At 28.9% G+C, this 60,948-nt stretch overlaps 6 protein-coding genes across 6 annotated transcripts in view; 3 read left to right on the forward strand and 3 right to left on the reverse strand.

Annotated features, from left to right (window-relative positions):
* Nucleotides 1-5,725, reverse strand: part of LOC107613245 (DEK domain-containing chromatin-associated protein 1) — a 6,112-nt gene extending 387 nt beyond the window's left edge. The window contains exons 1-11 of the mRNA XM_016315147.3: nucleotides 4,709-5,725; nucleotides 4,409-4,442; nucleotides 3,750-3,829; nucleotides 3,579-3,638; nucleotides 2,953-3,063; nucleotides 2,767-2,847; nucleotides 2,229-2,303; nucleotides 831-1,278; nucleotides 350-447; nucleotides 241-271; nucleotides 1-146 (exon numbers count right to left, since the gene is read on the reverse strand). The exon at nucleotides 1-146 is cut by the window's left edge and continues 387 nt beyond it. Coding sequence (XP_016170633.1) covers nucleotides 1-146; nucleotides 241-271; nucleotides 350-447; nucleotides 831-1,278; nucleotides 2,229-2,303; nucleotides 2,767-2,847; nucleotides 2,953-3,063; nucleotides 3,579-3,638; nucleotides 3,750-3,829; nucleotides 4,409-4,442; nucleotides 4,709-5,335 — 1,791 coding nt within the window. The 5' untranslated portion in view covers nucleotides 5,336-5,725. The remainder of the gene's footprint in view (nucleotides 147-240; nucleotides 272-349; nucleotides 448-830; nucleotides 1,279-2,228; nucleotides 2,304-2,766; nucleotides 2,848-2,952; nucleotides 3,064-3,578; nucleotides 3,639-3,749; nucleotides 3,830-4,408; nucleotides 4,443-4,708) is intronic.
* A 5,278-nt stretch (nucleotides 5,726-11,003) lies between these two features.
* SWI3A (SWITCH/sucrose nonfermenting 3A) lies at nucleotides 11,004-14,457 on the forward strand. Its single transcript, XM_016315633.3, has 7 exons — nucleotides 11,004-11,207; nucleotides 11,301-11,872; nucleotides 12,409-12,906; nucleotides 13,229-13,386; nucleotides 13,507-13,553; nucleotides 13,892-14,052; nucleotides 14,157-14,457. Exons 1-7 carry the CDS (start codon nucleotides 11,117-11,119, stop codon nucleotides 14,334-14,336), a joined length of 1,707 nt encoding a protein of 568 aa, XP_016171119.1. The 5' UTR covers nucleotides 11,004-11,116; the 3' UTR covers nucleotides 14,337-14,457.
* Nucleotides 14,458-29,245: 14,788 nt separating this feature from the next.
* LOC107611813 (HVA22-like protein e) lies at nucleotides 29,246-31,611 on the reverse strand. Its single transcript, XM_088497666.1, has 5 exons — nucleotides 31,364-31,611; nucleotides 31,222-31,248; nucleotides 31,008-31,130; nucleotides 30,054-30,306; nucleotides 29,246-29,483 (listed from the first exon to the last, which is right to left on the reverse strand). Exons 1-5 carry the CDS (start codon nucleotides 31,414-31,416, stop codon nucleotides 29,460-29,462), a joined length of 480 nt encoding a protein of 159 aa, XP_088353792.1. The 5' UTR covers nucleotides 31,417-31,611; the 3' UTR covers nucleotides 29,246-29,459.
* A 2,883-nt stretch (nucleotides 31,612-34,494) lies between these two features.
* Nucleotides 34,495-37,404, forward strand: LOC107611782 (ferredoxin-dependent glutamate synthase, chloroplastic-like). Its single transcript, XM_088496126.1, has 5 exons — nucleotides 34,495-34,713; nucleotides 36,286-36,443; nucleotides 36,803-36,932; nucleotides 37,237-37,284; nucleotides 37,381-37,404. The coding sequence occupies exons 1-5, from the start codon at nucleotides 34,495-34,497 to the stop codon at nucleotides 37,402-37,404; spliced, it is 579 nt and encodes a 192-aa protein (XP_088352252.1).
* Nucleotides 37,405-46,582: 9,178 nt separating this feature from the next.
* Nucleotides 46,583-51,712, forward strand: LOC107611783 (palmitoyl-acyl carrier protein thioesterase, chloroplastic-like). Its single transcript, XM_088497236.1, has 6 exons — nucleotides 46,583-46,999; nucleotides 48,055-48,188; nucleotides 48,557-48,670; nucleotides 49,188-49,365; nucleotides 50,301-50,369; nucleotides 51,449-51,712. The coding sequence occupies exons 1-6, from the start codon at nucleotides 46,583-46,585 to the stop codon at nucleotides 51,710-51,712; spliced, it is 1,176 nt and encodes a 391-aa protein (XP_088353362.1).
* A 6,824-nt stretch (nucleotides 51,713-58,536) lies between these two features.
* Nucleotides 58,537-60,300, reverse strand: LOC107614374 (heavy metal-associated isoprenylated plant protein 4). The gene is made up of 5 exons (XM_088497527.1): nucleotides 60,152-60,300; nucleotides 59,854-60,070; nucleotides 59,484-59,689; nucleotides 59,320-59,401; nucleotides 58,537-59,147 (listed from the first exon to the last, which is right to left on the reverse strand). The coding sequence occupies exons 1-5, from the start codon at nucleotides 60,158-60,160 to the stop codon at nucleotides 58,597-58,599; spliced, it is 1,065 nt and encodes a 354-aa protein (XP_088353653.1). The 5' UTR covers nucleotides 60,161-60,300; the 3' UTR covers nucleotides 58,537-58,596.
* Nucleotides 60,301-60,948: the final 648 nt, after the last annotated feature.

Consider the following 60,948-nt stretch of genomic DNA (forward strand, 5'->3'; position numbering starts at 1 on the left):
TCCATCACCATCACCATCACCATCACCATCATTATCATCATCGTCTTCTCCTTCAACTTCCTCATCAGACATGTTATTAATTACATCTGTAATTATATCCTTCACCTCTGCTTTTCTATGCATTAAATCCAGGCCAAAGTGGGTACCTGCCAACATTACATTAAAGAATATCATTTCAATAATTCATTTCCCTTCTTTCAGGAATGACATGTAATGTATGTCGATGAAAAGAGATCATACCAAGTTGCCTGAGGATATCAGATAGAGTTGCCTGAATCAAAGAAAGTCAAATTAAATCAGAACTTAACATTTGGAAGAAAGATTGATTGCCACAGAAGTCACTACTTACAGTATTAAAATCAACTTCCTTCAGAATATCGACTACAACTGCATGCATGTCCTCCCTGCTAGGTTCCTTCTTGGACTTCTTACTACCTTTTCCTTTCCCTAACAATGGCATTGGAACAGAATAATTTGAGATAGAAAATTTACAAACAGCCACATACTTAAAAAGTACAGAACCATGCTGTGTAACTTGATACGAATTCATATCAACGGTGTGTTTATCAGGATGGTAAAAATGGGGAGGCAAATTTCATGTGAGATCTGTAATTGTCAGCATTTAGCTCATCCATGAAAACTTATGTCCTATTTTTTCCCCCAACCAAACACCTGAGAAGGAAAGTTTCCCGAAACAGTTTGACAGGACTACTTGATCAAGGTTAACAACTTCTAAAACTATTTTGCACAAACAACAGAATGCTAACTGAAATAGAGTAAGCACTACAGATAACATCATGTGTAAATTGGGAAAAATGCAATCAATTCACCTTGATCCTTCACTGAAGCTTTTGACGGCTTCTCTGTTTGTTTTTTGCTTGCAGCCTTTCCCTTAGTATCCGACTTTTCACTAGAGGTTTTCTGCTTCTTGGATGCAGAAGCATTATCCTGGTCAGTCTTTTTTGAAGAGGACTTCTTCGGAGTTTTCTCAACACTCTTAGCAGCCTTCACAGATGTCTTCTTGCCTGAAGTAGATTTCTCTCCTACTTTGCCAGTTGAACCCTCTTTTGCAATCTTTTTAGGAGTGCGCTTTTGGGTGCTTGGTTTTTCTTCCTCTTCCTCTGATTTATTTTCCTCTTCACTTTCATCATTTGGAACTCCAACATCTTCATCATCATGAGATGCCTCTTCAGCATCCGACACTTCCTCTTTATCATCCTCCTCAACATCAGAAGACTGTTTTCTCTTTTTACCAACATCCGAACGTTGCTTTTGCTTCTGGAAATATCAAATATATCAAAGTGATTAAAACCATTGAAGCCTATGTGTAATACTCCTGATGAATAAGCAAGTCACAACCCAAATCCTCCAGATATGCACGGAAGAGAAAAACAAACAAAATTGGTCAATTATGATAAAAAAAAAAAAAATCCAGATGGAAAGTTAAGATGATCATTTGCTTTCATAATTGACAGAATGCAGAAACTTAACAAGAAAGCTAAGTATCTCCAATTATCTAAAGGCAAAATAAGTGCTAAAACCAGACAAAACAACTCAGCAGAAACTGCCAATAGTTAGAAAGCAACTTGGTTGAGCTACTGCATTCACAATTATACCAGATTGCAACACAAAGCACCTGGAACTAAACAAACTCCACAGAGAGGTAATCTTAGATAGAATACAAGCTAAGATAGTTAAGTTTCTGACAGAAAACCCAACACAAAGAAGTTATTGGAACATGTTAAACAAGAGAGTGCAATCACACTAAACAGGCTGATGTGGACTAGCAGCAAAGCAGATGCAATATTTCAACAGGGAATATCAACAATTTTAAGAAGCAAAAAACAATGAACACAGAACAGAACCAGAAAACAAAACAGGTATAAACTATTGCTGTAGGGTTAAAGTGAATATAATCATATTTAAGTCCTATTAGAAGTTCACCTCTACTCTCTCTTGCTCTCTCACACACACAATCAAATGCAGCTAGGATTAAAGTGAATATAATCATATTTAAGTCATATTTAAGTCAAACTCTAGAACTGACCAAATAAGATACATTTAGGAGGAATGGAGGATACTAAATCATCACCAAAGCAATGTCAGTGAGCAAAACTTGAAGAATTTGTAACATAAGTATCAGAATTAGAAGCGATAGATTGCACATCAAAGCTTAGTGATCGACTTATAAGCAGCAGAACAAATATAATTTAGTAATGAAAACACACCTTGGCATGTGTTTCTGTAGATCCTTCCCCAGGGGATTTGTTAGGAGTTGCCTTTCTGGTTCGTTTTTTACCCTTCTGCAAAAAATAGAAGCATATTTCTAAGTTCAAACATCTAAAATACATGAAATCTAAACAAATAAAGATACATATTAGAGTTTAAAGAATGTGCATGGATTCATTGACACAAATAATTAGATGTAGAGGAATTTATTTCCATCAATCCAGCTGTTGAATTATAGTTGCCAACTTGCCATATTGATCATGCATGTCAAATACAACAAATAAGAAAAGTATCGGAGACACATGGTTGATTTTCTTTTAGTTTGAAATGATATAATGTTAATTCCAAGACATCTAGTTGAACTACAAAACAATTTAGAAAGAATCAAAATGAAAAATCAAGAGATACATGAGGAATGTTTTTAACCAAACCGCTCAAACTATAATATGTTGTTATTTCACAAAGTATATTATTTATTTTATAAACAAAAAACTTAATTGATCAAGAACCTTATATAATAATCCAGAGATAACAAACCTGCTCTTTATCAGCAAGAAGAACATCAGTCGTAGCATGTGGGGACTCCAAAAATTCCAACAACTTTATAGACAGTTCTTCCTGAAATCATGTATAATGTGATAACTTAGTTTCAAATCAAAAGATAGCAAAATCCTTTCTAGAAATAAGGGGCTGTGGATCAAGGAGAATTAAATCAGTACTTACCTTCTTCACATTGGCCTTGTTTATTGGAATATTAAGAACATCACAAAAGTCCAACAACTTTTCTTTTACACACTTGTCAATCCTCTCCTTCACCTTTGCCCGTTGTTTTTCCTACAAACAATATTTTAATTGCGGGTCAATCTCAACCTCAGATGCTCAATGTTTGAGAAATGACATAGGACATGAAAAGTGAAAACAGAAAATTCAGCAATATAGTTAATAGAAGACGAACATGGTGAGCTATCCAACAACAAAGTGTTAGGAACAAATTTTATGGGCAGGTCAGGGTAGGAGACACAGGACAAAGGCATGTGACAGGCCTAATTCAGTGAATTGATTACTATGTAATTAGGAGTGGCTAGGGTGAGTATGGCCATTTCAGAGTTGTTAGAACATAAGAAGTTGGAGGGAGAAATACATAGGGAAAGGGAAGCCACAGATACCTTGTCTGACATTTTGTAATTGTTGTGGGACTAACAGTCTAGGAACACCTCAGAGAGAAAGAAATATTAAAAACATCAGAACCATTTAGGGTTCTTGACACTTTGGCAAGGGTTCCAAAGTAATTTACAATTTTCCCTTCAATCCTTACTACTACTAATTATACTTGTGCTAACATAACATACCTCATTTTCAGTCCACACAAAACCAGAAAACTGCCCTATATTTCTCTTTAAATTGTGTGCCTGCAAAACAATCAGGGACAGCCATGTTGTTGATACAAGCAAAAATGTGAACAATAAAATTAATTTTTTAGGAAATGAGAAACAACAAGAACAATTCACCAAAATCACCACCTTAGATTTCTTCCCAAAAAGTATATTATGAAGCAATTGGAGGTTGTCATCAGGTTTTCTCTTGGATAACTTGAAAGCCACTGAAACAGTTTATACATTAACTTCAACACTAACCAGCGAAAAGATAATTAGAAGTTAAAACAAGCTAAAAACTTGGAAATCTGCAAAGATAATATCCTATAGATATCAATACTACAGAAAACAAGAAGATTCAGACCTCCCTAAGAATACCATACTGAATGAAAAACACAAATAAAAGCTCTGCGACTAAGCATCTGAAAATAAATGAATCAGAATTCAGAAACCAATCTAATCACAATAGTACGGAATAGCATCCCAAAATAAAAGAAATGAAGAAGTGCAAAACAACAAATACAGAAGTAATAAAGAAAAATTACCAAACCCTACATAAAATCAATGAAAGCACTTTAACACACTAATGCAAGAACGCCAGTGCTAGTCAAATGGTACCTCAAATAATACCCATAGTCACTTGATCAATAAGCTACCAGCAAGCAACACTTATTATTTCAACCAAAAACAATTCTAGAATAAGGTGCAAATAACAAAATCCAGAAAAGCACAGTGCAGCTATAGATTTTTGTTGTGGCAAAAATAACAGGGTCTAAATGTAAAGCCATTGAACCACTTGAACCTACCATTAGGGATATCCTTAAGCTGCTCACCACGACCCTGAAACCCGAAGAAATTTACACAATCAAATCCAAATTACCAATACTTAATTCCTCAAAAGGACAAAAATAAATTGTTTCTCGAAGAAAATATATATAAAACATGTCTACAGACAAGTTATTCAAATCTATATCTTTCTTAATGGTTTCATCTATAGTTCTGTTTGATCTCGCGCTACCTGAACCTATGGAGCTACATTCCATCTAAAACTATATAGCATAAATCTGAAAAATTGAGTAAGATAGCGTGGAAAGACAGGAGCGTACCTTTGCAATTGCGAGCGCTTTACCAGCTGAGGACCTCGAAGACCTCGCCGGCGATGGCACAGAGTAGCGCTCTACCGTCTTTCTCTCCCTCGTCGGCCGGTCACTTACCGGAGTAATCGGTTCCTTCTTCTCGGGGACTTCTTTCTTACTCGCTTTCTCCTTCTTCGACTTTGCTTCGGTTCCCTTACCCTTCTTCGCCTTCTCAGTACCTTCAGCTTCGTCTTCGTCTTCAGCTTCTTCATCCTCCTCCGCGTCCTCTCCGTCTCCTTCCTCCTCCTCTTCGTCTTTCACTGCATCGTCACCGTCCTTCTCTTCTTCTTGCTCTTCTTTCTCTTCTTCGTCACCACCTTCCTCTTCTCCTTCTTCTACCTTGTTACCCTCTTTCTTCTCCTCCTCCTCTTCTTCTACCTTGGATTCTTGAGCAGCTTCCTTTGACTCGTCTTCCTTCGAATTCCCCTCGTCATGCTCTTCCTCTTCGGGCTTTGCTTCGGGTGGAGCTCCCTGTTGGTCTTGGTTCTCAGGTTCGGGTTTAGGTTCGGATTGAGGGTCGGATTTGGGAGCAGAATCTGCGTCGGGTTTGGGAGGTTCCTGTTGAGGCTTGTTCTCTTCTAGGGTTTCCGTGGCCATGTTGATTGGTGAACCCTAGGAGGGGAAGAAGAAACCCTAGAATTGGGAATGGAAGCGAATCGAACAGATTTGGGAATTTGGAAGAGAGAGATGAATGGGAATCGCGAAATGTGAAATTGGTGTGTGTATTTTGGGAGCGTTAATTTGAGTGAGAGGGCGCGCTCAAAAGAGTGTGTGACTGTGTGAGAAAGAAAGAGAAAGAGAAAAGAGAGAGAGAGAGAGAGAAATGAGAGTGAGTGAGTGTGTGTGTGTGAGTTTGTAAGTGTGGGTTTCAAAATTTTGATGGGAAAATTGTGAGCGGGGGCTTTTGCAATTTTGGCAATCCTAAACCCTCCCTCGCCTTCTTTGTTTTTGCTTTTCACACTCCCGGCAAAACTATTGCAGCAACGTGGAGAGAAAAATAAATAAATTTTTGGTTAATTAAAAATAGGAAACTAATATGGAATCAATAGATGATCAGTTAAAAAGTAAATAATTTAACTAATTTATAATTATATTTAATTAATTTTATTTTTTTTAATTTATAATAATTGATATTAATTATTTCTCACCTCAAATTAAAATTATGAATGATACGTTGGAGAAATAGGGGCAGGGATTACGGAACTTCCAACGATCCTGATTCTTAATATATAAAATATATAAAAGAACATCAATTTAGTATGAAAAAGAAACATTATAATACTTAATAGAAGAAACATCTTAATGTCTAGCATAAGTACCATTCAAGTAGAGATTTTGGATTTACACAAAGGTATTTGGCTAGTTTTTTGCTCGTACCCTCTTAATTCCCTAGCATTGTTGTTTAAAATATAAAAATTATGTTTATATTTTAAAATGTGAGATATCTAAAAATTTTTTAAAAATTAATTTATTTTTATATATTTTGGACAAAAAAATTTAAATATTTTGTATTTTAAAAGGTCAAAAATATTTTTGTATTTTTAATTAATCAAATATTTATATATCTTTGAATTAAAAAATTAAGAACTTGTTTTTTTTTTAAGATAATGGAAAATTAGAATTATAGATATCTATTAGCCTATTAGGTATAAATTAATTTTAATCCATTCTCACAGTAAATAATTATAATTTATACGTATATACATAATGATAAATTAGTAAAAATAATTATATTTTATATTAATTATGTAAATAATTATTAAAAAATTATATATAATTAAATGATTATGTCTAATATTTTATATTATTATTATACAACTATTTTTTAAGTTTTATAATCACTTAATTAATTATTTAGGATTTAATTTAAATATAATAATTTATAGTCAAATAAAATTTGTAAAAGAAATTATAATTATATGCTAATTACGTATATAATTAGGTTTATTATACAATAACATAAAAAATTACCCTCTAATTTCTAAAGATACCGGAATAATGACTGTGTATTTAACACAATATTTTAAACTCAAATAGAATATATTATCCAATTATAAAAACTTAATTGTAAACTCAATTAAATATGACAGATGTTTCATTTTTCATATTTCTTTAACATTATTTGTATTTTTGTTACTATATAATAAAAGATGAGATAACGATTATTTGTATTTATTTTAAACTTATATAATAAGTTAAAACATATCCTTGATAATTGTATAAGTTTTTATATATCTATATAATCTATATAATAATTATATAAAGTATGAGATCTGTTTGATGCAGATCTTGCGCCCAATTTAATAAAGAAAAAAATTATATTTATTGTAAACTTAATCGGTGGCTGGTTTTTTGGTCATTTTAGGGGATTGCTATGAGATCTATACCAATCACTATCACTATTCCGATTGAGATATTCTTAAACAAATTTGTGAAGATTTTAAGTGTCTTTGTTAAAAAAGCACTTACTACTTCTTCCTAGGGTGAGCACGGGTAACAGGTACTCGATTACCTGTCCGAATTCGAATCAAACCAATTAAATTGATTCTGGAATCAACGGATAATCGGGTCTAACTCGAACTAAACCAATGGCTTTTGTTAGTAATTGGTTTGGGTATCGGTTCTGGGGTGCGGAACCCAAACCAACCCGTGAACCCGATTATATATTAATTAAATAAAAAAAATAAAAAAATATATATGGTTTTTAGTGTTTTTTAGTGAGATTATTCACTATTAATATGTTTGAATTTTAATGAGTTTAGTTTTTAATGTATTTGGTATTAACATGTTTAGATTATTTATATTGATGTTACATATTTATTGTACTTGTTGAATTTTTAAGATAAAATTTGATTTTTTTTATGAATTTTAAATTTATCGGGTACCCAATTACCTGAACCGAACCAATTCGTTCTTAATCGGTTTGGTTTAGTTTGGATACATACACAAAAAAATACAAATTCAAATCAAACCGAACCAATTACATTTTGATCAGTTCGATTCTAATTTCACCTTAAACCCGAACCAAACCGACCCGTGCTCACCCCTACTTCTTACTGGTATGGTGTTCTGTCCCTCCAAATATTTTTAAAATAATTTGTTAGTAATATATGTAATATATATATTGATAATTAATTAGTATATATTGGTATATTATACATAAAAATTTATATTTAAATAACTCATTATGTATAATGTGTGTTATAATATATCAATAGGAGGTAATGTTTAAAATAATAATGATAATAATAATAATAATAATATAGAATAACTATATTCAGTATAAATATATAATAAATTTATTAAAAAAATGGTCTAAATAAAAATAATAAGTTAACCTATTTAAAAATTAAGATGATTCAAACAAATTAAAGTTGTATTTATTTTTAATAAAATTTTATTCTTTCAATTTTTTTCTTATGCATTCTATGTAAAAAAGGATTTACAACTTTTTACTTTCATATGACAACACAATAATTGAATGTATTAAGATTATTAAAACAAGATTTTTTAAACAAAGATGAAATACAAATTTTAACAAAATAATATAATTGTATATATTAAAAAAATTAAAAAATTCAATTTAGATATGATAACATAAAGTATTATTAAAAAAATTTAAAAATACTAAAATCTTAAAGTATATTATTGAATATAATTTGTATATAATATAATTGATTTGATATACATGTTAAAATTTACTGAAATATTAGTATATTGATATACTTAAAAAATTTTTTATAAATTATAATTTGTTAATTTTTTATTATATTAGATTATATATTTAATTTAGTCCCTTTCATATAAAATTTTTGGTTCCACTACTACATGTGTAAAATTTTGTTACTAACTTAGTGTTGTGATATGTGTGAATCTGTGCAGCATGCAAACGGTGCTGTGAATGTGTTAAGTGTGAAGAATAAATGGTATTTATTTTTTTATTTTTTTGGTTTCTTTTCTTTTTATTTTTGGTTTTTCACAAGACTAATTCTAAGAGGAAGAGGTTTTGTCATGCATATAACGAAGAAGAAGGCTTAATTTTATTTTAAAAATTAATAAAAATAAAATAAGATATTTTATCATTTTATATAATGGTCATTCAATCACTCATTAAAAAACTTTTTTTTCTCTTGACTGTTTTGACTATCCACTATAGTATGCATTTTCTGACAATATGTTTCAATTTCACAAATTATTAGGAATTCGAATTTTATTTAAAAATTTGTTATTGAATCAATAAATTATCAGCACAAGAAATAAAATTTAAATATTAAATATTTATTTAGATATATAAGTGAGTTGATTATTTAACTATATTGATTAATTCCTTTTTTTTCTAATGAGTTGATATTATTAATTAGATTTTATTTGGATAAAATATATTTTTTATCTTTAAAATTTGTTAAAGGTTTAAAAATATTTTTACATTTTATTTTATTTTAAAGTTGTCATTATAAAATTATTATTAAATTAGTTCTAAATTTTTGAAAAATTAACTGTAGATATATATTTAATACAAATAAAAAATTTCTAAAATAAAATTAAAATATAAAAATATTTTTAAAATGGATAAAGTATATTTTTTGTCTCTAAAGTTTGGCAAAGGTTTAAAAAATATCTCTAAATTTTATTTTGTTTCAATTTTGTCCCAAACGTTTTCGATTTGTATCAAATATGCAAATTTTTAAAAAATTTAAGACCAATCTAGCAATAATGCATGAAAATTATGCTTGATTTGCTTGTGTTGATGGTTGTTTTTATGAAATTGTTGTTGAATTGGTCTTAAATTTTTTGAAAAATTAGCCGTCAGGGATATATTTGATGCAAATCGAAAACTTTTTGAACAAAACTAAAACAAAATAAAACTTAGAGATATTTTTTAAAATTTTGTCAAACTTTAAAAATAAAAAATATACTTTACCCTTTTAAAATTTTTAATAAATTTTAAGACAAAAATATATACTTTAGGCGATTTCTCATCTTTGAGTGAGTAAGATGAGCCCTATACACCTTGTTTGATTGTTTGGATTTTGAAGAAACTAGACAAAAAAATATTTCTCATATATGAAGAAACTAAATTCTAAAATCGAAAATAAAAGAAAAAGTGTGATATTGATCTTTCTATTTTATTAAAAAAATATTTATTTATTTTATTATTTGAAATAATTTAGTTTAAGTTGGATTTCTTAAAAAAAAATATATATTAAATATATACTAAAATTAACTACTAATATAAAAATGTTACATAACTCACAAGTTCACATACCCCACGCCAACTCCACCGTATCAATAGCAAATATGAAAAACACTAATCATGTTAATTTCATAAATTTTTTGTTTGTTTTTTTTTTATTTATGAAATTGAAATCTTCTTATTAATATGGTTTTTGTTTGTCAAAAAATAAATAAATATGTTCTTTATGTTTAATTGTTATTTTTATCGTATTTGATTATAACTAAATTTTGTTATACAATTTAAAGCATATTTGATTATAATATAATTTTAAAATTTTGATTTGGACTATTATAACTAAGTTTTGAAATATGATTTAAAGCATGTGTTTGATTATATTATGGTTTTTTAATCTATAGGTAGATTTTTAACTAAATTTTGAAGTATAATCTTGATTTTTGAATTTGATTACAAGATATAATATGTTTGATTATAATTAAATTTTAAAGTATGATACAAAATCTGTTTGATTATATAATTTTAAATTTTAAAAATTTATTGTTTAAAATTATATCATTTTTTATTTATATGTCAATAAAGTGTAAAGAGATATCCACCATGTAAATAATAAAATATATGAATAATTTCGTTTTGTTTCGCATTATTTATTGACAGAAGGATATATATGTACATCGTTTACTATTTTGGAGGACTTAATTGGTATTTTTCTTTTTTTTCAAGAACTAATTATTCCAAGATCAACATCTTTAAAAATCTAATTATCACTTTAATCTATAAAATATAGAAAAGCTTTCAAGTATACCGATACATCAATATTTCAGTAAATTTTAATCGTTGATCTTAATTATATATATTTTTTATAATTAAGATCAACGGTTAAAAATCACTGAAATATTAGTATATCGATATACTTAAATTTTTTTCTAAAATATATTATAATTGATTTTAGTATACAAATAATATTTTTTTTTAAATTCCATTTGAATTTTATTTTAAGCGAGTTTTTAAAAATTAAAAAAATAGTAAAATGAAAATAACGAAAATAAATAGAGGAGCCAAACTACATCGTTTAGAAGAAGAAAACCCTTTAACACGGTAATTTGTAGCTGACTTGAACACCGCCAATATAAATCTGAATAACACCGGAGAAGTAATAGCTGAAGCGCCGGAAACCCCGCCACAAAATGGAGCTCTCAAAAGACCCGAATTCCAACCCGGGTCGAACCGAAGACTCCGATTCGGAGCTCGAACTCTACACTATCCCAAGCTCTTCAAGTAAGCAACAACGAAACACACACACTCACTCTCTTCTCTGAAAACCCTAATTTACTTTGAACCTAAAACGACGTCGTTTTTGCGGTGCTGCAGGGTGGTTCGCATGGGACGAAATCCACGAGACAGAGAGAACAACGCTGAGAGAATTCTTCGATGGAACATCCATGTCGCGCTCACCCAAGATCTACAAGGAGTACAGAGACTTCGTCATCAACAAGTACAGGGAAGATCCTACGAGGAAGCTCCTCTTCACCGACGTCAGAAAATCACTCGTCGGCGACGTCACGCTCCTCCGCAAGGTCTTCACGGCGCTCGAAGGTTGGGGTTTGATCAACTACGGCGCAACCTCAGGGGACACCGACGCGGAAGGTTGTGGTGGTGGTGCTGAGGACGAAGGGTGGAGGGTTAGGGTTGAGGAAGGTGCGCCCAATGGGATAAGGGTAGTTGCGACACCGAACTCGCTGAAGCCGATTACACTGCCACGTGGCGCAAAGACGACTAAGGATGGTTCGGGTTCGGGTTCGGGTTTTAGTTCGGATTGTGTGAAATTGCCGCCGCTGGCGAGTTACTCGGATGTGTATGGGGATTTGATGAAGCAGAAGGAGGAGATGAATTGTGGGCTCTGTGGTGATAAAATTGGTTCTGGACATTACCGAAGTACCAAGGTATTTTATTTATTAAGTAAAGTTCTTGTTCTTGTTCTTGTGGTTCTGTTCTGTAGTTAAAGAATATTATGTTTAAATTATCTATAAAATCACCTCATTGTTGTTCTTTCTGTTGAAAATTTAATGCTCCTATATTTTCATCTTCACTGGATATCGATGTGCTATAACTAACATGCGTTTGGGATTAAATTGTTTCATTGTGGAAGAAACCCAAATCAGCTGGTGAAAAGAGGTGGTGGTGGAGAGCACTGTTTGTAACAAAGTAAATTGTAAATCTATGTAACATTTCTGTTTTGAATATGTTTGTGGCAAGGTTTATTATCCCTTGCTTATCAAGAGAACAATTTCAGTATGGTAAGAATTTTGGATATTGAAGGGGTTTTGAGTATTGGCTCGCTGATGAACAGAGTTACAACTTTTTCCTGCCACTGCATGCTAATTTTATTATGTCCTAGGTGATTAATCTTTCAATATGCAATATTTCTTAAACTGATAGTGATATGATTTGCTGTCCTATTGTGTTCGTAATGTCACAGGATAATTTCATGATTTGTGCAAAATGTTTCACAAATAAAAATTATGGAGATAATAGGTCTGCGGAGGATTTCACATTAACAGAGTCCGGTGAAAATAGTGGCGAACAGGGAGCTGTGTGGACTGAGGGAGAAACACTTCTCCTTTTAGAATCTGTTATGAAGCATGGAGATAACTGGGACCTAGTTGCTCAAAGTGTTCAAACAAAGAGTAAACTTGATTGCATCTCAAAACTCATTGAGCTGCCCTTTGGGGAGCTCATGTTGGGCTCTGCTCACCGAAATGGTAACAGTAATAGTGTTAATGGCTACGTGAACAATGTGAAACAAGTTCAGTCATCATCATCATCGTCTAACCATCAAGAAACTTCAAAGGCGCAGGATCAGTCTCACGATCTTAGGAATGAAAACGAGCAGAATGGAGATGCTGTTGAGGAAAGTCCTTCAAAAAGACAACGCGTTGCTCCTCTTTCAGATACCAGCAGTTCACTATTGATGCAGGTAAGGTCTAGGTGTAATCCTGAATTTTGTATTCCTATGTTGTGTCAGGAACTTTCCAGAACCTGGTTGAACTTCTCCTGTTGCTAGGGTGCTTTTATGAGCATAACATTCACAGAATTTTTGAAAGACTTGTTTATTGGTTAATGAGGTATACAGCTCAGCTCTAGTATATATTAGCCAGAGCCCAGAAGAATGAACTGTATTTATTTAATTTGGATCTCAAGTGATATTTGTATTCTTTTTAATTTGTTTCACATTCAGTTACTTACATTCCATTTCTCATGTATAAGTATAAAAATTAGTTAATGATATTTTGGATTAGGTGGGGCTTATTGCTAGTGTGGTTGATCCTCATATCACAGCGGCTGCAGCTGATGCTGCTACTATGGCACTTTGTGATGAGAACCTGTGTCCAAGGGAGATATTTGATGTTGAAGAGGATTATGCTCTTAGCGTGAACTCTGCAAATAATTCAGCAAGGTTTTCTACACATAAAAATCACTTGGTTTTATTATCATTTGGGTTGTGCTAGATGGTAACATGCTCTTAAGTTGTGCCTTCAGTTTATTAAATCCTTTTATTTTGTGTGTTTTTGTTCAGAGCCCATGGGGATGAAGGTGTAGAGATGAAGTCGTCCAATCAATCAGGTATTTTACTGTTTTTACTTGAAGATGATATTCTGATATGCCTTTATTCAAACAAATAGCCTATCTGTTAAGTATGTGTCAGTGCCTCCTGTAAGTCTGTAACTGCAGTAAGATTCTGTCTTAGTTTCTACTTTGAGTCCTTTCTCCATCTGGGGATGTTCAGTTCAAGCTTTCTTATCATGATAAATAAATAGTTTTTATTTATTTACTTCTTGAAAAATTACACACGCATGAATGGTAATTTCTCATATTTTCTGGCGCCTTGTATCACACCATTAGTTACGATTCTTTGAACTATTGCTGCATTTCGCCTTTAACAAGAGAGCTTATTCCTGCAGAAATAGACGACAGAGGCCAAAAGGATGGCATACCCTTGACACTGCGTGTAAGAGCCGCCATTGCAACTGCTCTCGGAGCTGCTGCTGCACGAGCAAAGTTATTAGCTGACCAGGAAGACAGAGAGGTTGAACTTTTAGTAGCTACTATAATTGACGCACAGGTTGCTACTACCTCAAAAGAATTCATCCCTGCAAACTTTTTTCACTTGATTTCCAATTCTTTATTTCAAATTTCATTTTAATGATTATCTTTTATGCTTTCTAGGTTAAGAAATTGCAACACAAGGTTAGACATTTTGATGATCTGGAGCTGTTGATGGAAAAGGAACATGCTGAAATAGAGGAGCTAAAAGATTCTATCTTAACTGAACGGATTGATGTTTTAAGGAGGACATTTAGATCTGGAATCACTAGACGGAAAGATTATTCTTATGTCAAATCTTAGACCAGATTGTTTGTATCTGTTTGATTTTGGTGCTCTATGGCTTATCATTATTGGACTATTGATATTACCAGTTTACCACACCATAAAGCACAGAAGTAAATTTGTTAACCACTTTCAGAAAGCTCTTTCTATTATGCTTTGTTAATTTTTGTTTGACACTTATGGTATGTTTGATTGCTTGGTAAAAGTGGAGGTAATTCATACCCAAATAAATTTCATGTACAGTTTCAATATTTAAGTATAGGAGAGTTAATTTGGTTGAGTTTAGAATTAGTCCAAACGGACAATGGTTTAAAGCTAAGATAATTAGATAAACAATTTAAAACTGTAAGACATGACTTAACATAAAGATTCTATATTATTTGAGTAAAATTTATAAAATAAAATAAATTATTATGAATTACTTTATTACTTGTTGGGTGTATTAACAACTAATAATCCTTCAAAGTTCAAACGCGAGAGATATGTCTAAGTTTAGAATATGATATCACAATATTTTTATTTTTATTTAAAATAAAAGAATTCTAATTTATTTAAGGGCAATTTACGCATCTAAATTGTTTGACCTTCAATATTACGCAAATACATTGTTTCTAAATTTAATACGCAAATGCATTGTTTCACTAGCGGTTTACAGGTGTGCATAAACCGCTACAACCAGCCGCGGTTTATGTGTGTGAGTGTGTGAGTGTTTACGTGCATGTGTGTGTGAGTGTAAACCGCTACTGCCAGTAGCGGTTTACGTGTATGTGTGTATACTATTTAAATAATATTATAAATAAAAAATTTAATTTATCATTTCACAATATAATTTAAAAAATATAAATATGCATGTAATAAATTTTTTATTTGTATTTATTATTAAAATGAGATTAAATAGCAAATCAAAGAGTGAGTACTTACAGAATACTAAAATATATAAACCAAGACTAATTTTTTTTTATCTTCATCCCTTCTAAAACTCATGAATGATAAAATAATTTATTTTTAGTAAAAAATTCACTAAAACATACACTTTTTCTTTAAAAATTACTTCATTTTTTATCCATATAAATCATATGATTGCAAAAAATATATACTCCATTTTCGTTCTCTCAATTTTTTTGTAACTTAATTTAGCGGTTTCTGTGTTCCTCTAGCGGTTTACGTTGATTAGAAAAAATGTTTGTTTATGCTAAATTAAGTTACAAAAAAATTGAGAGAAAGAAAACGGAGTATATATTTTTTGCAATCATATGATTTATATGGATAAAAAATGAAGTAATTTTAAAGAAAAAGTGTATGCTTTAGTGAATTTTTTACTAAAAATAAATTATATTATCATTCATGAGTTTTAGAAGGGATGAAGATAAAAAAAAATTTAGTCTTAGTTTATATATTTTAGTACTCTGTGAACACTCACTCTTTGATTTGCTATTTAATCTCATTTTAATAATAAATACAAATAAAAAATTATTACATGTATATTTATATTTTTTATTTTATTCATCAAAATTATGATGCTATCACTATTATTTATCTAATTAATCAACTATAAAATACAAATAATTTTTATTTTTTGGTATAAGACAACAAAGTTACACAAATAAAAAAAATCATTTAGCTAGAACCTCAAATGCAAATCAGCAGCAAAGAACACAACCTATTTTCCAAACTCTCCAATCTCCTTTGTATGGTTGATATAAATAAAAGAGAATGAAGTGATTTTTAAAGAGTAAAATATATAATTTAGTAAACTTTTGGCTAAAAATAAATTATTTTATTATTTATAAATTTTAAAAGAGATGAGAATAAAAAAAATTAGTCTTGCTTTATATAATTCAATACTTTGAAGACTGTATTTTTTTATTTGTAATTTGGTCTCACTTCTAATAATAAATACAAATAAAAAATTTATTACATGCATATTTATATTTTTTAAATTATATTGTGAAATGATAAATTAAATTTTTTATTTATAATATTATTTAAATAGTATACACATACACGTAAACCGCTACTGGCAGTAGCGGTTTACACTCACACACACGCACGTAAACTGCTACTGCCAGTAGCGGTTTACACTCACATACACACGCACGTAAACCGCTGCTGGCAGCAGCGGTTTACACTCACACATTCACACACATAAACCGCAGCTGGTTGTAGCGGTTTATGCACATCTGTAAACCGCTACTGCCAGTAGCGGTTTACATAAAATAGTGAAACAATGCATTTGCGTATTAAATTTGGAAACAATGTATTTGCGTAATATTGGAGGTGAAACAATTTAGATGCGTAAATTGCCCTTTATTTTAAGTTATTCTAATCTGTTCTTGGAAATGATCGTACAGGAATATAATATCTTTTGTTTGATTCGGGTTTTAAATTTTAATTCTCAAACAAATTATATTATCATAATTATTGACATTTTATACCCAACAACACACAGCATAAATACTTACTATTTCCATGTAAAGAGTGAATATAAGTTAGCTTCTAAATATATATTATAAAGCAAAAGTAATTGTAATTTATTTTTGAAAACATTTAAAACAACTTTGGACAATTTTTTTTTTTTTTTTGGTGACTAACTTTGGACAATTTATAATATTAAAAAGACGAGTTTGATATATAAAATTCTCTCACAAAATATTCTCAATTTTTTTAACCTTAAACCAAGCACACCAATAATTAACAACATCACCACCTTAAAAATAAAACGGATTGATTATTTATAGTAAAAAGAATGAAAGAATAACAATAAGGAGAGAGAGAAAGTGTATGTGTTCAATGATGATAAATGATAGTAATTAATTACAATTTGAAACACTGTACTATTCTCAATCAAAGCAAACACACTTATTAGGTGTAGATGTTGTACATTCTGCACTCTTAAACTTTTCCTTCAGAATTTTCTTGCATTCTACAGTGCAATTTGGAGCGGTGCAAGGGCTTAGAGGAGTGGCAAATGCTGATTCAACAACAACTGCTGGTTGTAGCTCCAACACCAACATGCTTAGGATTATGATCAAAACAGTGGTTCTAAGAATGGAAGCCATTGATGATTTGCTTATTATTGTTATTGTTGTTGCCTTAGTTTTCTGATGATTTTTTATTGTGCTCCTTTCTAAGAAACTAATTTTCACCACACCTGAGATAGACAAGAAAAACAAATTATTGGTCATTAAGCAAGTTAATCAGATGCTACGTGTACACTAAAAATTAATATATTCAGAAAATTAAACTAGTCAATAACTAGTATAATTAGAAATTTAAAAATTAAATCGAGATTTAACCAAAATTTAATCGAATATAATAAAATAATATATTTATATATAGTATAGGAAATATTTCAAGTGCACCGAGAGTACTGGTGTTCCAGTTGTTTTAACCGTTAATTTGAATTATAAAAAATATATATAATATATATTAATTAAAATCAACGGTTAAAACAACTGGTGCACCGATACTCTCCGGTGCACTTGAAATGTTTCCTATAGTATATAGTATATATACTATATTATGGTTGGCCTAATTTATAGTGTGTATATAGAGTATTTTTTAGGGAAAAAAAAAACTAATGGGTTAATCTTCAAGATTTTAAAATATCCTTACATATCAATCTAATTGATGCCCATTCTTCACAATATCCAACAATAACAAACTAATTTAGTGAGAAATAACAAGAGCATGCATAATCACAAACTTCATACCACAGCAATGCAGCATCATTAATTTCCTAAAAAAATAAATTTTAACATAATAACTTGAAACAAATGAAATAAATTAAAGAAATTATCACATTAGTTACAAGGTAAAAAAGAAAAAAAAAAAAGCAAAAATATTTAATTATTTTGTCAGTCCTTATAGTTTTACTGAATTTTCAATTAGGTCCTTATATCATATAGATTTTGTAATTAAGTATCTGCAATTACAAAAATATTAGAATTAACAAAATATTCTATTTTGTTTAACAGAATATTCAGTTGATTATAACATTTTTGTATTAACAGGGACTTAGTTGCAAAATTTGATATCGTATAAAAACTCAATCAATTAAAAAAAATAAATATGATGACCTGAAAATTTATTAAAATTATACGAATCAAACAGAGTAATTAAACCAAAGAAAAAATTAAATCCATTATAAATTAAATTAATGATGAATGACAGAATGAGATGGAGTCGTTAGGAAAAGAAGAAAAACCTCTTAATTTCCACTTTAATAATTTAATTTTCCCTTGCAGGATAGCAGCAACAATGAACAATAATTAACGAATCATTGATGAATGGCTTTGGAGCACAATAATAACCAAACCACCTTCTCTTTTATTTGGAGTTGGAAGAAGAGAGGTTTGAATTTCTGAAAAGCAAAATTGGCCATTTTTAAAGGAAATCAGTGAGATAATTTTTCGGGTGGAATGAGTAAAACAACATGTAATAATCTATCTGTTTGTTTAGAAGAAATTAATAACCTAATAAATTAAAATCAAGTCAACTTAGATTGCCGTTAAACTCGGTCATATAACTGCTTTTCTTTGAATTTCACTTTACAATGTCAGCTGTTTCTTGTAATTAAAATTATAGAAAAATAACAATACAAATCTGTTTGACAGATAACTAACTCTCAAAACAGTTTTTTAATAATTAAAAAAAAATTGTTTGGCAATAATGTTATTCTTTTTTACTCCGTCCAAAGTATTCATTATTGAATAAAGTCACTAATCATTCCTTAAGGCTGCGTTTATTTTTGGAGACAGAACATGACATGACACTAAGATAGAGAGACAATAGAACAGAAATACTAAAAATTTTTTTTTATGTATTGTGTTTGGATAAAATGGACAAGACACTAAGATAATGTCATGTATTATGTTTGGATAGACATAGATAAAACTAAGATATTATGCGAAATGACTAAAATAGCCATATAATTTCAAATTTTTTACATCAAGTACAAATTAATTTAATAAAAAATAAGAGTATGTAGGAGTATAGAAAATTACAAGAAGAATTGGTTTATGAACCAATAAGATAAAAATAGTATTAAAGTAACAAAATTAAGAATAAATAAAGTAACATAAAGTAGAAAAGTGAATTAAGTCTCCATTAATACAGCATGCCATAGAGAAGAGAATGAACGATAAAAAAAAAATTAATTATATAGTTAAGTAAGAAATTCTACCCAAAAAAATACAGAGAAAGAAGAACTACGATATAAAGAAGAAGCCAAAATTAAGAAAAATGAGAAGAGATAATAAGAATAATAAAAAATATCTATGGATAGAAAGGGAAAAAATTTTGATAAGAAAGTCTGTGTCCACCTTTTCAAATCCCGTGTCCATCATTATCCTTCGTAAAAGAATGGACACAAAAATATAAAATAGTGTCATGGAGACAATGTGTTCGGTGTCTATATCTCTGCTTTCAAACACGTTTTAAATATTTATTATCCATGACTTTGTATTCTGTCTCCCAAAACAAACGCTACATAATTTACATGTATTTGGAGAAGTGATTTCGATATTAAAATTTCTGCAAACGAAAGATCTAAAATTCAATCATTGTTGTTCTCCGAAAAAAATAATATAAAACAAATAAAAAAAATTTATACAAAAAATTCAGACAAATCCAAAAAAAAAAAATCCTACATTTTGTTATTGGGTTAAATTAAAAAAAATAATTAAACATTTTGAAAATCACCAGAGTACAACAACACTTTTAACTGTTTTGTGTTACCATTACTTTGGATCACGTAATAAGAATATAAGATTAGAAATTTTGAGGAATACTAATGAAACTTTAAGTAAAATAAAGAATGTCTTAGAAAAGTTATTAGAAGTAACAAACAAATTAAGGTGGACCTTTACTTTCTTTTCATTTTCGCAAAAGCATAAGTAGCTCAATTTTTTTTGGAGTTGTAGTTCACTTGATTTAGCAAGTTATCCTAAACAAAGTAATATATATGTGTGTATGAATACAAAATTACCTAAGTAATTAATAAAAGAATAATTTAAAAAAATTATATTATTGTTATAGGAGTAAATAGTCAAATTAGTTTCGAAAAGATTATTCATTTTTTAAATTAGTTTTCAAAAGATTTTTTTAATCAAATTCGTCTTTTAAATATTTTAAATTAGTCATGTTAGTCCTTCCGTCATTTTGTTTGTTGATGATGTCAAAATTTGCTAATGTGACACATTAAGTGACACTCTAACACACACCTAAGAGCCTTAATTGACTATTAATATAATAAGTTTATGAAACTAGATAAAATAAAAACCTAATTGTGGGGAGAACTTGAGGCATTGACACCCCTAAATGTGGAGTTAATTTTATTTAATTTCATAAACTAATTATGTTAATAGTCAATTAAAACTTCTAGGTGTGTGTTGAGGTGTCACTTAATGTGTCACATTAGCAAATTTTGACACCATCAACAAATAAAATGACGGAAGGGCTAACATGACTAATTTAAAATCATTAAAGGATGAATTTGATTGAAAAAAATTTTTTAAGAACCAATTTAAAAAATAAGTAATTTTTCAGGGACTAATTTGACTATTTACTCATTGTTATTGACATTAGACATTATTAAAAGTACACATGATTATAATTTAAGACAGAGCTGAAAAATATAATTTTTATATTAGATCATTTGATACAACAAAGAATATTTATTTATACTAATATTTAGGAATAAGTATTATTTTGGTCTCTAAAATTTGAGATCAAAATCAAAATGAGCCACAATATTATATTTAGTATTAAAATGATCCTTTTTAACATAATAATTTTTTTAAATGACATAATACCTTTTTGTCACCACCGTCACACGACTGTATTTTTTTCTATGGACACGAGTCACCACCACTAATAATACCACATTTTAAATCTTTTAAATTCAATAATATTAAACTTTAAATCCTTCAAATTCAACAATAACAACAACAAACAGAGAGAGTCTAACTTCAAAAATCATTGAACCCTAATTTAAAATCATTGAAGATCTTAATTTAAAATTCTTGAACCCTAATTTCAGAAAATTAGGAACCTAAATCTTAACATGCCTATAATGACGGCAATAGTAAAGCTGCATGGTGGTGGTGGCAGTGCATGTGAACGGTGACGGCACTGCATAGAAAAGATGCAGCAGCAGAGGACAACATAGAGGCGCATGCAGGAATGGAGGGGGATGTGCGGGCAATGATGCTGGAAACTTGAAGAGAGATGCAGTGGTGTGATAGGGAAGAAGACGAAGGCCAAGTCGCGTCGTCGGTGGTGTAACCACGGAGAAGACGAATAGCCAAATCATGTTGTTGGTAGTGTGACAGGAGAGAAGACGGAGAGGCAAACCACGTGAAGGGAGCTGACTAAAGAGAGGGAGAAAAAACTGCTTTGGAGTAGCTCTGATGATAAAAGATAGTGACTTGGGAAGGGTGAAAACGGGAGAAAAAGATGGGAAGGAGGAAGGAGAGTATAGAGGAGAGTGTTTTTATTTTGGTGATCAAATTATATAAAGGGTAAAGTTGTCATCAAAATGATGATTTTAATACTAAATGTAACGTTGGTAAATGATGATTTTGATTTTGTCGCTAAACTTTAAGAACCAAAACAATACTTATCCCTAATATTTACAACAACTTTCATAATATTCTAATTCTCAACTACTTTACTAAACTTTCGACTACTCTACTAATCATATTATACATTTATACCCTTCTCAATTACTCCACTAATCATATTATACTCAAATATTACCCGTCAAACTCAAGTATAAGCTAAGAAAATCATCTTTGGTTTGGATACTAGATTCTAAAAATGAGTAAGATAACGAGTCTATCTTTGTAAATATGTTAATTATCTGATCCATAGTCCCAATAGCAATTAGACGAATATAATTAGTGGAATAGTTGAAAAGAGTATAATATGATTAGTGGAGCAGTTGAGAGTTTAGTGGAATAATTGAGAAATAGAATATTATAAAGGTTGTTGTAAATATTAGTATAAATATATCTTTTTTGTTATATCAAATGATCCAATACAACAATAAGGTGGCCAAAAGAAGAAGAAAATTAAACGAAAGAGTGTTGATTCTTTATTAGAAAAAAATTAACTAAGCTCTGATATTATGTTACAATCTAAGATAGAGCTCAAAAAAATATAATCTTTGTATTGGATCACTTGATACAACAAAGGAGACTTATTTATACTACTATTTATAACAATCTTTATAATATTCTAATTCTCAACTACTCATCTAAAGTGTCAACTACTCCATTAATCATATTATATTCTTATCAATAACTTCAGTAATTATATTAGGTGCCGTCTATAGTGGCTCTTAATGTTTGGTGGCTAAGCTGGCTACACATGACCCACCTATCATACATTGACACGCAAAAAAAAAATTATCCAGTTGACCCAATTAATGATTTTTCAAGAACTTTAATATGGTGCGATAATTTTCATAACAAGGTGCAGTAATTTTCTTCCTTTGTTTAATTACTTCCATAAAAAAAAGAATAAAATAATAAAAAAATAAAAACCACAGATTTCTTCTTCTCGAAAGATTGAATGTGTAATATTTGAAAAAACAATTAGGATTTGATCCCGCTTTAGGGTAGTGGAGAACTTGTGATGGAGGTGTGAAAGACCCTTTTTGTTAGTATTATGCGTTCCCAACTTCCCATCAAATTTTGGTTGGGCTAGTGAAGTTAGACTTGGCAACTGAGTTGGGGAGCAAGTTTCCAGATTTGCCGTCACTTTCACTACCCTAGAGGTTCAGGAAAAAGAAAACATCACCCACCACCTCGACGTTGGAAGGATGGTGGTCTTTAGCGACTTGACTCCATAAAAAGGGAGAATAAGAAGAAGATATCACCCCTACTCGCTTTCTTTAATTCTATGATTCTCTGATTTCTTGCTTTAGTTAAAGAAAAAGATTTTTTTTTGGGCTTCATTCCAGCCAAGAATAAAAAAAAGAAAGAGAACAACTTAATTTTATTTAAAGAAATGGACATTAAAAATTATACTTACACTTTTTATTTTCTTAAATTTCACTTTTGTCTATACAGTAAAATTTTAAATTACCAACACAGAATTAATGATAAGCAGCATTTCATGTATACGGTAAAAATTAATTATAATTTGACATAAGACAAGTGTCACTTCTTCATTTAATGGTCAATCTTAATCACTTATAGCCACCGTTTTCAAAATCACCAGAGACATGGCCATTATATTATACTCTAATATCCCCCTAAAATTTAAGTAAGAGTTAAGGATACAATATTGAGTTTGAATACTAGATTCTGAAAACTAATAAGATAGTAAATCTTGGTAAAGATATTAGCTATGATCTATAGTCTCAACAATAATTAGACGAATGTGATTAGTTGAGTAGTCGAGAAGAGTAGTATAATATGATTAGTGAAGTAGTTGAGAATTAACATATTACGAAGGTTATTGTAAATATTAATATAAATAAGTCTCTTTTGTTGTATCAGATGATCTAATATAATAATAGAAAGGTAGTTGAAAAAGAAAAAAATTTAAATGGGAGAGTGTTGATTCTTCGTCAAAAAAAAAAAACTCCGATACCATGTTACAATTTAAGATAGAGTTGAAGAAAATGTAATCTTTATATTAGATTACTTAATATAATAAAAGAGACTTATTAGATCACCTAATATAATAAAAATTTATTAACACTTTCATAATATTCTAATTCTCAACTACTTTATTAGACTTTTAACTATGTCTTCTCAACTGCTCCATTAATCATATTATATTGTAATATCTATTTCAAATTCAAATGGGAATTAACGAGACCATCTTAAATTTGGACATTAGATTACAAAAACTAATAGACTAATGAATATTAGTAAAGATATCAGTTATTTGATCTATAATTTCAACAACAATTAAACGAAAGTGATTAGTTAAGTAGTTGAGAAGAGTATAATATAATTAGTGGAATAGTCGAGAGTTTAATAAAGTAGAGTAATTGAGAGTTTAGTGGAGGAGACGAGAATTATAATATTATAAAGGTTGTTGTAAATATTAGTAAAAATAAGTTTCTTCTATATTAGATAATCCAATACAACATTAGAAATGTGGGCGAAAAAAAAAAGAAAACTAAATAAGTAAGCGTTAATTTTTTATCAAAAAAAAAACTAACCAAACTCTGATACCATATTACAATTTAAAATAGAGCTTAAGAAAATATAATATTTATATTAGATCATTCGATATAATTAGCGTTGTCAATTGAACCCAAGGCCTCAGGACTGACCCTAAACCCTTCAAATTAGTTTTAACCCACAATTTTAATATTAATTATGTACGATATCTAACTTGATAAAAAAAATATTGGATAATAACAAAATATTAATAATAATTTTAAATTTATCGTACATAACAATAATTTATTACTTAACTCACTTATTTATATAATTATATGAAAGCTTAAAATAAAAATTATTATCATCCATGCTTAAAGAAATTCATGTCAATCTAAATTTTTTTTTTAATTAAATAAATGTATTTAAGATTTAAAATAAAATTATCAGAATCAAATTTATTCAATTAAATAATTAGTTATATAGGATATCCTATAAATTAATGTCATTCTTGAGCCTCAAACTTTTATTTCTTGTCCCTTCTCTTTTTTTTTTAAAGATTATTAAAAAAAATTATTCTAAAATATTTTATATAATTATTTAATTATATATATTTTTAATAATTATTTACATGTGAAAGATAACTTTTTGAAATAAATATTATTTTTGAACCAGCCATAATCAGCACATGTCACGGTGTAACTAGCACGAAGAAACAGTCAACCACTGTTTACTTACCTGTATTCACTCAAGACAGATTTGGAATCTAGCCCAAATCCCAGCAGCTGATCCAGAAGAAGAAAACAACAATAATCTGTTTCGCAAATGGTGGAAGATGATACTTGACAGAACAAACAGCGATAGCCACCGAAGGAAACGAATAAGCTTGGTAGCGTGCTTGATCTGAAACATATGGACTAGCCACAACAAATAGATTTTTGAAGGTAAGGTATTGATACCAGAAGAGATTTGGAAAGTAGCTAAATATTCAATTGAGGAATTCTTGCAAAAAATTTCTGAACCCTAATTTCTCGCTTAGTTCTTACTCTTCCTTAATTGAGTTTCAATTATAATTGGGAAGACATCCCTCTTTTGCTTGTGACTGTCCAATTTTAGACGTTTGTATTTCTTTCCTTTATTTGAATGAAATGCATCTATTGTCTTGGAAAAAAATATTATTTTAATCTTTCAATTTGGGATCAAATTGATATTGTTCCTAATTTTTGTTGGGTATAAAATGGTTTTAAACGTTACATTTAATATTAAAATCATTCTTTTGACAAATTTATCCTTTATAAAATTTGATAATTAAAAAAAAATCTTATCATCTTCAATTAGATGAAAGTCCTCATTTTCCATCATCAATCTTCTCACTGTCACCATCAAATAAAATTCCTCATCTTTCCACCATCATTGTCTTCTATCATCTTCAATGATCAGCCTCCATCATCTTTCATTATTCAAATCACCTCTTTCTCACATCTTTTTCTAATTTTCGCTCCATTCATCTGTCTGATCGTAATCTTATTTTCATCTCCATCAACTTAATCAGATTAACCATCACACGAACATTCAGATGAAAAAAAAAGAGGGTAAATAAAAATTTAGTGTAAAAAGAAGAAGAAGATGCTATCAACATAGAACTGCTCAAACGCCCAAACGTGTTCATATCAATCTGCGAGAATTACTCCAAAAGTCGGTCAAATCATGAACCTAATAGAAACTCTACAATAGCCGACAGCAGAGGTCGTGAACCGTTTCCGTCGCTGTCGTCATAGTATAACTCGAAGGCAACACCTCTTTCACGATTGGTGTCATCACAAAGGCTACCAAAAAAAGGGAAGAGGAAGCAGATTGTCTCTTTGCCTCACATTCTCGTTCTCTTGTCTTTCTCTCCAGCGGCAGCCATGACTCTTTTCTATGCCAGCGCCGTACTATCCTTCTCGTCCTTTACTTTCCCCCCCCCCCTCCAATCACTCCCTCTCTTTTCTGTTTCTGTCCTAATTTTTTTTCTTTTCTTTCGAAAAAAATATATGAATGTTGTGTATTATTTTTGTTCTTGAATTTAAATGATGTATTATTATTGGTGATAGATGAAATTGATGATTTTTTAATTTAAATGAATTGTTGTTGTTGAATGTTATATTCTTAAATTTGATTGTTGGTATTTGATGGGAGTAAGAAAATGTACCGATGGTGGTGGTAAGGATATGGTGGATAGTAAGAATGAAAGCAAAACAAATGTAAGGGTATTTTTATCCTAAAAAATGAAAAGGATGATTTTAAGACCAAATAAAACGTTGAAGACGATTTTCAATTAAACAAAATTAAGGACAAATTTGATTTTGATCCAAGATATTAGGGATCAAAATTAGTAGACTAATAAATATTGGTAAAAATATCAGTTATTTGATCCATACACCCAACAATAACTAGACGAAAATAATTAATTGAGTAGTTGGGAAGAGTATAATATGATTAATGGAATAGTTGAGAGTTTAGTGAAGTAGAGTAGTTGAGAATTTAGTGGAATAGTTGAGAATTATAATACTATAAAAGTTATTGTAAATATTAGTAAAAATAAGCCTCTTTTGTGTATTAGATGATCCAATCATCCAATACAAAAAGGTGGCCAAAAAAGAAAGAAAACTAAATAAGAGAGTGTTGATTCTTTATCAGAGAAAAATTAACCAAGCTCTGATACTATATTACAATTTAAAATAGAGCTGAAAAAAATATAATATTTATATTGGATCATTTGATATAATTAGCACTATCAATTAGAATAAGTATTGTTCTAGTTCCTAAAAAATCGAGATCGTCCCTAATTTTTTTTGGTATAAAATGGTTCCAACGTTAATTTAATATTAAAATCATTCTTTTGACAAATTTACTGTCTATAAAATTTGATAATTAAAAAAAAAATCTTATCATCTTCAATCAGTTGAAAGCCCTCATTTTTCATCATCAATCTTCCCACCGTCACTGTCAGATGAAAGCCCTCATCTTTCTACCATCATTATCTTCCATCATCAGCCTCCATTATCTTCCATTATCTCAAATCACCTCTTTCTCACCTCTTACCCCAATTTTTGCTCCTCTCATCTCTCTGATCCTAATCTTATTTTTATCTCCATCAACCTAATCAGATTAACCATCATATACACATTCAAATGAAAAAAAAGAAGGTGAATATGAATTTGGTGTAAAAAAAAAGCTGTCAACAGAGAACTGCTCAAACACCCAAACGCGTTCGTATTGATCTGCAAAAACTGCTCTAAAAGTCGGTCAAGTCACGAACCTAATAGAAATTCTGCAATAGTCGACAGCAGAGACTGTGAATCGCTTCCGTCGCTGTCATCGTAGTATAGCTTGGAAGTAACACCTCTTTTATGATTGGTGTCATCGTTAAGGCCATCAGAAAAAGGGAAGAGAAAACTCTCTCTCTCTTTCTCTTTTCAGTGGCGGTGATGACTCTTCCCTACGCTAACGTCGTGCTATCATTCTCCTCCTTCTTTTTTCTCTCTTTTCTCTCTTTGTCTTAATTTTTTTCTTTCTTTCTTTAAGAAAAAATAAATAGTACGTGTTGTTTTTGTTATTGAATTTGATATTGTTATTGTTTTTGAATTTAAATTATGTGTTATTTTTGGTGATGGATAAAATTGATAATTTATAAATTTAAATGTATTATTGTTGTTGAATGTTATGTTTTTAAATTTGATTATTGGTATTTTATTGAAGTAAAAAAATGTGATGATAATAATGATAAAATGGTAATGGTAGATGGTAGATGGTGAGATTGAAGGCATCATAAATATAAAAATATTTTTATTCTATAAAATAGAAATGACGATTTTAATATCAAATAAAACGTTGACGATTTTCAATTAAAAAAATAGAGACGAATTTGATTTTGACTCAAAATTTTAGAAATAAAAATAGTACTTATTCCTAATATTTTTACTAACATAATATACATAATTAGATACCGTATAAATTTTTTATAGTAACAATATATTAAAATTACATTTAATAAACAAATCTAAACATTCTGAAGTTGCACCTTGTAAAATCCAACTATATACTCAATTCAATATATAGCCAAGGGAATTATTCGGTGATCATTACTGGTGCTTACCCTAAATCAAAGCTCAATATAAACATGAATTAGGTTTTACTTCAGCCTTATGCCAAGTTGAAGTTACAGCACATATGAGAAACAGAAAATGTGAATTCAAGTAAGGAACCACATATTAAGTGAAAATTACATCACATATTATATACACACACATTTTTTTTATGTATAAATGATCAAATTTATTTTTAAAAAATTATTTATTTTAAAATTCTTTTTAAATTTAATTAATCACACTAATCTTTCCATATTTTTGTTATTTCCAATACTTTTTATTACAATACACACTTAAAAATTTTAATTAATTCCTAATATAATAAATTTATAAAATTAGACCAAATTAATCTAAACTATTGAAAAAAAATTAAAATATTAAAATTTTTAATTTAAAATTAATTTAATCTAATTTTATAAATTTATAATATTAAAAATCAATTAAAATAATCAAGTGTATATTATAATGTCATTTAACACATCATACAAATAAATCTTAATACTATCAACAAAAAAAATAATAAAAAAATTAATACGATTAATTTTAAATTTTTACACGATAAATTTAATTAAAAAATATTTCAAAAATTAATTTGAAAAACAAATTACTTTTTAAAAACGACTTTAATCAGTTTTTTTATAATACAAATATCCATAACCGGAATTAACTAATATCTTCAAAATGAAAACTTCGTTAACGGAGTATATCTTTAGTATGAAACACACTACACACACAACAGTCAAAGATTTAAACTTTTGCCACGGTATCTATGATTCTAATTACTAACTAATATATATACATAGATGGAAACATGAAATTAAACCAACTAACGAAAAAAAAAAAAAAAAAAACCCCCTTTAATTGTTCATCGCCGATCTTCTATTATTTCAATAGGCCTCTTGATTATCACCCTGTACCAATCCAAGACAATAGCAACCACAATTTTATTAGAATTTGATGTTAAAAATATATAGAGAAAGACAAACACAAAAAAAAAAAAAAAAAAAAATCCAAATATCCAGATTTGATATAATTTTTCGAACATATTTAAAAAATAAGAGATTTTTATATTTAATAACTTTATGCCAATTAATTTTTTTGCAAATCTTTTCGGAAATACCTTTGAATTTCTAAAGATAAAAATTCATGAACTTTCTCAACATTTTATCCTAACGTTCCACAAAAATGTAGTTCAAATATACAACTTAAATACAAATTATTTACTACTTAAAATAATATTTCGTTAATTTTTATTGTATTTTCAAATCTTTCAAAAGGAGTGGTTATTCTTATTTTGATCAGAAATATGAATTTTTTTCACCATTTTAATAATTTACCCTATGCCAAAATCTTCTTAGATTAATAAACAAATAAAAGTACTGTTTACATTAAAAAATTAATTATTTTTAGCCATAACTTTTACCTTCTTTAATAAAATTTGCTTTTTTGGTCAGTAGAAAAAAATTGTTTAGTGAACTTACTTTCTTGGGTATGATAAAGTCAACAAACTTCTTCCTGGGCTTGGACCCAGTGGGAGATTTCTTGGTTTGTTGCTTGTGAATCTTGGGCTGGGCCTGGATCAAACTGGGATGGTTGTGGGCCTGGCCCCTTCCAGTAACATATCTTCGTATGTGCTCTCTGACGAACCTCTCATACAAGAAAGCAGCACCCATGAATTGTGGCAATACCAACCATGCCACAAATAATAACTTCACGTCATACCAAATTATAACCCTGCAAATTCAATTCCCCAATCTTATTTCATCTCATTCCATTATTCATAAATGAATAAAAGATCCAGTAAAGTATATTTTTTTGTTTGGTAGAAACTCAATTTCAGTCAATTTCACGTTAAGTTAATAATTAAGAGTCGTTAGATAAAAATTTAGTCAAACTATTTAACAGCTCTCAATTATGAACTCCACCTGAAGTTGACTGCATCTCACTTTTTTATTTCTAAAGTTTGTTAAAATTATAAAAATATTCTTAAATTTTATTTTGTTTCAATTTTGTCTCTTAAATTTTTAATTTATATCAAATATATTCATAATAATTAATTTTTTAAAAATTTAGAATCAACTTAATAATAATTTTCAAAAAATACCCTTCAACACATACAAATCAGACATAATTATTATACATTATTGCTGAATTAATCTTAAATTTTCTAAAAATCTAAAAATCAGATATATATTTAATACAAATAAAAAATTTTAAATATAAAATTAAAATAAAATAAAACATAAAAGTGTTCTTAAAATTTTTAAGAAATTTCAGTGACAAAAAAATTTCTTCACTCAAGATTTAATTTCATAGACGAATTTTTCTCTTATAGATAAAACACCAACTTAGAAAGAAAAAAATATATATAAAAATTGTAAAACCATAATTATCATAATCGAACCAGATTAGAGCAAGGTATATTGAAAACTGACCACTCTAAAAGAGATTCAAGAACAATTTCCGCAAGTGTGAGAAACGAATAGATGATCCAATAAGCAAGCCACTGTTGATCATCTACCTTTGATGGAGATTCTATGGCTACCACCGATGCATACCTATCAAATCATAACAATAATAATAATAATAATATTATGAATACCCTTTTTTTTTCTCTTAATAAAAAAATGAATTAATTTTGATACTTACAAAGGGTACACTAGCGTCAAAACCGGCCTGCAAGAAAATAATAATACATGATGCATGAATTAATTAGTAATTAGTAATAATTATTCAAGATATGAAGCCATAAAATTTAAATAACACAAAATTTTGAGCTAAGAATTATTACCCAGCAAGGGAATGAAGGTGTGTGAGCAAAGTCCACAACTTATTGCCAGCCATATATGTTATTTTCAAAAGAGAAGAATTGAAGATGAAACTAATAGAAGCTTATTAATTAGTTTATGGAAGAGAAGATTTTGAGGAAGAAGAAGAAGAAGAAGAGAAAGATATTGGAAAAGGAAAGTGATGTGTTTGTTTGATTGATGATGAGGTTTGGCCAATTGTCCAAAACTATGAATGTGTGAAAGTGAAGTCACAAAATCTTCAACTTTCTTGTTTATAAAGAAAATCATATTACTACTTGCAAGGATCCTTGGGCCCTCATCGGAAAGATACACAAAAGAATGTAAACATAGATAGATATCACAATTTTTCTTTTATTCCTTTTTAATTATTGTATTTTAGGTAGGGGTGGTAATATGTATTCTATCTGCGGGTACCTAATTCAACTCCACTCGATTGGGTAGGGTTGCCAACCCGATCTGCAACGAGTAGGGTAGGATGCGGGTAGGGTTCTCGTGCGGGTCAGGTACGGTGCGAGTTGAGTCTCAATCCTACTCGACCAACCCGCACTCTATATATGTTTATGTTATATATTTATATAAAAATATGTTTTAAGTGGATGTTGAATCAAATATCTCTCATTAAATGCAAAAGATCCTTAACAACTAAAAGAAAATTATTAATTGATAATTTAATTTTTTTTTACATGAAAATCAGTTCTATTTTAAATTATCATCAAGTTATATAATAATATTATATATTTTTTGTAACCCGCAGGTAAAGTCGGGTACCCACAGATTAAGAGCGGATAAGGTTAAGATTGGGATATTCTCAATCCAAGAGTAGGATATGGTTGAGTTTATATAAAAATTTCAACTTACAGGTAGGATTAGGGTTGGTTCCAAACCTTACCCTACCCTACCCATTGCCACCCTTAATTTTAGGTGATATATGTATGTGTATAATATTTTGATATACAATTTTTTTTGTCCGTTTTAAAGAGATTTTAGTCTATCAATTTTTTTTTAATATTTTTAAATTATAAATTGTTAGTTTTAAAAGTTATTTCTCTGATTAACTTATTGTTTTGTATAAAAATAATAATTTAAATATTTAATTAAACTATTTAATATAATATATTAATATTTAAACTATTAGTTTTATATAAATAATAAAGGTTAAATATGTGATATTAGTAGAATGAAATGTAAGAAATATACATGTTGAGCAAGTAGGACAAGATTAGTTAGATTTACAATTATGGTCAATGTTGAATATGTGATATTATTAGAACGAAATTTAAGTAGCGTTTCTTTTTATATACTGGAACTGAAATTGAAAATTGAGATTTAAGATTGTATTTATTAGTTATAATCTAAAATTAAAAATACAGAAAATTAAAATTTTAATAATATTTTAAAAAAATATTTTTATTTAACTTCTTAAATTTATTATAAATTTTATATTTATTTTAAATTAAATATAATATTAAAATATAATAATATATTTTATATTAATATAATATAAAATTTTAATTTAGTCTTTGTCTTTTAATTTTTTTATTTATCTCAGTTTCTTAATTTTACTTCTTTTTTAATACAACTTTAAAAAATATCCATGTTAACCAAGTTTGATCAGATTAGTTAGATAAAATGTGAATATATATATATATATATAAACTATTATTTTTATATAAATAATAAAGGTGATAATTTATATAGGCGCCAAGTGGGAGAGAAGAGGAAGTATCGGATTCTCAGTTTCTGACTTTAACGTGTCACAATAATTATAGCACCGTCCAAGACTAGAGAATTGAGATGCTTCATGTGATAATAAAAAAAATTGTTCTTTGTATATTAAAATTAATTATTAATATATTTGTATATAAATATATATAATTTAATTTATTTTTAATATATATTTATTTTAATATATATTTTATATTAATAATTAATTTTAGTAATTAAATTTAATATACACGTAATATAATTATAATTAAAATCATCAATTTATGGCGATTTTGTTAGTTCAATAATAATAATGTCACCTGAGATGGTTTGTGCTCAAAACACAAGCCACGTGTGCACGTCTTTTCCAGGAAAAGAAGGTCGGCAACACGTGTCATTTTGATAGTACCTCTTGAATCTTGATGACTGACTCATCACGTAATCTTTGAGGTTGAAAGTTGAATAATTGAAATGGATAATACTAAAATTACTATTCAATATATCAAATATATTTGAGATTCGTATAAAAATATGAATTTTATTAATTAATTGTGTATTTAATTTTTTTAATTATGTTCTGGTCCAGCCTAATAAAAACTGGGATTCTATTTTTTTGTTGCAGATTACTAATTCGACTAACTTGACAGATCATTGACCCGTATAAATTAAAATAATCTGCGCGTCACATTATCTTTTAAAAAGACTTAGACAGCTGATGAAAATTTTTAAATGGACGAATTTAAACAAGAAAATCTATTTGAATACAAGGTATAAATGAAGAAGAATCTAATTTTTTTAAGATACGTCATTTTTATCCTAATTAATCGTTTCATCATACGAGCATTTATTTTAATATTAGAGTATCTTTGTAAGTGGTTCTACTCACTGACTTACTAACAATAATAGTAGTGCTTCTCCTTGCAAAATTCTCGTCCAGGTCTAGATACCTCAATCCGAGTTGTTCTCGATAAACTGTCCGACATCTAATCCTAACGAGCAACTGAACAAATTAATAAAATAAAAAATTAATGTTTAATTATTAAAATATATTTATATTAAAATAATATTTATTATAAACATGGAACCAATGAGAAAATATAGAGTGGCAAAGGAAGGTTGGTTTTTTATTTGCGAATGATATATCAGGTTTTTCATGTAGCTGTAATTGAGATAAGCCTCAATGTAGTCCCTGAAGTTGCACTTGAACCTCATAGTAGTCCCTGAACTTAAAAGTTCCTCAAAGTCATCCCCAAACTTGCACTTTGGGACTCAAAGTTGTCTTTCCGACAATTTCTAGACACCTGGCACAACCGGAAAGCTGAGCTGGCAGCCTTCATGACACGTGGGCCTTATTGAAACGACGCTGTTTTAACTGTGGCGCCAAAATGAGATGAAACGACGTCGTTTCATGCTGAAAGCCTCCTTCCTCCTTCCTCCTTCCTCCCTCCTCTCAAAACACAAAACAAACACAACAGAGAGAGTGAGGTTTCTTCTTCTCCGAGACAGTCACCAATGTCGCATGTGCGATTGCATTAACCGCACCGATTTCAGTCGAAAACTCAGGCCCTGGAGCATCGCTGTTGTCATCTCCTTCACAGAATTGGGAAGGCTAATTTCTCTGACACAGGTAAGCCGAAAATGAAAAAAATATGTGCTTTCTCTGTGTTTTGATGTTGTTGTTATTTAACATTCACCAAAGTTCAGGCCGTTTCTTTCAAATGTAATCTGTGGCTATGAACGCCTCTATTTTGGGCTCTGTGCTAGGATTTGATCAGTTACTAGGTTTGTTATGGTGGGAAAAAAAAAAGAAAAAATTCAAATCAGAAATGATACCTGATGTTATTTCTCATTCTTCTGCAGTGCAGCTCATTGAAACTTTCATCAATTTTCCTTTTTTCTCGTTTTTATTCTGATTACTGTTGATTTGTGCTGGTTTTGTTTCTTAATTGTAGAAGTTTACCTGATTCTTTAATCAAATTGATGCTCGTACTTGTTGCTATGTTTTGAAGATTTGTTTAATGGAAAAAATTATTGGTGAGAAACTGTCTGAATTTTACTGATGTTCTCATGCCTTTACTTCGAAAGAGCAATTTGATGGGTTGTCGTGATCAAGCCATTTGTGTATTATTAAGTTCTATTTAAATCATACAAACGGTTAAATCGGATCCTTAAAGGTCATCAGATGGATGAAATCTTTAACTTGTATTTACTTATAATGGATATCATTTTTGTTTCTTACTTATCCTCACATTTTTCGTCATCCGCATTGCATTCAAGACATCTTTTAAGTTAGGATTAGCTAATGATCTCCAATGTGAGCACTTCATGATGTTTCTAATTTCAATCCATCTAATAGTGTTTTTATGCTTCTACCTAATTGGATATATCAATATCATAGTGCTTAAGGATGGATTGAAGTGATGATTTGAGTCATTTTTTATTAGATAATCCTTAAATGCGATACACTTTTGTCTGCATCAATAATAGATAGTCCTCATTTCTTAGTGTTTGGAGACTTTGTCTGCTTCTGGTTACAATCCTATCAGTTGGTTGTCTTTTTAGAAATCTTAATTTAATTTTAAATTTAAATCTGTTGAATGAATGAATAACCCAGTCTTATGTAAATTGATAGAAGTGTATTGTCTAAGAAGCACTCTGGAGATCTTAATTGTGATGGTATAAATAGGCTCAAGCCAATAATTTCTGAAACTACTTGTTTTACCAAAGACACTCCTGGAAAGATAACCATGTGCTGAACTTAAGACTGGTTGGAAGTAAATCTAGTGACACATATCTTCCTGTAAAAATGTGAGAATTTCTCTCCAACAAAAGACACCATATGGAGAAAATGAAGTACAGTGCCCCAACTTCTGCTTTTATACTTTGGCCAAAACCTGAGAGACTAATCACAGGAAAATATTTCAATTGATCTCCCTTTTCTGTAACTCCCCTCTGCTTAAAAATTTGAACAGTAATTTGACTTTGGAAAATGAAGTTTTACTTGAGACGATGAAGGGAACTGAATATTATATTATGGTATCAATAAATACAATATTATTTCTAAATTTTGCATTTATAATAACAGTGAAGAATTTTTGTGAATAACTATCAATAATTTTCGATGATCCTTTTTTAATATTTTTTTTCTGTCTAATTTGTCATGATGAATTTCCCCTCTTTTGTCTTTGTTTAACTCCAGGAACCAACACATCCTGCAATTCCAATACTTCTTGCTGTTGGGACAGTTCATCAGCATCTAATCCAAAATGGCCTGCGGATGTTAGCTTCAATTGTAGCAGACATTGCTCAGTGCTTTAGCACTCATCAGTTTGCGTGCTTAATAGGATATGGTGCAAGGTTGTTTACTGTCTCCACTAAAGCTTTTTTGATGATTTTTAAGTCTCCTGTTTCCATATTGCTTTTTTTTTTTTATCTTAAATTGGACTAGTGTTCTATTATCTATTTTTCATTTTTTGTCTTAGCTTATTAGTTTGCCAATTATAACACAGTTGTATTCTCACCCTTGTCAAGAAGCCAATTCTCATTTAAACTAGAACAAAACTGAGTTTTTGGTTTTCTCATGAACCACTGTTTGCTGGTGTGACTATAGATAGGTCCACCTTGCGTGAGTTGTTGGGAGCAGTGGAAACTGTGAACCATTTCGCTTGCCTCTATCTTATTTAGCACTTCATGATGTTTTTAATTTCATTTTTTAGTGCTGTCTGTCCATACTTGGCATTAGAGACATGTCGACAGTGGCGTTTGAGTAACAAAACTGTAAACCTGATGAGGAATGGAAAGATGCCTATTGCCTCAATTGAGCAGGCCCAGAATAATTACACCAAGGTTAGTGATCATCTTCAAACTGAAAGACTACTTAAGATATGATGTGGGTTGATACAACATTGTCCTAAGACACTTATATATACCAATAATCTAGGTCAAGTATAGTACCAACTGCCATTAGTCAGTCAAGGCTGCTAACATAATGAGTCTCAAAAAACAAGAATATCAAAATTCTAACCTTGATGTTTAAGAGAAGAAATTTTGTTCCGCTTCATGGTGACATTTCCTTCTTTCTGTTAATTAGTTCTTAATAAAAGAATGTGATCTCTGATAGCAAATTATCTTGCATTTGTATGAATTTTAGGCTGTAAAAGCGGGTCTTCTTAAAGAGCTGAAGGGTCCAAAGAAAATAGTATTTTCTTGTGTTTTGATTCTTTTCCTTCCTTAAGGATGTCATGCTTATGCTTTTTTTGACAAGTCAATTTGTTAATTACTTCCATGTATGTAGTTACTGCGGTGCACAGATTTTTGAAATCTATGGATTAGAAAAGGAAGTTTGTCGATCTTGCATTCAGAGGAAGTATGTCAAAAATTGGGGGATTAAATGGCACTTCTTCAGTCTGGAAAAGAAGATATGTAGGCAGATAGCTATTGAAGATACAAAAGCTAACTTTGCTCCATTGAAAGGCTTTACATTCTATATTCTGTGAAAAGCATGGTTTCCTCAAGATCTATGTTTAACGCAATGCCATATACTAACATCATTAGGCACCCTTTTAAGAGTTACAGTGGAAAAATAAATAAATTACTCGAGTGGTTTTCAGCTTTGTTCATTGAAGTTCCTCTGCTACATAATTACATAATTTTTGTATCGTGGCACTATTTCTATCCAATATACACTGCCTAGTTTCAAAACAATTGGGTAGATTCTATGCCACAATTGTGTGATATCTATGTACTTATGCCATAGCTCGTGGTTGCCATAACCGTCGGGCTTTAAAGATGGAGAAGACAAGAACACAGAACCGAGGAGAAGAGAACAGAGTGAGCACTGTGGCCTTCAAATTTGGGGATTAGGGTTTTAACTTCAACTGAGGGACCAAATTGATGCGAGAGAGTTTACTCTGCCACATCAGCTAACCGTTGTAAAGCCCACGTGTCATGAAGGCTGCCAGCTCAGCTTTCCGGTTGTGCCAGGTATCCAGAAATTGCCGGAAGGACAATTTTGAGTCCCGAAGTGCAAGTTTGGGGATGACTTTGAGGAACTTTTAAGTTTAGGGACTACTATGAGGCTCAAGTGCAACTTCAGGGACTACATTGAGACTTATCTCAGCTGTAATTGTTGTCTTAGTTGTAGGGCAAAATTTCGGGTTAAATGAAATGAGCTCGATTAACCTGTCCGGAAAAAAAAAAAAAACTGACGGGTTAAATATATTAGCCTATAGGTTAAACAAATTGTTTGTTTAATTTTTATTTATATTTTTAAAAGATTAGTATTTTTTTATTATCTAAATAAAAAAATTCAACCTATCAATTTAAAAAAAATATTTATTTAAAGTTTTTAATCTAAACATAATATTTTTTAAAAATAAAATAAAAAAATAAACGAGTTCATCCGTTTAATTTATTAGATTAACCATAAATATAAATGGCCTAAACTGAAAAATTATAACCAATAAATAAAACAAACTTAAATGGTCAGTCCGTTTAACTCATAAACTTAAATGGATTGGGCATAAATAAGTCAGACTGGTCTATTTAGCTGCCCTACTTTTTCATAAATAAAATATTTAATTAATTTAAATTAAAAAATCCTGAAATTATGCTGTTAAAGATTTTTCTATTTTTAATAATGGGCCTTGAGTTTTTTATGAGAAAAAAAAAAGGTTAGAGCAGGGGCATTTAAAGTCATACCAAACATCCAAGACCAAAAAAAGAAACAGAAATACTAAACATTATCTAACCTAAAAAAACTAATACCAAACATTTATGAAGCCACAATACAATATTCTTCATTTTACTGGGTAAAATAAAATAGAAACAAAAAATGTTAAAATGGTGTCAGAAAAGACAAGGATTGACAGGGTTTAGGTACTGTTTTTTTTTTTTTTTGTTTACACGTACTATTTTTTTTTCGAAAAAAATACTAAAACGGCCCCTGACAATAACATAAAAAGACAACGAGGCTCCTAGAAAAAAAAAATCCCTATCCGGCCCCTATTTTTTAACTCCGTTAGACAAATTAGCCCATCCGTTAATAATTTGTCTCTAGAGCTGATTCACCATGCCTACGTGGCACGTTAAGTTAATGACGTGACAGTTAAATGCCAACTTGGATGGGCAGATTAATGGGCCATCCAACCCGACCCCTAACAATTCCATTTAAGATAAACAAATTTCATACGTGCTGACAAAGAACTCTTCTACTCTCCAGAATTACAAAAAACCCTAATGCTCTCCCTTCCAAAATTCGTTGAAGACGCTTGACTTGGAGGAAGACATTGATCCCGACGGAGCTATTAACGGCGCCGTGACGAAAAATTGCATAGTTGAGAGGTAAGCTTTGTTACTCACTCTCTCTGCCATTGCATGTGTATGATCAAGTTGAAGGTGGTTTTATTCACAATCTCTGTCATTGAACATGTTTTGAAACCTATAATTTGGAGTATTGTTTATATTCAAATTTTGCATGAAGGGTTGAATTAGAACATGGCTTAGGATTCAATAACAACAAATATGCTCTGTATATTTTGACTGAAAAGCTTATGTATTTACAAAAGAAAATCGTTCAGTGCTCCTACTCCCTCTGAATTTTCAATGGATTCGCACTTGTTGTCAACTGGTGTAAGTTACAAGTAATGTAATTAGAGGCTGCTAAAAATTGTGTGCTTTGAGTTGGGATCCTGAATTTGTGTGCCGCTAACACTTAGTAGTTCCTTAAATTGACCATCAATATTTAACAACCCAGGGTCATAGCTACTGCATATAGCACATGAAATCAAGAAGTAACTTTTGGTTGGTTACTTTCCGATCAAACTCTTTTCCTGCATTATTATTTGAAAATTAAATCTAATATTCAGCTTAAGCCACATAGAAGACTGTTAAGTGTAAAGCATTGTTGAAAACTAAATTATCATTGAATCTGTAGCTCTAGCTCTGTGATTTCCAAGAATTTATATGTAGATGTAACATAATATAGATAGATTGAATTTGAAAAATTATAGAAGAGCATAAAAATATGTCATCAGGTCCTACATATATATCATGTAGTAATAAGCCACTACTACCTATACCTTCTAACCTAAAGGTGCGACTTCACTTTAGCCTGATAGTGACGAAGACAGAATGAAGTTGAGGACACATACTAATAAGAAGACTGCTGATGAGAAAGATGATTGTGATCAAGGGAAGGGTGGTGCTGACGGGAAGGCTGCTAGAAATATGAATACGGACAAGAAGAGGGCTAATTCAAGGAAGTATGCAGGGAAAAGAAAGAAACATTCTTGGCCCAACTTTAGTCCTAGTGGAAGGGGTAATGTTAGATTTGGATCAGGGGGCAATATAGGTGGACAACATACTGGGCTTAGTGGTTCTAAAGCCCAACCTGGTTCTAGACAAGATAAAAGTGGGTCAAGTCACACTAAGGGTGTTGAGCCCATTATAGAAGAAGTTGATTCTGAAGAAGAGAAGAAGTATGTTTATGAGAGTGAAGCATTTGTGTCCCCTATTTCATCCGATGATGAAGGAGGTAATAAACACGAATGGCCGGAGCACAATACCGGTTATGGCTATGGAGAAGTGTACTTTGAGTTGGGCATGGAGTTTGACACAATGGCTGAGTTCAAGGAGTGCTTGAAGGATTACTTCGTTTATGAGGGAAAGGAATGCCGATATATTAGGAATGAACCAAAAAGAATTAGGGCGACGTGTGCTGACGAAGGATGTCCGTGGTTAATCTATACCTCATACAATTCTAGAGATTGTTGCTATCAGATCAAAACCTTTGTAGATAATCATACATGTGGGAGGGATTTTGTTTCTAATCTGGCTGACTACAAGTGGGTTGCAAGCAAGTTGGTTAAGGTGTAATGTGCAACTGCATTACAAGATGGTCGCAAGAGGCTTGAAGGCTGCAAGGGAACAAATAATTGGAAAGGAAGGAGAACAATACGGTAAACTACAATACTACTTGAATGAGCTGTTAAGGAGCAACCCAGGTTCCACTGCAATGATGTGGACAATACCTCAACCAGAGGGCCTGCCACTATTTGATAGACTTTACATCTCGCTTGAGGCTTGTATGCTTGGGTTCAAGGTTGGCTGCAGGCGGTTGATTGGCCTTGACGGATGCTTTCTGAAAGGATATTATGGTGGACAACTCCTATCCGCAATAGCACAAGACGGAAACAATCATTTCTTTGTTATATCTTATGCGGTGGTGGACAGTGAAAACACTGAGACATAGAAGTGGTTTCTAACAAGGTTGAAAGAAGACTTGGGTGATGTTTGCAATGAAGAACTAAATTTTATCTTGGACCAACAAAAAGTAAGCATTCTATAACATAAATTTTATTATTAGAGTTATGATTTCATTTCATTATGATGTTATGATTTTCCTGAAGTCTGGTTAGGACTTTATTTCTGAAGTTTATCTACTTTCATTATGGTTTTGCTGAATTCTAGTATAAGAGTTTATCAGTGAAGGATATTAGTGGATGTTAGGGTCAATGCATTTAGTATATTTGTATAAGGTAATTTAATTTATAGTGTTGTTTGTTAGTTTATTTTATGAGTGAATACCCGGTCCGACACCTGACAATTTTTGCGAAAGACAATGAGGCCCCTAGGAAAAAAAACTACATTCCGGCCCTTGAAATTTTTTTCGTTAGACAAATTAGCCCCTACGTCAATAATTTATTTTTGGAGTTAACAGAACGTGAATACGTGACAAGTTAAGATGGTGATGTGTCCGTTAAGTGCCAGCGTGGATTGGCATATTAATGAATCACCCAACCCGGTCCCTGACAATTTTTTGAAAATATAATTTTGTGTTTTATCTGCGCTTCACAGAACATGATGAGCCCTAAACGCCTCTTCCTCCTTCCTTCTTGTGTAGAACCCTAACTGTCTACCACCATGAGCCATGAAGATCATTCTTCGGAAACTAAGAGTCGCAACATGCGTGGTTATAGTGTTGGCGAAGAGAGTAAGTGCTGCACCTTTTCTTCTGGAAGAGTTGGGTAGCCAAGAAAGAAGAAATTCATATCTCCAAAATGTCACTGTGGATCCTATGCAATTCTATTCCAATCTTGCACAGAACTTAATCCATATAGGTTTTTCTTGGAATGCCCTAATTACAATGTAAGTATTGATTTTTTTTGTATATTTCTTAAATTTGAAAAATTTATGTAATTTTAGTTTTTTTTTAACAATCAAATTTTTATATTTTCAGGCACCCATCCCACATTGCAAGTATTTCAAGTGGCTAGATGTATTAGTTCATGAAAATATGGATGAGGACATTACTTCTAACAATGCTATTTTAATGGAAAGGAGATTGAAGGAGGTATAACATAGAATGAAGGAGCTAGAGATGGAATTGAATTTGAAAAATCAAAACGAAATTGAATCTCAAGGTGGTAGATATTACTTCAGATGTTTTAGGCTTATAATTTTGGGTATAATTAGTATCATAATTGCCGTATTCTTTAGGACATGTCTTAAGTAATTGTCACAACCTTAGCTGTGATATTTTGTGATAATTATGTTGCGTTGTAATACTTTCAAGATGTAACTGAATTTGTGTAATATTATGTTTTATGTTAATAAATTTGCTATCACTTTAATCTGAGATGATATTGTATTGAAAGAAATTATATTATATTACAAATGTGTAATCACATATTTTGATGGATGAAGATATAAAAATCTGAGTATGCAATGATTGTAAGCTAAATATATGTTTCATCAAATTAAAAAAAGTCTGTGCAATATGATTTTTATATGTGCTATATGATAACAAAGATGGAACTATAAACACAATCCAAAATAGCAACATAATGTATTATAATAAACTTAGCACCAAAGTATGATTGTTTGTGCTGTGCAATAGCAAAATAATATGGCTTTAAATTGCCGATTGTCTAACTTATATACAAGCAAATTCATTTACAACTATTAGGAAACCAAAAGATAATTAATTGAGTTCATAAGAAACATATGACTCTTCACTTATAGACCAACAAAATACATGAGTCTTCACTTGGTGCTTTTAATCCATTAATGAATCTTCTCAAGTGTTAGTTGGAGGCCTAAAACCAGGTGTTGGCACGAAGGTAAATAAGCTGCCGGATGTCCCTGAGGTTGCTGGTCCAAGTGGCTCTAAATGGTTTTGAGTGGGTGGTATTGGTGGCCTCACAATGGTTTGCTTCATTCGAAACCCAACAGGAGGTTCAGGAATTTGCTGTGTTGCCTGCACAAGAAAGAAGAACCATTTCAGCACAAAAAATGAGTAAGACAAAAGCCACCAAATACAATCCTATACTCACAGGTCCATCATTAGGAGGTGCAGATTGAGATAAATCAATCTCTTCACCAAAATCTACATTGAGCGAGGCTTTCAATTTTGGCATCTTCTTCTTATTCTTTTTTGCCTTTGCCTGGTAATGATGATGCAAATATAACATATAGATTCAGCAATTTGCAATCAACAACATATGAGCTCAATTTCAGACTTAAGCTCGGCTTACTAGTTCACGAGTTCAACTTATCAAGTTTAAGCTTCTTGAGGAACTCGTGAGTTTGTGAGCTGAGCTTAAGTCTGAAATTGAGTTCATAAATTAAATGAATCAAGTTTGAACTTAAAAAAAAAATCCAGAAAGAAATAATCTAAAAGGGTGTGTGAAATTATAAAAATTGAAATAAACAAAGCTAGTAGAATGAATTTCAGAATTTAAAATTAATAAAAACTTAGAAAATATAATTTGAATTTTTTGAATTTAAAACTATTAGTAATTAACGTTGCATAATATATTTTAAAATAAATCATTCTAATTAAACAAGTTAAACAAAGGCACTACTAATGTTTAAGGATTTCTTTATTCCGTATTATTTTTTATTTTGGATTGAGTGTTTAGAGTTTGTAATTTAGGATTATAGTTTAGAATTAGGTTAGGGTTAGGGTATTTTAGATTTGGAATTTGGATTTAGACTTTAAAGTATGTTTTTGAGAGTTTAGTATTTAGAAATTAGGATTTAGAGGTTAAGAGTGTAAGGGTTAAGGGTGTAGGGTAAAATTGACAAATATTTTGTATATATTTTTGAGAATTTAGAATTTTAAGAGTTTAGGGTTTGTAAATTAATTTGATTTTATAAAAATATTTTTATTTTTATTTTAAAATTTTTTATAAAAACATAAAAGCAATGAAAATTAAGCCTAATATTTATTAGTGTAAAAATATAAAATTTAAAATAAATAAATGCAGCAGAATGAATTTTAGAAGTTGAGATTATATTAATAATTTGATAAAAATTCCTATGTCTCTCTCTCTCCGGCGCTTCAATTAATAATACCCTTTCACTTGCTTCTATTATTATTATTATTATTATTATTATTATTATTATTATTATTATTATTATAAAATGGACTAGTTATGACTATGTTCAGAACCCAGCCCAACCATTAAGAGTTTCCAAAAATTTATTCGTCAACTCCAAAAAAGTCCAACAACTAATCACTATATTAATTTTTCAATTAATTTAATATTAACGACTTCCATGAACTGAACAATCTCTATGGCAGCTCTGCATCTTCACAGACCATGTCTGACACAGGACACCTAACTTTTTTTTTTTTTTGGTTTCCCACGGTATCCCCCAACCCGACAGGTCAAGGACTAATCCGTTGCGGTAATGAGCTCCATTTAAGGGTTTGCCGCTGGCCAATGGGTTGCTGCATGCACAAGGCGGGATTCGAACCCCCGACACTTGCTTAAGCGGACTAGTGAGCTAACCACTAGACCAACCCAACTTGGTTAGGACACCTAACTTAATACGCGTAAAATTCATCCTTTACTACCTAACTTAATACGCGTAAAATTCATCTTTTACTACCTCTCTTCAGCATCTGCTGAAAAAAAAAAAAAAAAAAAAACCTCTTTCGCACCATAGCACTGCCGAAAAAACTAATACCAAACATTTATGAAGCCACAATACAATAATCTTCATTTTACTGGGTCAAATAAAATAGAAACAAAAAACGTTAAAATGGTGTCAGGAAAGACAAGGATTGACAGGGTTTAGGTACTGATTTTTTTTTTTTTTTTTTGGTTTACAGGTACTATTTTTTTCCTTTTAAATAAAGCTAAAAATCTCACTGGTTATAACGGGTTCTGACTTGAAAAATAGCTCTAAGAAGGATCAAACTCTTGCCAGTTGCCTCAATATATGATCCTCATCTTCCAATTTTTTCTGCAACCTGAATTTTATGTTCTAAACATTAGGTAATGATTTCGTATACCACCCAAAATAAAAACAAAGCTTAGATAAATTATAATTTATCAAAACAAATTTTATTTTTTTAATATCTAAATCTCCTAAAGTCTTAAAAAATCTACAAAACTCTTATTGATATTAATTTAATTTATTAATTTTATATTATAATATTTTTAATTTTTTACATAACTCACAATTTTAAAGCTCAACAAAATTAGAAGTATTCGTTTAATGGTGTATTAAAAATATAATATTGAGAGTAATTATATTTTTTCAAGTGTCGGAGATTCGAATCTCGCCCTATGCATGCAGCAAGCTTAATAGTCCCACGGTGAGAAATTAAAAAAAATCCATGGACCTGATTTTTTTGTTTTACCTCATGCTCTAATTGAAAGCCTTATCCAAATAATAGTGGGCTCATTTCCATGTGGCCCAAATAATATTCAATAAAATAGTCTCCGTCAACCTAAACTATAGGCTTTGACAAAAAAAATAAAAATAAAAGAACAACAAATTATGGACTTCACTCACTATTTTTTATTCATTTTTTTTACTACTCTTGAATTTAAAAATGCAAGTATTTTTTACATATGGGATGGGAAATTAATTATAATAGGCCTAGAGAAATTTAAAGTAAAATAACAAAATTATTCAAAAAAGATCAATTAATGGGCAAAATAATCAATTTGAATTGGTCGAATGGTCAACTCAATTCGTACACTTAAATAAGTGTCAGGAGTTTGAATACTGTATTGTATATGCAACAACTCATTAGACAACAACAAATTCTTAAATGAATCTCAGATCTATAACGCATTAGTCTTTGACCAAAGTGAAAAAGACTGTGAACAACAACAAAAATTATTGGACAAAATTATTCTTGAAGAAAAAAAAAAAAGAGTAGCTTTACTATGCATAGAAAAACCCCATAATTTATTTCTAGCTATTGCTATTTTAAAACAAGAGGTATCTCTATATATGTAATCTAAATTTGAAACATTTCTTCCATCACACACAATCTTTTTTTATTTTTCTTAGATCCAAGTTATTAACGATGCATGTCTCACCAATTTTCCCCCCACTCGATTTGGTTGGTTAGGCTTTGAATCCGACATGCACCTTTCACTAATCATATAATAGTTAACAAAAAACGTTACACCTACAAACATTAATTAATCTTCTAATGGTAAGAAAAAAAAATTAATTAATTAACTAGCATGCAACTTACATCAATGGTGGCATCCATCAATTTAGGGTTACAATTTCCATGTAGCTTGAGCAACAATGTGGTTAAGCTAGGGTTTCATTCTTCATCACCATCACCTAATAATAAGAGAAGAGTTTCATTAATGGTGAATGCAAATTCTAATAGAAGATTAGGAGGAACAATAAATAATGGAGAAAATAATAACATAAATAATAAAAATTATAAGGTGAATGGGGTGCGTGTGGCAGAGGCTCCTCTGACTTTGAGAAAATTAAAGGAAGATTCAGCAGAGGAAGCTCTTGTAACTTGCATGCATGGAAGGTTTCAGGAGGGTATTTTCGTCTATAGGCAGATTTTTGCTATAAGGTCTTATGAGATTGGACCAGATCAAACTGCTACTATGGAGACCATCCTCAATTTTCTTCAGGTAATTAATTAATTAATTAATTTCGTTCATGCACTATGAAAAAGACTCTAAGATTTAACTAGGGTGAAAATTTGAATTCTTGAATTCGTAATGAAAGGATTGGATTTGTTTTGACTGTTAAAAGTAAGTAATTCGTTCTCTCTATCTTTTATTTGTCGTCTCTATTGCATTCTATCTTATTTTATCGTATCTCATCTGGTTCTGCGATATTTGAGAATCGCCGTCAATATCTCAATGTAGGTTCGAGATACTTTCGTCTTGGACTATTTAAATTAACTAATTTAAAAATTTTTCGATGTATTAGTATTAGCAATAGGAGACCACTTAAATAAAGACACTAAAAATGTATTTTTGTAAAGATGATCACACATGTCATGTTATTATTGGATATTCTTATTAAAACCGATTAATAATTTATTTTTTTTAATTATAAATCAGAACAAAATCGGTTTATTATAGCAACAATAATAAACCCAATTGTCTGCATTATAATTATTAGACCCGATTTAATCCGATCGAATTATACCATCTAAACCGAAAATCTTTAAATTTTTTGATAAAAAGACAATTATATCCATGACTTTTTGTTTTTCGGACATTTAAATCCTTAAAAATTTAAAAATACAATTAAATCCCTAAAAAAATTGAATTTATTGTTATTGTTATAAAAAAAATCGGTTTTATTCTAATTTGTTAAAAAATTAAAAAACAACAAGTTCATTAATACGTCCAATAATAATGTGACATATAAATGTCTTCACAAAAAGACATTTTACATATCTTTATGGGAGCATCCTCTTTAGCAATAATAAATACATCTTTGATGCAGTCATCAATTCTCAATTCTCCTTGAGAGATTACAATTGTCGTTATTTGTATGTCAAGTTGATAGTTAAAAATTATTAGATAGTAATTTAGTTATTCGATAACTTTTAACTATCAAATTCACGTGATTGTATGTGAGTCTTTATTATTAACTAGTTTTGACTCAAATGTAAGATATATTAAAAAATTAATTGTTAATTATCTAACTTTTTTCTTAATAATATATTTAGGAAACTGCTCTAAATCATGTGGCGAACTCTGGAATAGGTGGGATTGGATTTGGAGCAACACGCCAGATGAGCATTCGAAAACTCATCTGGGTTGTTACTCGCATTCAGGTTCAAGTCCAGAGATATAGCAGTTGGTAGTTACTCTTCTTTTTTCATTTGTATCTTTTAAAATTTTAAAATATTTATTTCATTTATAGTATAAAATAAATATTATTTTTATTTATCAAAATACCTAACCATGCCTAAACATTAATTTCATTCATTATTAAATTTGTTAGTATTCTATTTTTTTCTAATAAAAGTTGTTATTATTCATTTTTTGTGAGTATAAAATTTTTTTTATTTATTTATAAATAAATTTATAAATATTAAAAATGTTCATAAATAAAAATAATAAATTATTTTTATAATATTTAAATAATAATTTCTTGCTCTTTTTTTTCTTTTTAAATTTACCATTATAACCATTTAAATACCTTTAATTATGGGTGTGATATGATAGGGGAGATATAATTGAAATTGATACTTGGGTTGATGCACATGGAAAGAATGGAATGCGCAGAGATTGGGTAATTAGAGATCACTTCACTAAAGAAGTCATTGTAAAAGCTACAAGGTACTCCATCCTAAATAGTTAAATTAATTCGAATTTTTAACAGTTAGTCAGTTTAAATAATAAAATGTAAAAAAAATAAATTTTTAAAATATATATTTTATATATAAATATAGGTGAAAACTTATGTGCAGTCGACTTCACGTGAAGTTAATATCTGAGTGCTGTTAGATAAAAATTTAATCAAATCAGTCAAATAATCTAACGGTTCTCAAATATCAACTTCACGTGAAGTCGACTTCACTTGAGTTTTCACCATAAATATATCATTTTATCCTAACTAGTTTAATTCTGATTAAATTTTTAAACTTCTAATTCTACTGAGAATTTCATAACCAATTCAAAATTTTAATAAGCATATGCATTATATTAAATAATTTAATTAAATTTGTCAAAGTATCTCTACATGAAGGCTAATCTAATAATCTTAAATAAACACAAATAAGAGAACTCAATTTGTCTAATAAATTAGAAAAGACAAAAATTACATGCATGATAAAAATGACTTGGTTTGATGCAGTACGTGGGTGATGATGAATAGAGAAACAAGAAAACTTTGCAAGATACCTGAAGAAGTAAGGGAAGAGCTTACTCCATTTTATATTAATAGGTTTGCTATTTCTAATGAAGACACAGATTCTGAAAAGATTCACAAGCTTACTGATCAAGATGCTGAGAACATCCAAACTGGATTGGCTGTAAGTTTTCTTTACATGATTTTTATAGTAGTTATTATTAGGTTTAATTATTCTATCTGTCGGTATCTATAGTTTTACTGAATTTTCAATGAGGTCTCTATATATTTTTTTCGATTGAGTCCTATACTATATTAAATTTTGTAACTAAGTTTATATCATAACAAAACGTTAGAATTAACGGAATATTCCGTTAAAAAAAATGAATATGCCTAACACTACTTGACTGAATATTCTGTATAGTTAAACGGAATATGTTATTAATTCCAACGTTTTTGTCACAGTAAAGACTTAGTTACAAAATCTGATATAGTATATGGATCCAATTAAAACGAAAAAAAAATATAAAGACTTAATTAAAAATTTGATAAAATTATATAGACTAACAGAATAATTAAACCTTATTATTATTCGACCAAAGTGCATATTTGACTAGCTCAACTCAAAATTATTAGACAATTTTAAATAAGTAACCTAATTTATATTGTTTGAGCAATGCTACATGATCAGTAAATATTATTATTTTTTACTAATATCACTTGGTTTGCAATAATTTGCATATATATTTACAAGAATTTTACACACAAAAAACATATAATTTATATTTATATCTATCTGAGTTTGTACACATAAATCAATATAGTTTACTCCAACATTTTTTTTGAAATTTGCATACATAAATTAATAAAATATATTTATACATATATATGAGCCTCTTTCAAGTTTTTAGAAATGTAAAAGTCTACTATTATCTTGTTTCTCCCTCAAAAATCTATAAATTTATAACAAAATTTTTCAAAGACTTAACTAGTACTTTAGTTTTTCTTAAAGACTTATAAATCCATCACTACAAAATTTATTAATCTAATAAATAATTTATTTATAACCATCTAAATTAAAGAAACTGATTTATTTATTATGTGCATGCAAATATACAGCCAAGGTGGAACGACATGGATGCTAACCAGCATGTGAACAATGTGAAATACATTGGATGGATTTTGGAGGTAGTACTCATCAGATGCAAAATATTTTAAAATAAAATATATTTTTTATTTTTAAAAATTTATTAAAAATTTAAAAAATATCTTTAAATTTTATTTTATTTAAATTTTGTTCTAAAATTTTTTAACTTACATTAAATATACTCTAATTTTTTAAAAAATCTATGACCAATTTAGCAATAATTTTACAAGACCAATCATCAATATACAAATAAACTAGAGATAATTGTCATGCATTCACTACAAGAAAAGAGAGCTATTTTAACATGATTTTTTTTAACACTCATAGTTAAGTGTAAAAATTAATATATATTTTTAACAAATATCATAAATGTCAAATTCTCTATGTTTTTTTGATGAATAATTTGATTGTAGAAAATTATTCCTCAATTTTGACACTCATTTGTTTTCAACTTACTCCATTATTCTTTTTCTTTGTTGAGTTCCGTCAGTTTTGGCATCACACTGCTTTCAGTTTGGGATCATACTACTCATTCTTCATCTTCAAAATCTCAGTTTATTTTTCAGTTTCAAGATCTCATCTCATTCTTTGTTAAAAATTTTTGTTGAGAATTTTTTATGGTCAATAAGTGTCAAAATAAATCGTATTTTTGACGGTTAATAAGTATCACAAAAAATATATTCTCAAATTTTTCTAACAAATTATTTTTTACGGCCAATATTTATCAAAATAAGATTTAAACTTTTTTTTACAATTAATTATATGTTAAAAATACTATTTTTGACAAAATTTTTATTAATATATTTTCATAGTTAAAATAGTGTAAAAAAATGTTTTTGACGAATTTTAATTTTTTTTACACATAATAATCCTAAAAAATAATCTATATTGTTGTAGTGATTATTACTGGATCCGTCTTAAATTTTTTGAAAATTTAGCCGTTAGAAATATATTTCGTACAAATAAAAAAACTGTGGGACAAAATTGAAACAAAACAAAATTTAAGAATATTTTTAAAATTTTTGACCAATTCTAAAGACAAAAAAATATACTTTACTTAATATTTTATTACATTTATTAATCAATGTATTATTTATTAATAACTTGGTTCTCTTATTAGTCCTTGCCAATGAAAGTGCTAGAAGATTATTACATGACAAGCATGACATTGGAGTTTAGGAGAGAGTGTACACAATCTAACATGTTGGAATCAATGGCGACTCCAACATCAAAGCTCATTCATGGAAACAATTCCATCAATATAAAAGTAAACAGCAATTTGCAATTCACACACTTGCTTCGTCTTTTAGATGATGATCAAAGACCTGAAGTTGTTAGAGCCAGAACTGAATGGCATTTCAAGAACTATGCTAATTCAATTTAATTTAATTATATATGTATATAATAATAATAATTAACTCCAATAGCCTCTTCGTCTGTTTCTTTACATTTGTAAATATTTTATTTTTTTCTGTCACGTGCCTTATGTATATATATGTATTAGGAAATTAATCATGTATACCTTGATAATAATAGCTAACACTTTACATTATTTGTTTTAAAATGGAATTGCTTCACAAATTAAAGTAATGCACTCCTTATATTATTTATGCCCTGTTTCTTCTTTATCGATTCATTAATTAACTAAATATATGAATGTATATAATTGAATTTAACCGATTTGAATTGGTGGTATGATTAGTCCACTCACCCTTAAACTAGGGGTGATCCGATTATCCGTTCGAACCCAAACTAAACCAATTAAATTGATTTTGGAATCAATGGATAATTGGGTCCAATCCAAACCAAACCGATAACTATTTCTAGTGATTGGTTCGAGTATCGGTTCTGGGAGTGCGGAACCTGAACTAACCCGTGAATTCGATCATATATTAATTAAATAAAAAAAAATATATTTTTATTACACTTTTGTATTTAACTTCTAATATGTTTGGTATTTAGTATGTTTGGATTTTAATGTGTTTAGTGTTTAATATGTTTAAATTTTAATATTTTTAGTTTTTAATGTATTTGGTGTTTAACATATTTGGATTATTTCTATTGATGTTACATGTTTATTGTACTTGCTGAATTTTTAAAATAAAAATTTAGATTTTTTTATGAATTTCAAAGTCATCGGGTACCCAATTACCCGAACCAAACTAATACGTTTTTAATCGGATTGGTTTGGTTCAGGTACATACACAAAAAAATACAAATCCAAACCAAATCAAACCAATTACATTTTAATTGATTCGGTTCTAATTTTTTCTTAAATCCGAACCAAACCGACCCGTGCTCACCCCTACCTTAAACAAGTATCGAAATTCGAATTTTATTTTTTTTGTATGCAGTAATTTATTGACCAATAATAAATATTTAAATGAAATTTAGATTCGTGAGGAATTAATTTTTAATCTACTTGGTTGAAAAATTCCCATAAAAAATATTTATAAATTTCTATCTGATATTTAAATTTTTATGATAAACCGTTTCAGAATATGATATTAGAAATATTTTATAACAAAAATATTTAAAAATTCAATTTTTGCTATCTCAAGAAAAAAATTAGTATAAAACAAAAAATCTTTTTATGTAAAAGATATATTTTTGTGATAAAAAATTTTATGATATAATATTTTATGAAACACACATACACTTCATAAGAATTAAAATTCGTGTGTCCGCGTATATATGTTATATTGTATCATGTCCTACGGTCGTGTTTAGTTATCGTGCATCATAATATATATATATATATATATATATATATATATATATATATATATATATATATATATATTTTAAATATTAAATATATAATTATTCATAAATAGCAACATAGAACTTAAATTTTCAACCGGACTAAATACAAACAAACCGCTATAATAACCATAGTACAATTAAAGATTCTTTGTGAAATACTATTCATTCACGTGAAATTAAAAGAGGGTTCAAGAAAATTAAATTCTTAAATTTAGTGAAGAATGAATGATCCTACACTATACTAGTAGTTGTTCCATCACCAACTATTTCAAAGTCTCTTCTATCACTCTATCACTCACTCTCTACCAAAGATTCCTCCTTCATGTGGAAGCACATAACTATGTCCTATACTACTATTACTACTTATTTTAGAAGGGACTACCTAGATCCTAATAAATTGGGTAGGTTCTTTGAGTATCATAGAGTTTAAGTTAATATGTCTAAAGTTTACATAAAAATTTGTAATTAAAATTATTATTGTTATTATAAATAAAAATTAAATTTCATACGTGTTAAAAAAAATTCTACAAGAAAAAAAATAAATAGTCAAATTAATTCTTGAAAGATCACTTATTTTTTAAATTGGTCTTAAAAGATTGTTTTAATTAAATTTATTCTTTAAAAATTTTAAGTTAGTCGTGTTAGTCTTTTTGACATTTTCGTTGCTAATGTTGTTAGAGCTTGCGGATAACATGATAAGTTTATAAAATGAAGACCATTTTAATAAAGACACTAAAAATGTCTTTTTTTAAAGACGTTCACGCATGTCATATTATTATTGGATATTCTTATTAAACCGGTTAATAGTTTATTTTTTATTATAAACCAGAACAAAATCGGTTTATTATAGCAACAATAATAAATTCAATTGTCTGCATTATAATTATTAGGCCCGATTTGATCCGATCGAATTATACCATCTAAACTAAATATTTTTAAATTTTTTTATAAAAAGACAATTATATCCCTAACTTTTATTTTTCGGACGTTTAAATTTCTAAAAATTTAAAATTTCTAAAAAAAATTGGGTTTATTGTTATTGTTATAAAAAAATTCGGTTTTATTCTAATTTGTTAAGAAATTCAAAAATAACCGGTTCATTAATACGTCCAATAATAATGCGACACGTAAATGTCTTTACAAAAAGACGTTTTTCGCATCTTTATGGGAGCATCCCCCGAAAATAGATCAAATCAAATCCCAAATTGAGAGATTCTAATGTCTTAAGTTTTGATTTGATCTAATTTCATGAATTTATCATGTTAGTCAATTAGGACTTTTAAGTGTGCGTTGTAATGTCATTTATAGTGTTACATTAGCAGACTTTGATGTCGCAACAAAAGAAATGACAGAAAGACCAATGTGATTAATTTAAAATTTTTGAAGGATAATTTAACACTAAAAAATTTTTCAGTAATCATTTTAAAAAATAAGTAATTTTTTAGATACGAATTTACTATTTACTCTTAGAAAAAACAAAGTGGTCTCTGAAGATTATTATTATTATTATTGTCGTCGTCGTTGAGATTGTATGTGGTACCAATATATATGCATGGCTTTGCAAAATTATTATTTTCTTGCTGTCTTAATTTTCCAACCAAACAACATATGAAAATGGTCCACAAAACAATTAGTAATATGAGCTACCATTATTACTTATTAATTAAATTGTCCACATATAGTAAAGTAATAGTAATGTTCATTTATAACTCAATCGGCAAGAGCATTAATTTGTAACAATGCATGCATGGTAGCTAGTTGATAAGAGTGGCCCCCACCATCTTCCTCAATGCAGAAATGTCATTTATGTGTCTCCATTTTCTCTTTATTGCAAACAGCACATTATTAACCACTATACAAGACATGCAACTTCATCATATCAACATATATACAAACAAAATTGAATAAATAATAATGATCCCTCTCAAGTTTTTTAATTTGTGGGGTGTGTTAAATAGAATGAAATTGATGTATTTTATTGTCCTTTATTTTGTTTGGATATATATATATATATATATATATATATATATATAGAAAAACTACTTTGATAAAGACATTAAAAATATCTTTTTTTTTAAATATTTATATATATGTGGCATGTTATTATTGGATATTTTTATTAAATTGATTAATAGTTTATTTTTTAATAAACTAAAATAAAATCGGTTTATTATAGTAAAAATAATAAATCTAATTGTCCATATTATAATTATTAGACCCGATTCGATTCGATCGATTTACACAATCTGAACCGAATCATCTTTAAATTTTTTATAAAAAGACAATTATATCTTTGATTTTTTTTGCAGACATTTAAATCTTTAAAAATTTAAAAATACAATTAAGTTTGCCGAATCTGATAACAATTAGATTTGTTGTTATTGTTATAAAAAGATCGGTTTTATTCTAATTTATTAAAAAATTTAAAAATAACTGATTCATTAATACACCCAATAATAATGTGACATGTAAACGTTTTTACAAAAAGACATTTTACGCGTCTTTATGAGCATCCGCCTATATATAAAGAGTGTTAAAACATAAAAGTACACTCCCTCTGTCTAATGATAATAGGTAATTTTTTTTCAAAAATAATGTATAACTCAGTTTAATAAGATAATAAACTCTTTACTCTTATGATCAATGATAATAGATCTAAATCTAAATCCTAAGCTAATTAAGCCTGTCATTTGGTACTATCCATAAGTTGTAGGGTTTTGCTAATGTTCGTAGTGAGTATTTATTAGGAGTTTTCAAATGCAAAATTTACACATTAGAATGCATTTAATATATAAAAAAAGATTGGAAGAAATTTGTGGTGTAGGTGTTATTTTTAGGATTTCACTCCTAAACTATTTATTAAAAAAATATTTATCATCTTAAATAATTTTATGACATTTATTATCATTAAATATATTGAAGAATAAAATGATAAATTAATGAATATATTAGTATTTATTGACCTAATAAAATTTTCATAATAAATTTAATTTTTATGTTATACATTTTATGAAAATTAGAAAATATTGTTGATCATCAATAAAAGATTATGAATATTTTTTTTGGTACATATATAGAAGTTTATGAACCGTTCATCCAGACAATTTATATCAATTTCTGCTCTAAGTTTGATTGGATAAACGATAGGTTCACTAATTTTGAGTATCATCTAATTGGTTCAATTTTCTCCAAGTTGTAACCAACTTATTATCAGTGCCTAAAAGTGCCAATTGTGATAACGAATGTACTTTCCACGAGGTAAGTGCCAATTTCAATAATTTAGATGAAAACAATAAGAATTGAATACTATTCAATTGATATGGCATGTAACAAGAAAAAGTAATTAAGGATGACCGAAATATATATATAGAATACGTTTTATGTTCTCAATCTCAATGATTTTAAGATGAATTTAATTTATATTTTTATATTTTTATATTTTTATATTTTATAATTTTTTTAATTTAATTTTTTTAATTTTATGTTTTTAATAGTTAATATTTTTTGTTTTAATTTTTTTTAATAAAATTATCTCTATTATTTTTTGTCTAGTCCTACCAAAATTTTCAAACCTCCTATGCTTTACTTTTTTTTTTTCACAATCATTATTACGACACACTACCACCCGGTGAAAGAAGATTTTAAGTAAATATGGAATTGTAATATTAAATAAGTTAACTATAATTCTTTAAAAGATACTCATTTAAGTTATTTAGTATTTTTTAAGAACTTATAATTTTATAGTAGAATTTTATCAATAATTTATTTATTTTTATTATCTTTTTTTATTATATATATAATTTTAGCCAATTTACATTAATGACAAAGAATTCAAAAATCAAGATCAATTATAAAATTATTTTAAATGTGAAATAAAAGTATCATAAGATCAATGTAGCTTTTACTGCATACCACACAATTCTGTCATAAAATTTGTCTATTCCAAATGAAAACTCACAGATCTCAAGAAGCTTAGTCAGAACTAATTTCAGTAGCATTGTTATCATCATTTCAGTCAATCAACTACCTACTAATGCTAGTTTAGGGATGTTACAAAAATCAGATACATCATCATGCACTACACTACTAAGAGATAAACTTTTGGTTATCACAATTATTATTATTATTATTATTATTATTATTATTATTATTATTTATCAAAATATATATAGTTAATAACCAGTAGAATATACTGGAATGTAATTTATGTTGTATTTTGGTTTTATAATACTATTAAGGACAAGTTAGTTCCACTGAATTTACTCAATGCATAAATTTCCACTTTCATGGTGTTACACACAGATGACCACCACATCTTAATATTATACCTGTAATGAAAAATAATATAAATATATAATTTTTTTAAGTTATTTATAAATTAAAATTAAGTATAACTCATTATAAAAGATATTTAATTATTTATCTATAAACTATACTTATTTTAAACATTTTTACCATTAATATATATTGCGTAAATAAAAATTTTACATTAATAACTTTGACCAATGACCAAAGCATTTTCCATAAAAATTAATTTTCTAATTGTAGTACATGTAATATCCAATAATATTATAGTAGTTAAACTTCAGTTTCAAGTACTTTCTCCCAACCCTACTCTTTCATTACTAGTTTTGTTATTTTTTTAGTTGTTACCGGAATAACATATATCAATCAACTTTCATGTGCATATCAAATTATCTGTTTAGTAATGAAATTTTTCTTGAAACAATAATATAGTTAGTTGTTATTCATAAATGCATAGTACATTCTCCACTTGTCTCGTTGCTGACACAATTGACACAGAACTAAAAAAAAAAGTGAACATACAAATATATATAAAACATACAAATGATTCAAAAAACATTTTCTTTTATAAATATTTAAATAAAAAAAGACTAAACACAATAAAAAAAGTATTTTACATACACCTCAAATGATTATTCTAATCTTATAATATTTTTAATACTTACATAAAAACTAGTTCAATTCATATATAAATAGTAAATAAATTTCGAAGGAAATTAATAAAGGTTATTTTGTTGCAAAACACTAAAAATATAAAATTGTTTGGAATAGAAAATATTTTGGCTTTTTAACCAATATTGATTTTGAATTAATATTCTATGAATAGAATAATATTTTTAGGAGATATAAAAATTTTCATATATTTTTTATCAGTTATATTTAATTGAAAAATTTTTAATTATATAGTTTAAACATTGGTAATTCAATCAGAAAAAAATAAAAAGTAAAAGTTTTCAATGTTATTATTTTTCTTGATTTAAGTACAAGATTCTAACAATCATTCAAAAAGAATTTGCAAGTTCCTACAAAATTTCACAACCTACTTATGTAGAGTATATTTTCAAACTTTTAATACATCATATCATATCAGGTAATATTACAATAATAAATGCGCAAGTAAAGAAAAAAAGATACAACTATCTTAAATTTTAGAATTTTCAGTAAAAATTCCATAATACCCCTTAATTCATTCACTTATTACATAACATTACATGCATCTGGATTTTCATCATTGAACATCTGAGGAGGATAGTTTTGATAATAAAGAGGGTGTGCATTATTAAGAAGAGAAAGAGGTGGAGGTGGAGGTGGTGGAAAATTATAATTGTAGGCATATGCATACAACTCCATGCCATGTCTTGGTGGGTAATAGTAATGTTCATTTTTAGTCAAACTAATAGTCTCTTTTTCTTTATTATTATTATTATTATTATTATTATTATCCTCCTTTTTTTCTTTCTCTTCTTGTTTTATTTCTTCTTCAGCTACTTTCTCTTCTTTTTTATTCTTCTTTTCTTCTTCTTTCTTGTTATTTTCAGTGCTACCAACTTGTTCTTGTTGTGACTTTTCTTCTTCTGAATTTGTTGGTTTTTCTTCTTGAATCTTTGATGTTTCCTGTGGTTCTACTCTTATTATCACTGCATGTCTTGCTGTTCTCTTGTATACGTAGTCAACAAGCTTCGAAGCTTCCATGGCGCCTTTTACACTGACTAATGAATTCTTTAGATCTGCTTCAGCTGATTCCACCCCTTCATTATCAATAATAAATTAATCAATAATGAAAAACACTCGCTTATAGTATTACTTATTTAAATAATTAAATTTACATAATAAAACAGATTAAGTATTTGCATGATTCAAGAAAATAATAATTTAAGAAAAAAGATTGAAAGAAAGGTAAGTGACATAGGACATACATACCCTTCATTTTGAGTATTCGTCGCTTGATTTCTTGTGAACAGGCTTCGCAGTGCATGTGAACTTTCAGAACAACAGTTATAATCTGTGCATATGTGAAAAGAAAAAAAAAATTCAAAATTAATGTAAACAAAAGGAGAGAAATTTAAAATTAATAATTAATGAACCTCTTGTTTCTTTTGCTCGGTCTTCTCTTCTTCTATTGGTGATTTTTTCTCATCCTCTGATGAAGACTGTTTTGGAATTGGAGACAGAAGTTCCACCTTTCTATGACTCTTTTTCTGCACTCTCTCCACAATCTTAAGTGGATCTGCTATTTCTCCCTTCACCACTGCTTTCTGAGACTTAGTATCTGTTATCACTGTTTCTATCCCTAAAAATAGAGTGGTATAACCAAAATCTATAATTTTCTTTTTTATAAATAAAAAATCTAAATACTTTAAAAGGTGGAAAAGATACATGCAATAATATAGTTGATAATAGAGTACATAGAGTACATACAGTCAATTGTTATATTATCTGATTAGAAAAGCAAACCTGGAAAGTCCTTCAGTGAACGACGAACCTTGCGGGCACAACCTTCACAATGCATGAACACTCTTAGCACAATTTCAGGTAGAACTGCGGCTTCGGATTTTGGTTCTTCCACCAATTTTTCTACTCCTTTATCTTCTACTACAGTTGTTTCTGCCTTTTTTGGTTCTTTTGGCTGCTCTTTTTCCGCTGCTTTTGTTTTCTCTAGTTTATTTTCTTCCTAAAAAAACAGCAAAATTAGAGCGAAACAAAATAGTAAATTTGATAATGAAAACAGAGAGATGGAGAATAGTTGACATGCCTCTCCCATTTGTATTAGCTGTTGTTCTTGATTTGAGGTTGGAATTGTGTGTGAAGGGTGGGATAAGCGAAGTGGAGGTTGCTATTAATATTTGTTTGTGCTGTAATTTTAATATTTTATTCTCTGTTTTTGTTCTTTTTATGAAGAGTGTTTTGCTTTTTCTGGAATGTCTTATTCTTATTATTATTATTATTATTATTATTATCTTTTACTCTTTCTTTATTAATATTAAAATATATAAATACAATTTTATTCTCTTAAACTTTATTTTTAAAAAAATATTAATATCATATAATTTTTTTAGAAAGATTTTAATCTAAAATAATATAATCACACTCATTACAAATTGTTGGTTTCTTATCTTAATAAATATTAAATGATAAAAATTTCTCATCATACTTCAAAACACAACAAGCTTCTACCATTTGACATTAGACAAATCACTGTCGCACAAGTCATTTACTAAATGGAGCTCTATTTTTTTTATTTTTTTTTCATTTCCTATTCTCATGCAAAGTTATTTTTTGAGAGCAGCATAGTTCCATTTTTATGTACTAAGAATGTAGAGGAAGTTATTTGAGTACTAAAGAGGTTAGTTTCATTTTGTATATTCTTTGAAAGGAGCAGTTGTGAATAATTGGAAATAATTATCTTTTATATATTCATTTAAAAATTAAATTATTTAAAATTTAATAATATAAAAAACATATATTAATAATTAGTTAAAAAATGTTATTTGCATATGTTTGATGTAAGTCTTTGTTAATTTAAAATACTAGAAATATGAACAACATATG

Source organism: Arachis ipaensis, chromosome B8, assembly GCF_059453495.1.
Source record: "Arachis ipaensis isolate K30076 ecotype BB chromosome B8, ASM5945349v1, whole genome shotgun sequence".
NCBI lineage: Eukaryota > Viridiplantae > Streptophyta > Magnoliopsida > Fabales > Fabaceae > Arachis > Arachis ipaensis.

Coding starts and splice junctions, on each gene's coding strand:
- LOC107611783 (XM_088497236.1), top strand. CDS start 46,583: ATGCAACTTACATCAATGGTGGCATCCATCAATTTAGGGTTACAATTT. Junction 49,366..50,300: donor ACATCCAAACTGGATTGGCT/GTAAGTTTTCTT, acceptor GCAAATATACAG/CCAAGGTGGAACGACATGGA. Junction 50,370..51,448: donor ACATTGGATGGATTTTGGAG/GTAGTACTCATC, acceptor TTCTCTTATTAG/TCCTTGCCAATGAAAGTGCT.
- LOC107611782 (XM_088496126.1), top strand. CDS start 34,495: ATGCTGAAAGCCTCCTTCCTCCTTCCTCCTTCCTCCCTCCTCTCAAAA. Junction 34,714..36,285: donor GGCTAATTTCTCTGACACAG/GTAAGCCGAAAA, acceptor GTTTAACTCCAG/GAACCAACACATCCTGCAAT. Junction 36,444..36,802: donor TTAATAGGATATGGTGCAAG/GTTGTTTACTGT, acceptor TTCATTTTTTAG/TGCTGTCTGTCCATACTTGG.
- LOC107614374 (XM_088497527.1), bottom strand. Junction 59,690..59,853: donor TTCACTGAAGGACTTTCCAG/GTTTGCTTTTCT, acceptor CTCTATTTTTAG/GGATAGAAACAGTGATAACA. Junction 59,148..59,319: donor ACGAATACTCAAAATGAAGG/GTATGTATGTCC, acceptor TTGATAATGAAG/GGGTGGAATCAGCTGAAGCA.
- SWI3A (XM_016315633.3), top strand. CDS start 11,117: ATGGAGCTCTCAAAAGACCCGAATTCCAACCCGGGTCGAACCGAAGAC. Junction 11,873..12,408: donor GACATTACCGAAGTACCAAG/GTATTTTATTTA, acceptor GTAATGTCACAG/GATAATTTCATGATTTGTGC. Junction 14,053..14,156: donor CTACTATAATTGACGCACAG/GTTGCTACTACC, acceptor TATGCTTTCTAG/GTTAAGAAATTGCAACACAA.
- LOC107611813 (XM_088497666.1), bottom strand. CDS start 31,416: ATGGCTGGCAATAAGTTGTGGACTTTGCTCACACACCTTCATTCCCTT. Junction 31,131..31,221: donor TTGACGCTAGTGTACCCTTT/GTAAGTATCAAA, acceptor ATGATTTGATAG/GTATGCATCGGTGGTAGCCA. Junction 29,484..30,053: donor ACTTTATCATACCCAAGAAA/GTAAGTTCACTA, acceptor GGATTGGTACAG/GGTGATAATCAAGAGGCCTA.